The 72,089-nt window shown below is 29.1% G+C and overlaps 7 protein-coding genes across 7 annotated transcripts; 3 read left to right on the plus strand and 4 right to left on the minus strand.

Annotated features, from left to right (window-relative positions):
• Nucleotides 1-16,962: 16,962 nt before the first annotated feature.
• Nucleotides 16,963-17,763, minus strand: LOC129914905 (trypsin delta-like). The gene has a single exon (XM_055994354.1). The coding sequence runs from the start codon at nucleotides 17,761-17,763 to the stop codon at nucleotides 16,963-16,965; it is 801 nt and encodes a 266-aa protein (XP_055850329.1).
• A 4,115-nt stretch (nucleotides 17,764-21,878) lies between these two features.
• On the plus strand, nucleotides 21,879-22,682 carry LOC129914906 (trypsin delta-like). The gene has a single exon (XM_055994355.1). The coding sequence runs from the start codon at nucleotides 21,879-21,881 to the stop codon at nucleotides 22,680-22,682; it is 804 nt and encodes a 267-aa protein (XP_055850330.1).
• A 2,156-nt stretch (nucleotides 22,683-24,838) lies between these two features.
• Nucleotides 24,839-25,633, plus strand: LOC129914907 (trypsin alpha-3-like). The gene has a single exon (XM_055994356.1). The coding sequence runs from the start codon at nucleotides 24,839-24,841 to the stop codon at nucleotides 25,631-25,633; it is 795 nt and encodes a 264-aa protein (XP_055850331.1).
• Nucleotides 25,634-29,544: 3,911 nt separating this feature from the next.
• LOC129914908 (trypsin beta-like) lies at nucleotides 29,545-30,342 on the plus strand. Its single transcript, XM_055994357.1, has one exon. It carries the CDS (start codon nucleotides 29,545-29,547, stop codon nucleotides 30,340-30,342), a length of 798 nt encoding a protein of 265 aa, XP_055850332.1.
• A 3,789-nt stretch (nucleotides 30,343-34,131) lies between these two features.
• On the minus strand, nucleotides 34,132-34,926 carry LOC129914909 (trypsin beta-like). The gene has a single exon (XM_055994358.1). The coding sequence runs from the start codon at nucleotides 34,924-34,926 to the stop codon at nucleotides 34,132-34,134; it is 795 nt and encodes a 264-aa protein (XP_055850333.1).
• A 6,084-nt stretch (nucleotides 34,927-41,010) lies between these two features.
• Nucleotides 41,011-41,891, minus strand: LOC129916250 (trypsin beta-like). Its single transcript, XM_055996094.1, has one exon. It carries the CDS (start codon nucleotides 41,803-41,805, stop codon nucleotides 41,014-41,016), a length of 792 nt encoding a protein of 263 aa, XP_055852069.1. The 5' UTR covers nucleotides 41,806-41,891; the 3' UTR covers nucleotides 41,011-41,013.
• Nucleotides 41,892-46,628: 4,737 nt separating this feature from the next.
• On the minus strand, nucleotides 46,629-47,420 carry LOC129914910 (trypsin alpha-3-like). The gene has a single exon (XM_055994359.1). The coding sequence runs from the start codon at nucleotides 47,418-47,420 to the stop codon at nucleotides 46,629-46,631; it is 792 nt and encodes a 263-aa protein (XP_055850334.1).
• Between the last annotated feature and the right edge of the window lie 24,669 nt (nucleotides 47,421-72,089).

Raw genomic sequence — 72,089 nt, forward strand, 5'->3', positions numbered from 1 at the left:
ATAAATTTACATGTTTTCTTTGATTTTTTAGATGAAAATGATTGTTTTAAATAAATTATATCAATACTTTTTGCTCATTGTGAAAATTTAAAAATGGTTTTATTATTTAGAAGAAATATTTGGCTTTTTAATGATATAATTTTTTTTTGTGAGCTTTTAAAATAAAAAAAAATTAATATAATGAGAAAAGAAAAAAAGTATTTTTTTTTAGCTTTTTCTTGTAAATTATGATTGTTTGAAATAAATAAACCCTTCAAATGGCTCATTTTAAAAGCACACAACCTGTTTTCTAACGACGTTATCACGTAAAATCATCGTCTTTAAACCGGCTTTACAGACAACCTCTTTTTTTTTGTTGATGTGTTTTTTATTATCCTTTCCAAAATCATTGTGACTTTTGGAACACCCTTTTGTTTTAACATTTTGATAATAATTTTATAGAGTTGTTCTTAAAAGTTAAGCTAAATGAATTATTCCAGCGCGGATAAGTCTTTAATTATTAAATTTTTGAAGATACAGCAACAAAATCTCATAAATAAGGGTCATGCATGTTCAGATGAGCACAAATATCATTTGTAATGAGCTTACTAAAACAATAGTTAGTCTGTTCTATGTTTATGTACTTCTCTGGTTTGATGTTGATAAAAAGTTATTTCAAGTGAAATTATTTTGTCTGTAAATGAAAACTTTTTTATACCTTTTTAATAGCACCAACCCGTTGAACTATTTTGTACCCCTAAGTGAATTATAAAATTTACTGAAAAAGAGACAAAAAGAGACTTTTGCATTCTAAAATTCAATCTTTATTTTTTTCGTCAGTCGTCAGCAACATTACAGGATAAAATATGTTGGAGTTTCCGGTTGTAAAAAAATTGAGAAATTTTAAATTAAGTGTTACTTAATTTTTTTGAATATTCAAAATCAAATTCCATCTTTAATAAATTTCAATGAAGGAATGAAGAGTTTGATGTAAAACCAAAAATTTTTCTGAACATCCTTATTCATATTTCAATTCTTTTCAAACAAAACGTAAAAATTTTTCTTAAGCTTCAAACAGTATTTGCATTCCTGCTTTAAAAAAATCTCACAGAAAATTTGAACGTTCCCCAGTGAGATTCTGATGATTATAAACAACATTGCAAAAATAATTTTTCACTATATCGCTCCCAATTCACTGTCACGCAGCGTATAGCCTTTCTAAAGCTTTTCATTTATAAAAATATCTTCATGTTAGCGCTGTGATGTTGTAGATATCCCCAAAAGCTCCTCCATCATCAAAATGGGAATAAAGTTCAAATTGTTTTTCACTATTTTCTCAAATCCCAAGGTCCTTGCAAATCATTTTTTTATATTATTATTTTTTTTTTCTGATTTTTTCACGTTAACCTCACAATTTCATTCCATTTGAACGGTTTACGCTTAGCTATGCATAGTTAACTGATGCGACGTGCGAGGTGACTAAATTTTTTTCTTCACAAAATAAACCAACAAAAATAAAAAAATCTAAAAATGAAGAAACAAAAAGAATGAATGAATAAAAAAAAAAGTTTTGCTGCACGCTCTTTCGCCACCATAAATTGAAAAAAGTCACATTATTTAAATTAAAAACTTCAAACGTTGATTCACGTTTTCATTTTTAATTTCTGGTCGAGTTCCTTCTCATTCATGTCGTCGTTTTCCTTCTGTGCGGTTTACTCTTCATGGAACTACCTTTATAAATTTTTTTTTTTTTTTTGGTATAAGAAAAAAAAAAGCCATCTTGGGAAATCGTGAGGTCGCCGCATGGAATCAATTATGCGAAATAAAGATAAGGGGGAAATTTTTACCTCACCTTAATGCCAAAAGCAAGGTAAAAGTAAAATGAATAAACTAGAATGAAATGACGAAAAAAAGAAACAACACAACCATACTGCGGAAAATCCTAAAATGTTTGAAAGAATTTCTCCCAAGAATGACGGAGGATAAGGCTTTTTAAGGTGAATTTTGCCAGTTTCTTGAGTTTTTTGTTGTACAGGGTAAAAAATACCCTATTACTCAATTAAAATTCGGGGTCTCAATAATAAAATAAATGAATTTCCCGTTTTTAACAGGTTAACAGGTTTCTAAAATAATTAAATTTTGTTTTTCCGATATTCAATATTTTAGAAAGGTTCAAAATTAGTGCAAACTAAACAAAAGTCCTGAAGAAATTCCTAATTTAAGTTATCCTCGTGTTAGAAAGAAAAAAAAAAACGATTCTCAAGATGGACCTTCTTGTGGCTGACATTCTTTTGTCTTGTGCGTGGTTCATAATGTTTCCAAGATGATTACAGACCAAAAAAAAAAGTAAGGACTCAAGACTAAAAGACATCACAGAATAAAACAAAAAAAAATATTTAATAATACTAAGGGAATACAATGAACGCAAAAAATCTTCAAGAAAACTCCAAAAGAATAAAGGAAAAATAAAGAAAATTAATGGACAAGAAGAAGGAACAGTCCACCCCATTAGAGTTGAATATGGAACGTGTAATGGTTTAATGCGAGTGGTTCCTCTATATTGCATAGCTTAACTTTTTGGTCATATGGCTGTGCTGCTGCTGCTGACCTGGAGCTTTAGATTTACATAAGTCGAAGTTTAAACTTAAACGTTACGATATATAAATCAATGCAACTCTAAGAGAGTAAGTCTATGAATATAAATGAAATTATACAGCGGTTTAGAATAATGATGAAGATATTTTTTTATACATACCTTCATTATAGTTTTTTTTTTATGTGTTCTAATAAAGGCTTTCAATTTAATTCAAATTTAAAACTGAATCATACCTATTGTACTTATTAGTATAAAATGGGTTTATGAAAAATGGTTTCATTGCACATAAAGGTTGTTATGTGGGCATAAAGAAAAGTTATTCATGAAAGAATTTGATCTTCGGAAAAAAATATTTCAATCCACATCTAGATTCTCTCATTTTGACACCCAACAAGAAGACCAATGTTGGAAGAAACTCATCCGTTGGAACTTTTTGATGAACAAAGGCATACAAAGAAATCTTTATTTAAGGATTTTTGAAAGACGGTTCCAGTTTAGTTGGCCTGAACTTTGAACATTCTCAAGTTATTGGCCTTAAAAGGTTGTTTTATTTTCTAGGTACTGGAGACTGGGATACGAAACCAGACCTCTGGCGTGATAGTCCATCACTCTAATTATTGCGATATAGGGTACATACACTGAAAATATTATTATTCTTAAAAACTATGAATCTCGTTCATAAACCGAAATTCATAAATTTTTAAGAAATATTCATTAAATTTAAGCACGAATTCTTAAAAAAATTTTGTTTTTTTAAGAAAAATTCATAAAATTTAAGAATCAGTTTTCATTAAAATTTTTCTATGGAAAATATTTGTATGAATTTTTTTTAAGAACAAATACGAAGGCTTATGAATAAATTCAAAAACTTCTAGCTTCAATTTGAAAGAATACTTTGCTGAATCTTAGAATCTGGACATACTTTTATGAACGAAATTCACTATTATTTTTCATTCAGTTGTATTTTGAGTTAAAATATTTTTAAAATTAATTTTTTTTCCCTTCTAAAATTGAAAAAATCTATTTTCAAAATTACATTTGTAAAAAGTTCATAAATTTTTTGTTTTTAAGTATTTTTTCTTTAAATGAATGAATTTTTTCTTAAAATGAATGTATTTTTTCATTAATCGAAAAATAACTAATATTTTACCGTTATTCTTAAAATTTAAGAATATGTTCATACTTTTTAAGTTCGAAATTCATATTTTTTCAAAGTTGATGAATTAATTCATTAAATTGTATGAAAGTATACACATAATTTATGAAAAAATTCTTACGTTTTGAGTGTTTAAGTATTTTTTCTTAAAATCTATGTATTTTTTCATCAATCTAGAAAATAATAACTGTTGTTCTGAATTTATGCCTCAGAAAGATTTCTCTGAGGATTTAGTTTAAAATCTGATATTCAAAGTGGACGCTGGTTGCCAAAACAATTTATAAAAGTTTGTGAATAAAAAACAATATTTTGAAGAGTATAAGGCATTTTAACAGTGTAAAATATTATTGGTTCCCGTTGCCTCTTTGCCATACACTCAGATAAGTATAAAAACATAATAACTGTTAAATATTTCTTTCTTTTATTAAATATATTTAAATTCTTTTTTATAGGTACATATTTAAAAATTGAAAATCGTAATTTAGATATTTTATTGAACCGGCTAAAGGGGAAAAATCAACACAAAATAAAAACCATATTAAAGGCGATTCTCAACAAATCCTGTACACTTGAAATTGTCATTGCAAAATAAAGCAAACACATCATGTTCGCAAAACATATAATTTAGTAAGTGTTGCATTTTGTTTTATTTCTCTAAATATACCTATAAATTTTTTTTTACTTAATATTATCAACATTTCTCAAATTATTCTATATGTATACATATGTAACTAAATTCTTTATATTTTGATCTTTCCCCAACTTACTCAATTTTGTATTGTTTTTTTTTTTTTCAGCTCCAGAGCCTAATGCTGCCGATTACAATAAGGTAAAGTTAATTTTAACTTCTATTTCATTTTTTAAACCAAATAGTACATAGTCATTTTTCTAATACAAACTTTTTTCTATCTTTCCAGATGATGCATCCATTAAAAAACAAAAATTAGTGTAAAAATTAAATTTATAGTGAAATGTATTGTGAAAGTGAGCAATAAAACATTTTTATAACGTTTAAACTTAATAATTTGTTTTTTTTTTTTTTTAAACAATTTTCATTTTTTTGTTTTAGATTTTGGGTTGTTTTCTGTTGCTGTTTGTTTGTTTGCAATTAAATTTTTTAGGAACAAATTAAAGGCTTGGAGAAGTAATGTATTATATGCATTTATATAAATAAATGTAAAATTTTAATGAAAAGTGTATTATATTTTATGAAAACAATCATAAAACTTTAAGAAAAATTCATATTTTTTATGATTTTTTTTCATAAAATTTAAGCAACATTTCATTTAAATTTTTACGAAATTTATGAAAAAAATCATAAAGTTTAAGAAATATTCTTAAAATGTAAGAAACTTTTCTTAAACATGTTCAAAAAATTTCTAATTCGCTTATGAACAGAATTCTTAAAATTTAAGAACTTATTCTTAATTTTTAAGAAAGATTCATTCCCTTATGAATTTGTTCATAAAAAGATTCTTAAATTTATTGAATTTGTACATTGGCTCATTTGCCATGAATTTTTACATTAATTTAATGTACAAATTCAATAATTTTATGTACCTTTTTGGTTCATTCAGTGTACTACAACGAGACCTCAGAAAAAAAATATTGCCTGCTTGTAGTTATACACTTAGGAGCAAAAAAATGGAATCAAACTTTTGCGTTTTTTTAAAACGTTAATTGGCCAGGATGTAATTGACATACATGAATGTTAATTGCACCATTAAAAAGCTTGAAACAAAGGCTTTAAGTCAATACTAGGAACTTTAAAACCCGTTTACTTTATAAGGATCCAATCAACATAAATGAAGCATGTAAGCAAAAAAAGACTGAAACTGAAACAGAGAGTATCTGGAAAATTTAACATTTAAAAAAAATTAAGTGCAATTTATTGACAGATAACGTCAATAGTAACGGTAGGAAAAAAAACTGAAATTGAAGCAGAGAATATCAAGAAAATTTAACATTTAGAAAAAAATGAAATGAAGTTTTCACCAACAATTAAAAGTAAAAAATTCAAGCTTTTAAATGAGACCATAAAACTTGAAGAAACATTATTTTATCCATTGCAATTTTTGTTTTAAATAAAAATTATATTTTTTGATTCCGTTTTTTTGCTCTTAAGTGTAGTTACGACCCACGCGTTTCCATGGGTGAATGCCATTGCCCCAGGGGATCTGCGTTAAAAAATGTTCATGTTCTAAAAATCCAAAACTAATTATTAATTATTTACTGGGTTAGAGAATATTTGAAGTTTAAAAAACCGAAATAAATTTTAAAATTGGTCAGAGGACTCGTCTGAAATATGTAGTCAAAATTTCTATATTTTTGAAATCAAAGAAAAGATTTTAGTAATGAAAATTTTAAGAGTATTGGCGTAAAAATGTATGACTTAGTTACAAAATAAATTTTTTTACTGGAGCTTGTAAAAAGAACTATTTTTATAACAATTATAATTTTTTTTGACGTGATAACGTCTTATAAATCGATGAACCATGGCAGCCACCACAAAAAGTGACGCCATTTTCTACCGTTCCACTCTTTATAAAAATTTCGCGGCAAAAATTTCAATTCAAAATTAAAAATAAACTATTCGAGATACAAAAATTTTCTATAGCTTATTTGAAAGATAATAACCTAAAGCTCAAACCAAATGAAGGATTTTTAAAAATTCCGTCATTTAATAGGGTAAACAGGGGTAAAACGGAAAGATGAAATGTGATCTAAAATCTAAACACGAAGTTGTAGAGAGTTGATTTTTTTGCTATAGATAGATGAGACTAATTTAAGAATAACTGCATTTAAGAGAAAATTCTAAAAAACATTGAAACTTAGCTATAACGTTTTGTTTGAACGTTGTACACGTGTTGAGGCTATGACAAAATGATGGTTTTGGGTAGGGAAATTTTTTTTTGACAATTCTAAAGGTGCCAGGTGAAAGATGAGGAAAAAAAAAATTAAGCGTCTAGTACGGATTTTTTCCAACACTCTGCGTTTCGAAATATGAATTTTTGAAAAACACCTTGTTTTTTAGGGTTATTTTTTGATTTTTAGTTTTTTTTTTTAGAGTTCAAAAAATCTCAAACTTATAGGACATGTGGCCTTATGCATATATGTGCAAAAAATTGGAATCGTTTAGTGTGTTTTGACTAAATAACGAAAGAAACAATTTTTTAAAAAACACGTTTTTTTACCGTTTTTAACCGATTTTTATCGTTTTTTATTTTTATCTTTTTTTCTTTAATAGATACAGGAATACAGTATATGGAGTAATGATAGACCATGACCACGACTAAATGTGTGCGAAGTTTCAATCATTTTCGTAAACACAATTTCGAGATAACGGTAAAATAAAATTTTAGAATTCAACAGGTTATAACTTTTGACCAAGAGCAGATAGAAATTTTATTAAACTTTTATGAGCATCCTGATACAATTACCTTTCATTTGGTATATGACACATAACGGTAGACTAACTACAAGCTACACAATTTTAAATAAAGAAACTTGCGAAAAACCTCAAAACACCAGTGGAGATCTGTAGTTGCCCCCCGAACAGCCACCAGTGTGGGAAGTACCGTAATCTCAGCCTGGAAATTCGATATGGTTGACTTTAAAAAATTCTAACTTTTCTTGCAGGCATCTTTGAAATGAGATTGATACGCCATAAGGTAAAATAATAAGCTTTCACATGGTATAAAACTTTTTATAGGTCATTAGGGAAAAAATTCATTTAATAGCATGAGAACATAAAAATAAATGCTTTTTTTGCTTTTTTTAATGAAATTTGATCGAGTTCAAATAATTCTAGCTCTTTTTGTAGGTTTCTCATAGCCCTAATCGATATGTATATATTTTGAGCTAGACAATAAGCTTTTAGATGGTATAAAATTTTTTTATAGGTTGTTAGGGAAAAAATGGAATTAATGCGTGAGAAGATAAAAATTCAGGTTTTTTTTGCTTTTTTGATAAAAAGATTGTTTTCAATAAATTATGTTTATACTTTTTGCGCATTGTAAAAATGGTTTTATTCTAAAGGTGAAATACTTGGCTTTTAAATTACATAATTTTTTTTTGTAAGCTTTTAAAATAAAAAAATTAATAAAATGAGCAAAAAAAAAAAGATATTTTTTAAGCTTTTTCTGGTAAATTATGATTGTTTGAAATAAGTAAACGCTTCAAATGAAATTAGTCATTTGAAACAAAAGTACACAACTTGTTTTCTGACGACGTTATCACGTAAAACCATCGTCCGTAAACCGGCTTGACAGACAACCTCTTTTTTATTTTTATCTTATATTTTAAAATTTGAAAACTTCGCGAAAACTGTCTACAAAAAATGTATTTTCAAAAATCAAAAATTAATACATTAATAATAAACAAATAATTGAAAAAATTAAATTTTTGCACACAGAATTGTCAATTTTTGGCCCCAATTTTTCAAAACCACTTTTTTTTGAAAACCTGTCAAAAAAAAAAAAATAAAAGTGACCAAAAGTAGTCATTTAAATTATCATCTTTAAGAACAGCTTTTGGTTCAAGTTAACACAGCAGCCAGCCGTGTTAAGTAACATGTTTATACTTTTTACTCCAAGTTCTTGCTTAAAATATTTTATTGCCTCATAACTATAATTTGGTCTTAAAAAGAGTAAATATTAGTAAATGTAAGTTTTAAGTCTTTTCTAGTTGTATACTACAGGTTCTCTGATAAATATAATATAGATTGCTATTAATTATGATGAGTTTATTCCATAAGAATCACGGTTATTCAAATCACTAAAAGTATTTTGTAAATAAAGTCGATTGGCCTGGTAATCGTTTTTCTCCATCTAATATCACAGATTTTCCTAATAAGAAAAATAAAAATGGGTTCCCTCGACTATTTTTAACTTTTTGCCCTGGTAGGTATCAACAAAAGTTAGGGATCGGGTCAAAATTCTGCTTTTCAAAATTCTGCTTTTTCAGCGAAAATTCTGTTTTTCAAAATTCTGCTTTTTTTCTATTCTGTTTTTCAAAATTCTGCTTTTTAAAATTCTGCTTTTCAAAATTCTGCCAGCATTATATTTGAACAAAAAAATTCTGCTAATTCTGTTTTTTTTTTATAGCATAGCGCTGGCTAAAGTTAAATACACCTCATTAATGTAATTCAACATTGGTACTTTCCTAAATTTTTTTATTTAAGTGTCGCAAATATTTTTTGAAATGCATATCGACGGTTAAACTGCAAAACCTCGTAAGTCTAAAAATTCGAAAAAATATTATTAATGCAAACAATTCAGAAAATTCAGAGCTATCTTTTGGTATATTCAGCTTAACAATGTTGTTCTGAACATTTTTCAGAAATGACAAAATTCAAACACTCGTATTGATAGATCCCATACAAAAACAAGAAACACAACATTTTGTTTTTTGATTTCTGAAAAACTTGCAAAAACGACTTACGAGGTTTTGCAGTTTAACCGTCGATATACTGACTTTCTTGTCGATGTTGTATATTCCTTTTCTTATTCAAATTTTTGAATATTCATCTTTATTTAATAAATTAATAAATTTTTAGTTATTTTCGGATATTAAAAACCTTTTCTTAGTATTTTCAAATTAATTCATTTATAAAACAAAAATTAATTTGCATTTAAAAAATGACAAATTATGTAGGTAAGTAATCAAACAAGCAGATAATTTTTCAAAAAGATGATTTTACAGAATTCTGCAAAAAATTAAAAAAGGGTTTGGAAAATGTTAAAAAGCGCGCGCTTTTTAACATTTTCCAAACCCTTTTTTAATTTTTTGCAGAATTTTGAAAAGCAGAATTTTGAAAAGCAGAATTTTGAAAAACAGAATTTTAAAAAGCAGAATTTTGAAAGCAGAATTTTTTAAAGCAGAATTTTGAAAGCAGAATTTTGACAAAAGAATTTTGACCCCGGCAGAATTTTGACCCCAACCCCAAAAGCTATCCTGCACAGTATCACATTCTGATCGCGTTAGTATTGCCATTTTTCCAGTAAAGTATCATAGACTATCCAGGGAAGTGTACAGTGTTGCCAACGTTAGTATGTCAGTTAGGTGTCACTGTTGTCCCTGGTAACTATCATGTCTTGGCCCGGTAAGTATCACGAGTTTTCCTAGTAAGTATCACAGATTCCTTGGTATCACAACTTGCCTTCCTAGGTATCGTCCGGAATGGTATTCCTGCGGAATTTGTCTCGCAGATCACAAAAAATCTCACCAAAAGTATTTCATACGTATAGCTTCCGAAAGGTTTCTTCTCTGACTTAAGTTCAAGGTGTTTCCCCTAAATTTCTCTTTGTTTGCCTTATGAAGAATTTACACAAAAATTTATCAAGAACTTGCACTTTTATATAGAATTTTCCCTCAATTGATATTGTACCTAGTTTTTCAGGTTCCGTAGTGCAAACGAAACGGGCCGAAAGTAATGTGTTTAAGACTACTTCCCACCGACCTAATGATTGCTTTTATTTTCTTCATTTCGATTTGAGTGGTTAAAAACGGATTACTGATTGCATCACCCTCCTCAATACGCAATCCTGTTATTTGTCTGGCTTCCGAAGTTTATAGCAATGTTTAATGCCGTACTTTAGCCCATTTTTCAGTTGTATTTCTCAGTGATATTCTCAATGTTTAAACAACTATCCCGAACCGAATAAACAAAAACTAGAACATCCAACCAAGAATTTTGATTTAACTACGTTTCCAGGCCATTAATTTCATCAAAGACGGTTCTTTTTTTTATTTTTTCTGTTTCAAAGGTAAAAATTTCAATTCCCTAGGGAAGCCTATGCCATGTATACACTATTTTTTCCTGGATTTGAATATTTAATATATCACTTTCAATACCCACAATAAAACAGTAGAACTAACAACAGTGTAAAAGGTAAAATCAAAAATAGGCAGCACGCAACAAAATTGTACATGTTTTTTTTTTCATCTCTCTTCCCGACAATTTACGAGCATCAATATTCTTGAAAGATTTGCGGCTCACTAAGTAAAGAAGTGAATCAATTCAATTGGGATTCAGCCATTTTCTTTTTAAATTTATTGATGCATTTTATAATTTTAATAAAATAAAAAGTCTACCTTACCTTTTTACCTTCTTTTTGCTTTTAGAATATTCTAGAATATGCCTCAACCTATAAATTTGTTTCCCTTTTCCGTGAAGCCATTTGTATCTCAATAACAATATCACTTACCGTATATTTTGTAGACATTTTACCTTCTATTTTCTATTTTATATATTCAACCAGGTAGCACCGCAGCGGTATAGCTAAAAAGCGGAACAGCTTTTGAAATTATCTCTAACTTTTCAGCACCTGTCAGAGGGCTTGAAATTGGCAATTGTATTAGGCAATACTTGAATTGTACAAATGTCTAAATACTCCTAAAGTCCTCATATAAGAGTTTGGAACAATTTTCTTTTTGTACCTTGCCTCTACCAACACTTTCATTGCTCCCATTTGGCTACACGAATAGGGTAATTCTCCAAAATAAGAAAAAAGGTATGACTTTTGCAAATGTCTAGGTCCTCCATGAAAATTCATTTAAATAAGTGCTACCCCTTAGAAGAGAGTCTTTCCGATTTCACAATTTTAAGATGTGTACAGATACACTCTCAGTTGGTACAATACTCCTACACATATCAGTTGGAACAAAACATACCTTCTTCCTTTAAAGAGATAGGTAGATATAGGCTTAGGTATCTATGAATAAGATTTTGGCAATCCAATTAAATCAAACAGGGAAATCAATTTAGGGCCATGTGCGAAATTCTATATACAATCCTGTTCTTTGTATAAAGTGCACATTGGCAGAGGTAGTACAAAATAGGGATACTTTATTGTTTTAATAAGATTTTTTTATTTAATAGTTTTAAAGTTATCATATTTGCAAACTTATAGTTTTTTCTTGGCAACAGGAATATTCATATTTTTTCTCATTTTTAAATGTTTAAAGTTTTACTATAAAGCATTTTGTAATTTTTTTTTTTAAATCTATCCAATTTCAAGAAAAAAATTAATTTGCTATTTACCATTTTTTCCGATGCTCCAGAAGAGTTTTTCTAAAATATCTAATTTTCCGCAAAACAAATCCCACAAATTTGATTAAAAAAATCAAGTGGCACTTTTTCAAAGAAATCTATTTTTTGGTAAAAATCGTTTTTTTTTTTATCTCTTTTTATTTTGAATTTTCTTACAAACGACTAAGCCGATTTCGATCAAATTTTATACATATACACATATACAATTTTATTAAAGTATTTCAACTTTGCTCAAGAAAATTCAAAATAATATTTTGATAAGCATTTTTGTTTTTGTTTTATAAGACCCATAACTATAGGGCAATTCCATGGTAACTCACGTTACATTCACAAAAATTTCCAACACATAAATAATTTTTTTTTTTTTTTCAATTTTAATGTAAATTGATACTAAATTACTATCCATGAATGGAGCATAACTATTACTTTCATAATTAACTAGAAAAAATTTTTTTATTTTTAACATTTGCTTGGGAAAAATAAAAGTTTGATGGTAACTCACGTTACAAAAATCGGACACGAATTTTAAGAGTCCTACAGTATGAAGTTTTTATGTGAAATTAAGAATCATAATTTGTTTTCAATGAAGATTCCATACATACAAAATTACAAGCTTTTAATATGAGTGACAAAACCAAACATTTTTTCAATATTTCGAGGAAAAATTTTAAAATATTTAGGTAACTCACGTTACATTATTTTGGTAACTCATGTTACCTGCGATTTGTGGTTCCAAAAGTAAAGAAAAGATGCATTTTCACTCAAGTTTTTTTTTAATCGAATAGTGTGTAACGAAGCTTGCTTAAATGTTAACTTATTTTAGCACTCACGAGGGGATATTGTCATCGTCACTATTAGACTCATCATATTTTCAGTTTGCTTGTTTTTCCGTCATTTTCATGTGAAATTCTTCTGTTGTTGGCAAGCTTATGCTATAAAAATGCTTTAAGATTATTAAACTCCCTGAATTTTATGTCTATCCATAAGAGAATACAACAAAGAATCTTTTCTTGCAACTTGCATAAAGAGTTGCCGTTTGTAAATAGTAATTTGCTAGTAAAAAAAGTAAAAAAGACTGCATAATTTGTTCAAAATTCGTGTCCACTTTTTCATGGAATTACCCTATACCTTTTTTTTCTCTGAAAGACCCTGTTTTGTTGCTTTTAAATTGTAATATCTTTAGTTCTAACTTCAACTTTGGAAACTTTTATACATTTTTGAAAACTGCAATAACACGGCAAGTTTTCAAAATAATAAACCAGGGTCCCACCATACAAATTTTTTTCAGGGTGTTGCTCTGAAATAAAAGTAAGAAATTGAGTTTTTATAAAATATGAAACTGTTAATGACGAATGAAATAAAAAATATTTTGATTAATTAATTATTTCTTATTATTAGGCAATGTTTTAGTGAAAGAATTGTAAAAAACAAAAATCAATTATGAGCGGAGGAAGCAAAATACTGTTGCAAAGTCGGGATTTATCGAAATTTCACAAAAACTGCATTAAATCGAAAACCGTAAAGATTTGGAATAAACAAGTTACCAAATTCTGAGAGCCGCAAAGTTGGCCTATCAGCATACTTCGTTTGATCCATTACTTTTGGGACACCCTGTATAACGGGCGTTGAGATTTTACATTTTCCTAAATTAATGTGTTTTTGTTCATGTGGGATTTACTAAAAACGGCACGATTTCAATATTTTTGCTGTTTTTGTCAATTAGTATCTTAAAATGTGTGTAAACTTTAATTAATAAATACAAATTTGATGTCATATGATAGATCATATTATGAAAAATAAGTCCTCTAAATTTGAGCTCAATACGAATTTTAGTTTTATTTTTGTACTAGGTCAACCGAATCTAAAAGGGTTATTTTTTACAAACTATCTACTCATATTTTTTCAAAAATCATTAAAAAAAAATGTAAGTGCTAGAATTTTTCGGAAAGAGTGAGTTTTTCTGTGTAAGTTTTTCTCTGCCTTGTTTCTAAGGCAATTTACACGTTTTTTCGTGTACACAGAGGAATTCACTCTTGCGGAATAGGGCCCTTGATTTAGATTCAATAAAGTCAAATCTTTCACAATTTCAAAAAATTATTTGAAGGAGAAAAAAAAAGATAAATTTTGCAGAGCAGTTTTATATTTTTTTTAACTGCCACCGGCGATTTTCTTTTGTTTTTTAATTTAATATTCGATTTTATGGAGAAAATCAAGCAATACAAAAATTTTTTCTTGTGATTTAAAAAAATACAAATTTTATATATTTTATTTATAAATCATAAAGTTTTTTTTTAGTTTAGTTTTTTAATTATATGTGAAATATAATGCACGGCCTGGTGGCAAATACTTATTGCTCATAATGGTAATACACTGACGGAAAATCCACCATAAAACAACGTAAAATCAATGAAAACCACATTGATTTGACTATTATTCGGAATGACTTTTGCGTTGAAGATGAACATTTTAAAATCAACGTGAAAATAAGGTTATATTTTTGTGGTTTTCTATTTCGAAGCCACATATTTCAAAATAGGTCATCTTTGAATTAAAGACGTTTCAACTTCAATTTATTTTTATGAACAAAAATTAAGTAAAAATTACAATGTTATAATTTTAAGAAATTTCATTAGTTACTCGTAAGTATGTATTAAAAAAATATAAATGTTGATTTTATAACTACTTAACCCCTTGTAACCCAACATCGTAAATTTTAAAATAAATAATGTCAATCGAAAGGGCTTTAGCTATAATAAAACACGTATTTTTTAAAAATTCAATAAATTCATTATTTGCTTAGTTATTTCGAAATTTACGCAGTAAAAAAAAAAGTTTAAATAATTTATTTTTGTATATAAATGCAAAAATTCAAACAAAAAGCTATCTAATATTTATTTTTAAGCGCATTCCTAAAATCCAAAAATAAAACCCCGTTAGTTTATGCACGAAAAATATTTTTTCTGAATTTCGTAGTTTTTATATAAATTTGCTTGTTTTCCAAAAAAAAACGAACTTTCAACATAAACTGCCAATTAAAAACTATTGGTGCTATTTATTAGAAATATGGCGCATTATTTCGATAAAGCAATTCTTAAAGATTGTGTAAGAAGTTTTAAAAGAATAAAAATATGTTTTTTACAGCTTTTGGGCGATCTTTTTCGGTTTGTTACAGAAATGTCACATGGGGCTACAAGGGGTTAAACACGTATTCAACTGATTTTGACCACGAAACGAAGTAGGTATGCTATTTGATTTTGTATATAAACAGGATTAAAAAAAAAGAATGTCGTTAGAGCCGTTTTTTTTTTTAGGATTCGGAAAAAAAATTGAACTCGAGATAACAATCAGACATGACATTACGATGATCAAGAATGACAAAAAAGTGGGTCCCGATTTTCTGTCTGTCTGTCTGTAAGTACTTCGAGCTACATTCTAAACATATTTGGTAGTAAACGGTTTTGGGTGATTCTCTAGAGGACATATGGAATTTTTTTTAGGACCAAAACTAACGGTACCTACATTTAACGGAAATAGAAAAGTTATTTATTTTTTTTTTTTTTTCAAAAACGGCTTTAACGATTTTGATTAAAATATTTGTGCGTAGTGTTACACATACACTTAAGAGCCTACAAATTTAAAAAAAAAAAATTCAAAAAACACATTTTGGAATTATAAAAAATATTTCAATTTTTTTTTTTTTTTTATGAATTTGATTGTAATTTCGTTTTTATGTGTTGAATAATATTTTCTTAAAAATGGCATACCCACTTCTTTTTTTTTTAAATATTAGAAAATTTTTATATATAAAAATACTAGCTGACCCGGCGGACTTCGTTCCGCCATTTTTTGTATTTATTTTTAATTTTCGACTCTACAATTAGTTAACATTTTAAATGAAAAAGGGAATCAAAACTTGAAAAGTTCGTAAAAAGAGTTTAAAAAAAACTTTTAACAAAAGTGGCCTATGTAAAATATGGCCTATGTTAAAAACGGCCAAAAAACTTGGGACAAAAAAAAATTGTTTTTCCCGTTATTCGGTCAAAGACTTTTAAATATTCCAAAAAAATAAAAGACTACTCAAAAATGTATCTAAAAATTAGGTTGTTTTTCAAAAATTTTTATTTCAAAATACAGGGCCTATGAAAAAAATCCGTTTAATACCCCTAATTTTTTTTTTAAATATCTTTCTCATGGTGTAACTCAAATTTCTGTGCAAAATTTTGCGTACCTGTAATTAGTCTTTTGTCGAAGGTCTATGACTGCACAAAAACCTTCAGAACTTGGTTTTGAAATTTTTTTGAATTTTTTCAATACCTTTTTTAACTATTTTATTCAATAGTTAAAAAAGGTATTGAAAAAATTCAAAAAAATTTGTCAATCATTTAAAAAAAAGTCAACTCTTTACGACTTACCGTTTAGAAAATAGCCTCTTTTTTCAATGTCGTGTTACCCCTATTTACCCTATAAAATCTTAAAATTTTTTTTGCCTTAAACCTTCTCCTCTTATGCCTCTTTAATTAAAAAAAAATAATTAAGAAAATAAGTCAGTCGGTGTGGCCGGTTAGCGAACGTACACTAAACCAAACTTTAATATATATAATAGATTATTTAAAAAATAAGCGACAAAACGATTTTCAAATTTTTTTCTTAAAATTCTTTTTTATACAAGAAATAAAATGGCATACTTGATTTTGTGTAAAAGATCGTTTAAAACAGTGTTTAATTAATTACCTAAGAAAACAGAAATTTCGATTAACCCATTCATCAATCAAAAATCATCAACCCATTTAAAAAATAATTTTTCAAGCAAGTTTTAGAAATATTTTTTTTTTTTAATCAAAGATTTTTTTTATTTTAATATTGCTGTTTTTTATGATAAAGTTATAAAGCAAGAAAACGGTTTGTTTCATACAAAAATTTTTCTCTTCCTGCTGTGGAAGATCTACTAGTTTTTGATGACGTCAGTCTTACCATCAAACTTAAACACGCCAAAAGTTTAATGTAATGTAAAATTGTATTCAGGAGGATAGTTTCATTAAAAACGTACACTTTCCAATTTTCTAGCAATATATCAACTTGAACATGGAAAAAAGTCGATTAACCCAAAAAAATAAATTTCAAATACCTAAAACATAATAAATTCTCTATTTGCTTCACATTTTTGTATTCGATTATTTCTTAACAATTTGTATAGACTGCATCAGGAGCATTTTTTTGAATAAATGCCTTGACTCCTGCATCAGCAACATTACAATAAACACCTGGAAGTCCTTCCTCAGCACATCCGAGTCCCCATGACACAACTCCAACTTGACATGCTTCATCCGACTTAACCAGAGGCCCACCAGAATCTCCTTGGCATGAATCTTGGTTAGTTCCAACTGCACAGACCATGGATTTTCTTATAGAATCCGAATCATACAGAAAATCTGACGCACATGTTGCAAGTGTCAAAAAATCTAGAGTTACTGCTTTCAATACTTTGGGAAGAATTATCTTATTTGCAGCCAATTGACCCCATCCACTTACATCGACACGTGTTTTATCAGCTAACGTATTTAGAGAAAGTTTGATTGGTTTAATACTTGCACTCCAAACTAAAGCTGTTTTTAAGTCAACAATTGCAACATCATACTCCATTGATTTAGAATTATAATCTGGATGATTTATAATCGATTTTACATCTCGAACAACGCCACCAGTATTCCAGTTTGAAGAACCAGCACGAACTTGACAAGTATGCTCTTGACCTTTTTGTATTATGTCTTCTGTGCAATGACTAGCTGTAAGGACTTTAGTTGGCGTTAGAATACTTCCTCCACAAAAATGTGACCGATCTTGTTGGACTGACACTTGCCAGTAATACTCGTTAATACTCGCTGTTCTGCCATTAACAATTCTGTCGGTATAAGTTTTTGGTACTGCAGACGACGCAAGACAGAAAACACTCAAGGCAACAACAACTACGAGTCGAAACATCTTGACAATATGTGAATGTGAATTTTGAGTGTGGAGGATGTGATCTTTTATAGTTAAAATGCCAGTGGTGAATTATTTGTTTTTGAGGAATAAGCGTGTTTTAAACAATTAATTCCTAATGATATTCAAACAATAACACGAGTGTAAACATAATAAAATTAACAAATGGTATTAATGTATTTGATTTTAAGGTTTGTGATTTTATAAAAAAAAAAAATCAAACCAAAAACAAATTGTTTTTTAAAACGAATAAGAAATTTTCAAAAGAGTGCACGTGTAAACAAAAAACTACTAAGAACAACTGAGGAGACTATAGAGCCCTATTAGACCAGGGTCGATAATGAAAAAAAAAAAAAAAAATCATAGTAGAATAAAACTCATTGGAAATTGAGGTGAATATGATAAAAATGAAAGGAAAAATAAATTACGGCCGATCCGAATTCGGGAAGTGGGTGGGTTGACTTTTTAATGGTAAAAAATTGTACATCTCGATTTCCGGCAAAACTACAAGTCCTATGTAAAAAAGTTGTATGACAATAAAAAGATCTACAACTTTTGTATCGACAATTTTTACTTGCGATATAGGTACTATATATCAAGTTATGCATTCGTACAAAAAAAAAAAGTTGAGATAACATTTTTCCATGACATTACGATGGTAGACAATGCCAAAAAAGTGGGTCCCGGAAGTCCGTCTGTCTGTCTGTCTGTCTGTCTGTCTGTCTGTCTGTCTGTCTGTCTGTCTGTCTGTCTGTATAAGGAGCTACAGCCTAAACGGATGGACCGATTAATGTCAAACTTGGTATGTAGCGTTATTTGGCGACTCTCCACAGGGGTTTTTGGAATTATTTTTTTTGGACCAAAAATAACGGTACTTGTCATATACCGATTTTAGTAAAATTGAAATATCTCGAAAACGGCTCCAACGATTTTGTTTAAAAAATTCAAATGTTGGTTTTAAGCTAAGGTCTATCTTTCAATGAAAAAAATTTTTTTTGAGAATCATTATTAACGGTACCTGCCATAGAACCGTTTTTTTCAAATCCGATTATCTCCCAAACTGCTTATTCGATTTCAACGAAACTTTTTGTGAAGAAGCATTTATATAATTATAAATATAAGTCAAAAATAAGATTTTGAAAAAAATAATTTTTGGATTTTTTAAAAAATTTTGAAATTTTTTTTTTTTTAATCAAATTTTCGAAAACGGGACATTGAATTTTTTTGAAATTTTGTTTTTAGATGTTGATTAGTGATTTCTAAAGAATGGCATACCAATTTTATTTTAAAACTTTTTCTCCAAAAAATTATTTATAAAAAATTAGTTTTTTAAAAAACGGATCTAACGATTTTGAAATTTTTTTTTCTAAAAATGCATCTTAATATATCAATCAAAACTGCATACTTGTTTTGGAGGGTAATTTAATTTCAGATTTTTTTAAATTTTTTTTAAAAACGAATTTTATTTTTTTTTCCAAATTTCTATATAAAAAGTCTTAAAAATTTAACCAACTTTAACTCTAAGAGCAAGTTCGTGCGACCCAGTCGTGCATTTTATTTCACATAACCTCAAAAAAGGACCCCGCACATTGTGTATGGGAAGTGGCCCTCGGTGAAATTGTCTGAAATTTTCGTATGTTGTTCTCAAGAGCCGATATGGGCAGAAAGTCGAAAAATGGACAACTTTTAAGATAACGGGTTTCTACCGATGACTATCTCAAACCTTTTATAAGGGATAGTAACTCTCTATTTTGTGTTTTGGGCTATTTTTTAGTGAAATCCATAGGTTTTTAGGATCGCTGAGACCGAATCCGAAGTCCATTTAACCTAGATAAAAACTCTTTTATAACTAATTTAAATAAAAAAAATATGGAACCCTCAAGGTAATTTATAAACCAAATAGGAAACGGGCTTTATATGAACTTTTTTTTTGTTATGGCTATGAATATGTGGCCTTAGATGTGCATTCTAATAACTAATTGGTAGAAAGTTATTATGGATGCATTTTGTAGAGTCGAAGGCATAAATTCCATATAAATTCCATAAAATCCATAACGTGCACAACTACAGTCCGCAGAAGTTTGTTTTTGTCACCTAGGTATTTTCCAACGTTCATTGCCTTTAAAACTGGTGCATTCCCACTTCCCACATTGAAGCTCGGCAGTGACTCTTGAATCCTTTAAAGCTTCAACATCTGCCGGTTGCATGACGTGGGTTGTATTCGGAGAGAAAGTGCATTTTTTTTTTATGAAACATGAATAATTATTTATTTTGTTAAAATATTCATAAATTTGTATAAATACTTAAAAAAAAAAATATACAGGGTGTAACGGGATGAGATAAGAAGACATTGAGGGATGTTTCTTTGGTATATTCTAAGAAAAAAATTGTTTTACAGTAACTCTCTATCTGCAAAGTTGATACCCTTTAGCGATGATTTAAGAAAACGCTTACTTTGGTATGCCTTTACTCATGTTAATGTTAATAACTCCGTTAATACTTATGATAAAAACTTCATTAATATCTTGATTTTTAGAAGAAATGCTATTCATAATATTTGTACATAATTTTAAAAAACGGTAAAATCTTTTTTAGTTGCTCAGATATTAATTTTTAAATGGAATTATTTTTTCTTACCCATGATAATTTTTGACTTTGAAGCTGATTTTCTTCGATAAATGTGTAATAAACATAATGTTTTATATATATTTATTCTTATGAAGAAAACAATAATGAACAAAAATGTTGTAAACAAATTTGCCAAAAAAACTCATAGATTTTATGATATTTAGAAAAACCTAAAAAAATGTGTTTTTTTTTGCTTTAGTCAAAAATGGGTTCGAATTAAAAATTTATTTTTGTAGTTTAAGTTTATCTCTTAATGAAGTTTTTATCATAAGTACTAACGTAGTTATTAACATTAACATGAATAAAGGCATACCAAAGTAAGCGTTTTCTTAAATCATCGCTAAGGGGTATCAACTTTGCAGATAGAGAGTTACTGTAGAACAATTTTTTTCTTAGAATATAGCTACCCAAGAATCATCCCTCAAAGTCTTCTTATCTCATCCCGGGAAAATGTAAAAAAAAAAAATTTATGAAAAATTTTAAAGACTTGTGGTTTAAAAAAATCCATAGGAACGTAGGTGGTTAAAAATATACGCGAATTTCAGAATGGCAACAGTTTTTGTGGTATATACAGCATTTAGGTTATTATTGGTAATTTTGCTGTATTTTCTAAGTTTTTTTTTTTACATCACTGTCGCACAAATGCATAAATTCCATCTGTTTTTTTCTTAAGTCATATTTCACAATACAGATTTCGTCTAATACAACCATTAATAAAATATTAGAACTGTTGAATAGTGGTTCTAATAAAAATATTTTAAATATTTTTTTAATGCAAAGTAGGAAAAAAATATTTTACGGAGGGCAACTTATACCGTTTATAACTTAATTTTGCTAAAAAGTTGACTTACCCCCTTTTCAAAATAAACTATTTAAATATTTTCAAAATAAAAATGCATTACAAAAAAAAAAAAAAAAAAAAAAAAACAACACAAAAATGGCTTCAAACGTTTTTTATTCTATTCTATCATTATGTACACATAGATCTAGAGCTTGCAGCAAGTAGAGGTAATATACAAACATAATGTGGTCATATAATAAAATTATAGTACATAGAAACCTTACTAAATTTCAAAATTATAATAATGAAAACCTTTCAAAATTATATATTTTTTTTTATTTAATTCTTATGTTTGGGCCAGACTTTAAACAGAAGTGGTGCTTAAAAAAATTCCACACCAAAAGTTGGGTTTTTTCATTATTATTATAATAATGGAATAATATGGTACATACCATGATTATATAACGATTAGAAAACAAAAATGATATCATGATCAAAATTAAAAATTAAACAATACATTTTTTTTTCAACAAAGTTGCTTGTTTGATCACAATTTTTTTATTTGCTCATGTGTCGCTTCAAATAAACAATATTACCTAACAAATTATTTGTTTAAAATACAGTTGTGTTATAAAACAAATACATTTTTGATACTTTTTTGACTATAAAAGATCGATTTTTAACTGAAAAATCACAAGTTACCAAGATGTTTCGTCTAATAGTTGTTGCCTTGAGTGTTTTCTGCCTTGCATCAGCAAGACCCGAAGGAGAATACGATGATAGAATTGTCAATGGCAGAGCAGCTAATATTAACGAGTATTACTGGCAAGTTTCGATCCAACAATATAAACAACATTTCTGTGGCGGAACTATTATAGCTCCAACATGGATCCTTTCTGCTAGTCATTGTACAGAAGACATAATTAAAGAAGGTAAAGAACATACTTGTCAAGTTCGAGCTGGTTCGTCAAACTGGAGTTCCGGTGGTGTTACCAAGGATGTTGCAAAAATGATCAACCATCCAAAATATGATACAAAAACAGTACAATATGATGTTGCATTGATTAAATTAGTAGCAGCACTTATTTGGAGCGCTAGTATTAAACCAGCTACAATTATCAACCATCCGCTGGCTAATGGTGCACCAGTTGAAGTAAGTGGATGGGGTCAATTGGCCGAAGATAACCAACTACTTCCACAATATTTGCAAGCTGTTCTAGTGAATTTCTTACCACGTGAAGCATGCATGAAGCAACCATACCGTTATGGTCAACAAATTATGGATGGTATGGTGTGCGCTGTTGGAGAAGACAAGGATTCATGTCAAGGAGATTCTGGTGGCCCACTTGTTGCAAGTAATGGAGTAGCATGTCTTGTGGGAGTTGTGTCATGGGGAGCCGGATGTGCTCAGAAAAATCTTCCAGGAGTTTACTGTGATATGACTAATTCTTTGGTTAAATCATTTATCCAAACTCACTGTCCTGAAGCCAAATTTGCAAATTGTGCTTAAACAAATACTGCAATAAAAAGCAAAGCAAATAAATTAATGTGTTTTATTTGAATTTTGATTTTTTTTTTTAGGTTTTTTTTAGTTTGAGCCCTTCTGCACTTGTCTATCCTACCTTTAATAAAGTCTTATGGTTAAAATGTTTAAATGCTTTCATAGTTCCAAAAAAAACAAAGAAAGATTCATGATGTCATTTGGTGAATTAGAAATAAATAAGTGTCTGAATACTTCAAAATATACCTAAATAATTGACCCGGAGTTTAGCTAAGATAATCCAAAGTGTACCTTATTCATACATCGGCAGTGGACTATTGACAATCTAAACGCTGAAGTCAGAAAACTCGATTTTGTCGAGGTGACAAGGAAGAAAGGGCCTAAATAATTGGCTGAAGAAGAAGAAAAGACAAGAAAAAATGAAGACATTTTTATAGATCAACACGGTTAAAAATTTTTGAAGTATTTTTTGAATACAGTACATACATACAAAAAATATTAATTTTTTTAAATATAATACAAATTTATTAAAAACGAATATAAAAAGTATGAAATTCTTCTTTTTTTAATACAAGAGTATTAAATTTTAATCCAATCAAATAAAAAAAAAAAAAAAAACAAATTTGTACTAATTTTGGAAAAAGAACAAATTTTATATAGGAACTTTCAATAATATTTGGAATTAAATTCAAAAAGTTTTGTATTACCTATCTTTTAATACAATTTATTTTAGAAATTAATAACCACGTATATGTGAATTTTAATATCAGAAGTATTAATTTGTAATATGCAATATTTTAAATATAATTCATTTGGTATTAAATTTTTTTTACAGGCCCTGTATTTTGAAATTTGAATTTTTGAAAAACAACATTTTTGAGTAGTTTTTTTTATTTTTTTTGGAATTTTTAAAAACCTGCAAAACTAACCTCAAACTAATAATGCATATAGGCCTTAGTCATGCGCATACACGTGCAAATTATTGAATTTTTTAAAATGATTTTTGACCGAATAACAGGAAAACAAGTTTTTTTGGCCGTTTTAACCGTTTTTTTATTTTTATATTTTTTTTTTTTTTTGTTTCACAAATAAACTAATGTAATTTACAGTGTAGATAGATAAAAGCAAGATTGTATTTGTACAAAATTTCAACCAATTTTGTAATGGTAAAATAAAATTCTATTTTTCAACACGTTACATCTTTTGATCTAGAGCACATACAAAATTCATTTTCACTTTATTGAGCATCCTGATAATATTACCTTTCATTTGATATATCACACATAATGGTACATTTACTACAAGCTACACAATGTTAAATTAAAAAACTTCAGAAATACCTAAAAACACCTTTTTATAATTTAACTTTGAAACGGGGGAAGCTGTCAAGAAAAAGTAAGTTTATATGGAAAACTTGTAAGAATTATGATGAGCAATATCGTTTAGAAGATAACACGATTATAATACTAATACTCACAGTAAGTCCTATTGAAAAGTTTTATTTGAAAAGCTATCTATTTAAAAACATTTTTTTTTTTGTTAAGGCTGTCATTAAAAAAATACTACTATATTATCGTTGAAAATAGACGATTTTGTATTGAACCGATTTTAATGTACCTATACGCAAGTATATGTTCCCTCATAACATCTAAATTGCTTAACATAATTTGATATATGAGGTATTGCTAGAAAGGTCTAGCTCGTCCGCTGGTTAAAGGCTATTTAAAATATACTAATATGCTGAATAAAACCAGCTTAGTTCATGATTTTAACCACTAGTGGGCGCCGTATCAGATAACGTTAAATATGCTTACATAGCTTCAAACCAGCAGCAAAGAGAATAAATCTTCTAAATATAGGTACCTCATTTTTCAACCGACAATAAGTAGCTAGTTTATGCCAGACATCACAAGACAACAATTATATAATTTAATGCAAAATAAAAAGTAAAAAATTTTCAAATTTGTATGTTTTCAAAAAAACTGTTATTTGTTCGATCTATTTTTTAATATTTGTTCTTGTGTCGCTGCTAACAAACGAATTATTTATTTTCAAACACACTTGTTTCAACAAAACACATAATTTAACACCTCAATTTCGACTATAAAAAGGCCCAACATAACACTCAAAAAATCACAAGTACCTACCTATCCAGAGAAACCAAGATGTTCCGTCTAATAGCTGTTGTCTTGAGTGTTTTGTGTTTTGCTTCGGCAGCACCAGAAAATAATTCCGACCGAATTGTAAATGGCAGATCAGCTAACATTATGGAATACGCCTATCAAGTTTCTATCCAAATTCGTGGCAGTCATTTCTGTGGAGGAAGTATTTTAGGCACAAGATGGATTCTAACAGCAGCTCATTGTTTGGCTCAGCCCATAGCTAACAATGAAATCGCACAAATTACAGTTGTTGCTGGTACTACAAACTGGAATGCTGGTGGTGTTGTCAAAAAAGCGAAATGGTTGAAAAATCATCCACTATACGATTCAAAATCAATGAAATACGATGTGGCAGTTATTGGATTAGACTCCGACTTTATGTACAGTACTAAAATTAAGCCAGTAACTATTTGCAGCAATATAATTCCAGACAATAGACTTGTCGATGTAAGCGGATGGGGTATGATGGGTGAAAATCATAAAAATCTTCCAACACATCTACAAGCGGTAACTTTGAGATTTTTGCAAAAACCTGCTTGTGGTTCGTTAGAATTCCGATATGGACCATCAATTATGGAATCGATGGTTTGTGCATATGGACCTGGTCAGGATTCATGTCAAGGAGATTCTGGTGGCCCTTTGTGTTTATCAGGTGAAATGAATCAAATAGGAGTTGTATCATGGGGAGCCGGATGTGCCCAGCCTGGTCTTCCAGGGGTTTACTGCGATCTTACAGATGCTGTAGTTCGCCAATTTATTAAATCAAGTTGTCCAGCAGTAACATTCGGATTTTGTTAAACAAAAAAAAAAAATTAAATTAAATAAAATAAAATAATTGAGCATTAATTTTTTATTTTTTTTTTTTGTCTATATTTTTCTCAATTATATCTACTTTTGAATTTCAAAGACTTTGTTGGTTATTTTGTATTTCCCAGTTCGAGAGGTTGGAAAAAAATTGTATGCCCTCTCACCACTTGTACAATTTCTATACTTTCAATTGTAAGAAAAAATGTGTATAGGGACCAAGATCAAAAAAGTCTATAAGAAAATTTAAGTGAAAGGGTGTTTTTTTTTTTCGAAGAGACAGTCAAATCTGTAATTGGTCCCAAAAAGCCTATTCATTAAATTTTTGGTTTCGATGGAAAAATTGAAAGTTTATACTTAATTTCTTAGACATTTTACACGAAATATTGGCTTTTAAAGACCAATTACAGATTTTACTGTCTCTTTGAAAAAAAAAACACCTTTTTACCTAATTTTTTTTTTTTTAACCATGATATTCTTATAAACACTTTAGACATAATTGATGAATTTCAATAGGGTATACCACTAGTATTACACACTTTTTCAAATATACCCATATTTTCTATACATCTAAAAAAAAAACACCCTTTCACTTGAAAAAAATGTAGGTATAAACTTATCTTATTCGTAATTTCCATCATGGGAAAGACAACATTTTTAATAAAATTCGTAATGGTAACTTTTATACCATTGGTTTTATCGGGACTATCGTGGATTTTCCTTATTTCATAAAAAAAAAAAACACACTTTCACTTAAAATATTTGTATAGACTGCTTACATTCATGGTTTCTTTTAAATATGAAACATATGTACCGATTTTCGTTTAACATTTTTGTTTTTTTAGTTTTCGTGTTATTAATTGCGAACTTCATAATTTCTTTAAAAAAAAAACACCCTTTCACTCAAGATAATTTTGTATACTTTTTCGATTCTTAAATCTTATAAGAAACGAAACTTTTTCATCAAGCTTAAAAAATTAATAAAATGTATGTCACATGTTACGTTAACTTTCTCAAAAAAAAAAAAAAAAACAAACTCCCTTTTTTTAATCGGCAAAAACTGTTTTTAGAGCAATCGTATTGACTTTATTTTTTATGTGATTAGATTCAGCATGAAAAAAAACTTTAAAAACATGTGTCATATATGCACTGCAATGCAACTATGTAGACAAATTTTTAATTTATTTTTCTATAAAGAGTGATTTTAAAAACAACGAAAATTTGTAGGTATACAAAAGCGTTTAAGTAACCGTAGTATTAGGGCCATTTTTTTCACTCGGAGTTGAACATAACTTGAGAATTTTTATATTAAAAACTCTCAAGTTATGTTTAACTCCGAGTGAAAAAAATGGCCCTTAGAATCTTAGAAAATTTCCAAAAAAAAAACAATTTTTGCATTTTGAAAAAAATATCTCAATTTAAATTTTTTTTCTTTGAAAAATCAATTTTTTTTTAAAACGGGCTAGTGCGAATTTATTATTATTTCTTCCAGTGGAATACCATTTTTTTAAATGCTAGAAAATTTGTATGGGTAGGTAGGTAGAGATGGCGGTCAAAGCAACCTAACTTGATGACCCAATTAGCGCAGAATGCGCCGTTTTGATACCAAAACTCATGGAACCTATGAGTGATAAATGGATTTATTTAAAAATATAATTTAGATTGATTTTAAGAGGAAAGACAAGTGTTTAGGAAGTCCTAAATCCACTTTGTTGCGTTGAGGAACGATATCAAGTCTTTGATCTTTGATTCTGAGATGTTATCTATGTCATTAAAGAATTCATTCCCCAGAGAAAGTGATCTATTCCTAGCGAGGGCCGGACATTGGCAAAGAAAATGGAAGACCGTTTCTTTTTCTTACTGGTGAAAACAGCTGCGACAGTATTGTATCCCTATCGGCCAATGTCCTGTACACACCGCAACGATTCTGCTAATAACTTTTCTGGGTCTGGAGATCAAATCATTGGTTTTGGATTTATTATAAGTGGGCCATATTTTCTTGGATATGGCGCAGCTTGCTAAACTACATATGTGCCACCTATTATTAGCTTTTTTTAAATAGTTTGAGAAGATATTGCCCTTCATGACTCCTATTGGAATGTTAACTGCTTCCGCTAGCTACTCATGAAGTGCCGATCCTTGCCTGGCCAGTTCATCTGCTTTTTCGTTGCCCTCAAAACCACTATGTCCTTGGATCCAGACAAGAGTGATTGTGAGGCTTTCGCTCAGTATTGAGAGTTGCTCTCTGCACTGCTGAACCAGTTTGGATGATGTCATGACTGAAGAAATTGCTTTTATAGCTGCCTGACTATCTGTTAGTATAGCTACATTTTGGGTTTGATTTAAATTTATTCTTAGTACTTTGCAAGCTTCCTTAAATGCGAGTAGTTCTGCTTGAAACACGCTTGCAAAATTTGGAAGTCGAAATGATTTTGAAGTATTAAGGGATTCATGATAGATACCCGCACCGACCCCACCAAAGTGTCGAAGTCTCTCGTCACAATGCCATCTTCCCAGTCTGTCCTCGACGGGAAGCTGACCTTGTAATTCTTGACAGTGTTCAAGGTAGGAGTGCGATAGTCGGTAGGGGTCAGAAACATATCTGATGGTACAAAATTTGTTGTGTCACTATGACCAAAAGGTTTTGCCTTCCAACAGCCGGTTTCTTTAAGCCTTAATACGCTACAAGATACCTGGTATTTGATATGAAGGTCTATGGGTAAAAGGTGCAAGAGAACGTTTAGAGCCTCAGTGGGGCACGACCGGAGGGCTCCAGTCGTCCCTACGCTTGCTGTTCTCTGGATTTTCTTAAGTTTGTTGATGTTATATGCTTAACTCAAAGCAGGCCACCAAACAATGGCGCCGTAAGTAAGAATGGGTCGTACAACCGCTGTGTAAGTCCATAGAATCATTTTTGATTTAAGACCCCATTTTTTCCCAAAGGTTTTACTGCAGGCATAGAAAGCAATGCTCGCTTTCTTAACCCGCTCTTCTATATTTAGCTTCCAGCTCAGTTTAGTGTCCAAAATTACACCTAAATATTTTGCGCTAGAAGAAAGTGATAAGATTTGGGCGTTAAGCTAAGGTAGAGGGAAGGCAGGGATTTTGGTTTTAGTTGTAAAAAGCATCAGTTCCGTTTTACTTTGATTAACTCCTAGGCCCAGTTGCTAACTTTTCTCAAAGCCGTGTTAGTGATTTCGCGTGTGATTTCGTCACTTAGTAGGTATTTGGTTTTATGTTTTCCAATCTAGTAGGTACTTGTAGTTTCAACTTGTAGTATGAAATTAAAATTTTTTTTTTAAGGAATAATAATATCTAGTACTAAGATTTCATCTGCGTTACTTTATAGTGATGAGAATAATTCGCGACAATTATTATCGATTTATCATCAAGTTGAAGCTTTATGGAAAACTAACCTTATTAAAATAGTTTAAAATTGCCATATTAGAAAGCTTGAAAATTGTATATATAAAACTGAAATACGTAGTAAAGTAACGCAGTTATTAAGTTTTTTGATCGTTTTGTGCATAAACAGTCATCAATATAGAAAAATCATTCAAAACTTTGCTGCAAAAGTTATTTATAACCATGTTCTATATAAACTAGAAGATATGAGTTATTCGATCGACCACAGTTTTTCTAAAATTCTAGACGTCACAAAGTATCAATTATTATGTAATGCAAAATTAGAAGTAAACCATTTTGAAAATTAAATTTTTTTAGAAAATGTTGTTTACCAGATCTGTTTTATTATTTTAATATTTGCTCTTGTGTCGCTGCTAATAAAAGAATTATTTATTTTGAAACACACTTGTTTAAAAAAAAAAAAAACAAATAAATTCTATTGTCTATTTCGACTATAAAAGAAGCCAACTTAACATTAAAAAATATCACAAGTATCCAAGATGTTCCGTCTAATAGTTGTTGTTTTGAGTGTTTTGTGTTTTGCTTCGGCAGCACCAGAAAATAATTCCGACCGAATTGTAAATGGCAGATCAGCTAGCATTCTCGAATACAACTATCAGGTTTCTATTCAACAAGACGGATTTCATTTCTGTGGCGGAAGCATTATCGGTAGAAAATGGATCCTAACCGCAGCTCATTGTTTACGTGATATCATAGCAAAAAATCAACAGAGTTCTCTTCGAGTTTATCTTGGTTCTTCAAGTTGGGCTTCTGGTGGTGTTGCCAAGGCAGTAAAATGGGTGAAAAATCATCCAGATTACAATGCTAAAACAATGGATTTCGATGTCGGAATAATGGAATTAGACTCCGACATTATGTATAGTAGTAGAATGAAGCCCGTAAATATTTGCAGTAATACGATTGCAATTAATAGACCTGTCGATGCAAGCGGATGGGGTAAATTGAATGAAACATCTGAAAGTCTTCCAACACTTTTAAATGCGGTAACTATGAAATTTGTGCCAACTGCCGATTGTGCTTCTGGAGCATACAATTATAAAGCTGGAGAAATTACTGACTCAATGATTTGTGCAATTGGACCTGGCCAAGATTCATGCCAAGGAGATTCTGGTGGCCCGCTCGTAACAGAAGGTACAAATAATCAAATAGGAGTTGTATCATGGGGAAATGGATGTGCCAAGCCTGGTCTTCCAGGTGTTTACTGTAAACTTGCACATCCTAAGGTTATTACGTTTATCAAATCAAGTTGTCCAGAAGTGAATTTCACAACATGTTAAAAAAAAAAATATACTAAAATAAACAAACCGAGCTTTAATTTGTGTTTCATTTTTTTTTTTTTTTTCAGTTTATAAGTTTAATTTAACCGCTTTTACCGCTTTAACACTTTGCTTACAAAGCTTTAGAACAAAACCATTTTTTTTGCTTAAATTTCATAAAAGAAATGATAGCAAAAGATTCTCTAGGTAATTTAAGGAAAATATATAAAAGGCAGTAAGGGACAATCTTCCATCGTTTAAGCGATAAATGCAATTTTCTAACATTCTGACCTAAAACACAAAAAAAATATTTTGAAAAAAAAAACGGCAACACCTACGATATTTTAAAATACATTTTTAAAAAGCCAGAAGCTCATTCTTATCTCTTAAATTTAAATCCACTAAATTTAATCAACACTTTTTGAAAAAATGGTCCTCAAACTCAGAATTCAAAAAAAAAAATGTTATTAGAAAAATTTAAAATGACTTTTTTCCAAACTTTTTTTAATAAAATATGAATTTGTTTAGAAAAAATTTTGGCCATAAATATTAACAGTTGAATTTCAAAGCAAAAAAGGTAAAATATATCACACTTTTGAAAAAAAAATTGAACTTTAAAAAAAAAAAAAATAAGTTACATTTTTTTTTCAAAACTTTTATTAAAAAAAGTTCTTCGAAAATAAAATACTTTTTAATTTTTTTCATAAACCGTAATACATATTGACATTTCCTTTTATAATTTGAAATCATAATAAATGCGGCCAAAAAAATTTGAAAATAAATGCATTTTATATTACGACCAAGTTTAAAAAACGACATGTTAAAATTTGTTCAATATTTTTTTTTTTTCAAAAATCTGAGTTCAATTACCATTCTTTCAAAAGCCGTTCATTCAATGAACTTAATTTTAATTTTACATATATGACTAAGCTTCTAGCTTTTAAAAAATGTATATTTGAATATTGTAGGGTTTGCCGTTGTGTTCAAATATTTTTTTTTTGTGTTTGAAGTCAATTAATAAGAAAATTGCATCTATCGCTTGAACTATGGAAGAGTGTCCCTCACTCACATATATTTTTTTCCTTGAATAGACAATCTTTTGGCATCAATTAATTTATGAAATTTAAGAAAAAAATTTGAAAAAAATTTGTTTTTGTTCACAAAAATCTTCAATTAAATTTAAAAAATCAAAACGGCAACACCGGCAATTTTTAATCTATAGACTTTAAAGTATTTTTAATTACCGACGTTTGAAAAAAAAGATCATCAAAATCTAAGCTGTTCGGCTGGGTTCCCTAATATTGCCAATTTTTCAGCTTTAGTTACTCCACTAAGGATCAACCTGGAGAGTTTCACAAATAAAAACTTACTATGTAGGTACTACTGAACAGTATAAATGCTAAAAAATATTTTCAAAAATTGAGTTTTTGAAATTTACTGTGGACTAGCAGCTACCAATACTCACCATTAAAATTATCTTAACATTCACTAGGAGCCAAGCCAAGTGATTTTCTACATTATTGATAAATATGTAGTTCAAATAATAGCGGACTCAGAAGGCAGCCTTGGGGAACACCTGTTTCAGATTGAATCGATTTTCAAAAGTGATTTTCTATTAATGTTATTAAAAGCTACTTTAATGCACCAAGAGCTCATAAGATAGCTCTTTAGCAATACTCGTAGGAGCAAAAATTTGTTCAACTGGGGAAAGCCCTGCTCGGGAACCAGCCTATAAATAACTTCTGTTATTGTTTTTCATCCCAAGCCACCAACAATAAAAAATTTGGGCGAATAGTTTTCTTAAAGAACAAAGAACAGAAACTCTTCTGTATAGTTTTCAGGTAAACTCAGATCACCTTTCTTAAGAATAGTGTATACCTATGTAAAATGTACATGTACAATTGTTGACATTCCATGAAAAAATAAAATGCACCTACTTGCTTTTATGGTACAATTTACTGTATTGTTTAGGCTTTTTATTGAACATGCCAGTTGATTTTTTTGTATAAAAATGAATTTTTAGAAAAAAAAAAAATTCGAAAACCGTTAGAGCCGTTTTTTTTTTTTAAATAGTTTTTTATATATAAAAATTTTCTCCTATTCAAAAAAAAAAATTTTGTAGGTATGCCATTTTGAAGAAATAATTAACATTCACATAAAAACGAAATTTCAAAATTTTTCACCAACATATTTTCAAAAAATTGTTTTTTGAAAATTTTCTAAAATCCAAAAATAATTTTTTTCTTAAATTTAAGAAATACTTTTACTTAAACGCTTTAGTACAAAAATTTTTATTGAAATTTTCAGAAATACAAAAAAAAAAACACGTTCTATAGCAGATATCAATAACGGTACAAGAAATATTTCTATTTCAAAAGTTGGCTCACAAAAATTTTAATCAAAATAGTTGGAACCGTTTTCGAAAAAAAAATTAACTTCCGTTTATGGGAATCCTCGAGGGAATCACTCAAAAGTGTTTACTGCCAACTTTGAAGAAAATCGTTCCCAGTAGTTAAGGCTGTAGCTCGAGGTACATACATACAGACAGACAGACAGAATTGCAGGACCCAATTTTTTTGGCATTCTTCATCATCGAAATTTCATATAGAAATCTCTAGTTCGATTTTTTTTTCCGAATCCTAAACTTGCCCTATAGTAGGTATCGCAAGTAAAATTATAAAAAAAAATTGAAAACCGCCCGTTTAAAATAAAAAAATAGTAAAACACACTTTTAAACCTTTTATTATAATATTTCTTCAACTTGTTTTTGAATAAACACAATTTCCACAATTTTATTTTCATAAATAAAAAACGTTATTTTTGCGTTATATTTCTTGCCAAGTATATTGCAAACATACATACATATTATAATAAAAAATTTAAATGTAGAAAAAAATAAAACTGAAAATTTGTTTTTAGGTACGTTTAACGAAAATATTCTATTCTAAAAAAATTTAAAAATAGCAAAATTCTGCTATTTTAAAAATCAAGAAATACGAGTAGCTCAATAAAAGTTCAAAAAGTGTATTTTAGTAATTTAGCACTTTTTGGATTTTGTTTTCCAAATTGCAATATGAAAAGTCCAAAATCCTATAACTTTTTTAAATCAACTTAGCTAAATTTTTAGCATATAATATTTTGAAACACAATTTTTATTTTAATGCTAATCTGTCCGCCATTTTGGATCCGTTTTTGAAGGAAAAAAAGTGTGCAGTTTTTTTTCGTATTGTCCATACTTACGCTTCAGTTTGCCAAATTTCATGGATTTTTGTCAAGAATTGACCGTGAAAATGATTTTTGACGCCAAAAAGTACCAAAGCCATCACTACTGTCTGATATAGGACCAAATGGTTATATATCTTAGTTCTTACGGTCCTTCTTAATAGAAAACATACCAGCGTGGTTATGTAAGATCAGATGGAAACCAATCTTCAAGTAGGTACCTAGGGCTTAATCAAGTCTGCAAGACAAGTGTAGAGGGACTTGAATTTTTTTTAGAGTTAGTTAAAAAATAAGCTAATCATTATGTTTTATGTACATCCTTTTAACTTCAAACAACACTAATATCGTCATTTCTTGTACATTTTATTTTTATTTTCAAAAATTTTCAAAGGCGGAACTGCCAAAAAAAAAAAAAAAACATAACAAAAATAAAAAATAGATAATTTGGAAAAAAAAAGAAAACAAAAATTTTAATTTTTTCTTTTTTTTTTTATTAATTTTTAGTAACAAGTTACATAAGTTGCAGATAGGCTGTAATTGAAAATTAATAATGCCTCTGCATATCCACGTCTTTATTTTTGTTTTGTTTTAACATTCTACATATTTTACTGATGGACAATTATCGTAAATAAATGATCGAACTTCTGGATCAGAAACGTCACAATAAACACCAGGATGGCCTTGCTCTGCGCATCCACGTCCCCATGAAACAATTCCAACTAGTTTTAGTATATCATCAAAAATCGAAAGAGGACCACCCGAATCTCCTTGGCATGAATCTTGTCCAGGTTCGTATGCACAAACCATTGAAGACATAATTGAATCACCATATTTGTACAGCGGTGATGAACAAGTTACTGCATTCATAAATTTCACTGTTGCCTCTTGCAATTGTTCCGGAAGATTTTTATTATCTTCAGCCAATCTACCCCATCCGGTAACTTCGGTAAGCGTATCGTCTTCAAGCAAAGTGGAACACAATTTAATTGGTTTAATACTAGCACTCCATATAAAACCGGAATAAAGTTCTAAGATGGCAACATCGTACACCATTGATTTGGGTTCATATTTTGGATGGTTAATAATCGATTTGATTGACTTGGTAATACCACCCTGATTCCAAAATGATGAACCAGCTCGAACTCGACAAATACTCTGTTCATTGTTGGCAATAATTTTAACTGTACAATGAGATGCTGTAATTACATATTTTTCAGCAATTATACTGCCTCCACAAAAATGGCGTTCGTTTCTTTGAAGTGAAATTTGATGGGGATGACTGATAATATCTGCATTTTTACCATCAACAATTCTATCTTCAATAGGAACCAATAACGCTGATGCAAAACACAAAACACTCACGACAACTAATAGACGATACATTTTGATAACTTGTAACTTTTTGAATGTTAAGGGGTGAGCTTTTATAGTCAAAATTTTCGTTAAAATGTATTTACATTTGAACAACTGTGTGTTACCAACAAACAACAAAGTTAACAAACAATAACATGAGCGCAAATAAAAACAAGAAAAAAAAAATTTATATAAGATATCAAACAGAAATTCGTTACAGAAATTTCGAAAAATTGTGCCTTTTTGCCATTCTAAGAATTCAAGGTCTTAAGTCAGAAATTGTAGTTTATCAAAGAAAAAAAGATTGTTATTTGAAGAATTGTTTTAAATAGTGATGGGAACTATCGAATGATTTGTACTATCGATAGTTGTTAGTAACTGAATGATTTGAACTATCGAATAGTTCATTCGTTCATTCATTTGAATAAACACTATCGAATAAAAACTATAGAATAAAAACTATAGAATAAACTATCCAATAAGAAAAAACTATTCGAATGAAAAAACTATCGTATAAAAAAACTATTTCAATGAAAAAACTATCGAATAAAAAACTATTCCAATTAAAAAACTATCGAATAAAAAAAACTGTTCGAATGCAAAAACTATCGAATGAAAAATCTATTCGAATGAAAATAGTACCTAACTAAATCAATGAATGAATGAATGATTTAAAACTATCGAATGAATGAATATTTTACAACAATCGAAAATTTTTATTCAATAGTTCCCATCACTAGTTTTAAACTATAGCTGGAGCAAATCGTATATATTTGTTACTTCTAAGATGACGGTATTTACTTCACTAAAGAGTAGGAAAATGTTAATTTTCTTCAACAAAATCATTACTATTCAGTAATGAAACTTACGAAAGTAACGAATAACTGCATCATTGATAGGGGCATTAAAACCAAAAAACGAATTGGCATTTCGATAAATTTGCCATCGACCTCTTTAACAGTGATTTGAACTATTTCTTAAATTTCCTGGTTGACAGTTTTAAGTGATTTCCTTGAGATAAAATTAAGATTTGAACACTTTTTGGTTTCGCAAACTGTTTGAACGAATAATGGAAGTGGGGGCAAGACTGCCCCTCTAGTGTTTGATTGTCTTAAAAACCAATAAAAAACAACTTTTAAGTAATATTAAATCTTTTTTCATTAAGTTAATTGTTTAATGTAAGAACTTTCATTATTATAAAAAAAAAAAAAAAAAAATTTAACAAAAGATAATAAGTTTAAAAAAAAAAAATTTAAAAAAAAACGGTCTTGCCCCCACATGGGGGTAAGTCCGTACTATTAAATTTTGTTGGTAGAAAGACCGTTTCTTTGCTTTAAATGCAGTCTATTCTATTTGCAATAATAACACAATTATGCTATATTTTCATTAGTTCTCACTCCAGCACAAGCTTTTTGGTACTATTTGGTACACATTTTGCACTTAATCCAACAATATTTTGGATGGGATTTAGAAAACAGTTGCAAATAGAGGGTACAAATACAGACTGCAAAGTTCTCTTCCTCAGAATCACCACTTACAGTATTATTTTTAAGATACCAGAATTTCCAATTTCGCCCATGGGCGGTCTTGCCCCAGTCATATATCATATCTGATGTTCTGGATTATTATTATTTTTTTTTTTTATTTATCTTTATGACTCCTTCTTTCGCAGAAAATACTATTGAATATTCTCTTTCTATTATACAAAAAGGAAAAGTTAAAAATATTATTTGTTTTTCAGTGTTAAAAATACAACTGACTTTTCACATGAACGATAACAATTTGATGAAAAATCACAAAATTTACCGTAGGTAACTCTTTTGGCGTCTCAACCGATCTCTAATCGATCATACCAAAAGGCACCTATTTTATAGGTATTGTAAGTGTTGCCAATTTTGATTTTTTTCATACTTCGTAATTAAAGCCATCGGGGCCTCAAAATTGAACTTTTTCTCATTAGAAAAACCACTATGCGCCACTCATTTTCCCAGCTCATATGGAGGCTAGAAAATTCAAAACGACAACCTTTTCGTTGCTTGCTTAGAGGTGGTTTTTGTTTTACTTTTAATGGGTTTCAATGATCCGAGCTGTTTATTACTCTACCGACTAGGTACTGTTGAAACACTTGCAATAACACCAGCTTTTTGTTTAATTTTTGTCGCAGAGTAACATGAATTTGAGGCAGATCTCAAAATTTCTCGTCGATTAACTACTATTTTTGCCGTTTTTTTTTTTGCCTCAATTCATATTTTTTTTCCTGTATGAACTTTTTGTTTTCTCAACATCACAATCTAACGGTAAGCATCATCAAATGATACATTTAAGCTTAATCTTAGGAAAAAATGGAAAAAATATGTACCTACCTTTGAAAATTTGTGTGCTTATTCAGTTGAAGCGGAGTGTATTACAAAAACGGTCCTGCCCCCACTTCCCCTATATACGTTTTATGGTCAGCAAAGTTAACTAACATTGAACAGTGGTATTGAACTTCGATATTAAGTAACATTTGGTTAGTTTGACGAAATATTTATATCAAATTTTGGTGTTTAACAAATACCTACAGGTACTCCAGTCAAAGCGTCATTTGACCTTGCGCTGAGAGGCACTGTCTGTTTTTATTTCATGGATCGATGGGGGTATATTTAAAAGGCTTAAACCCAATTTCTCACCACCTGATCATTCTTTTTAGCGGAGTTATTCACAGAAATGCATTTTTTGGGATATTTTACTTCTAAGCTAATATCCTTGCTCCAGATTGTTGTAGACCAAAAAATAAACATAAATTCTCTTTCTTATAATATTTTCTATCGTTATATGTAATTTCATTGTATTTGAGTGAGTAAATATAAAATGGCAGCCATTTAAAGTCAAATTCTTGTTGTTAAAAAACACATTTTTGTCATTATTTCGAAAAAAGCTTATATCATGATTGACATTTTTCTAACCAGTAGCCCTGTTCATGTCCTCCATTTTAAAGAAAAAATGAGCTCTTTATCACCAAAGATGGCCGAGCAATTGATAAATGAACGCATGCAAAACCGGTGCGAAAACACCCAAAAATATCGTTTTTTAGGAATAACTCGACTTCAGAATGTCCTACGGCAAAAAATAAAGCAATGAATTGTTCGTTACAACATTTTCTATCAATTTAGTGCACATTATTTTTGTTGAAACAATTAAAAAATAATTAATATTAAGTCAAAGTAGTTTTTTTGTTTAGCAAACTCTTGCCTTATTATTTTGCAAACGGTGCAAGTATTGGCTATTAAAATAAAATATTATTGTAGTCCTTTTAATTATCTACAATTAAAAAAATAATTAGCTCTCTACGACCCACACGAGCCGAGAAATTAATTTTTTAAAAAAGGTCCAAATGACCAACGAAAAAACATAAGACAAATTCTCTTATAAGTTATAACAATGAAAACAACCCCTCTCACTGAGAACTAGTATTCGAATCATAAACAAGGGAAATTTTTTTGAATTTTCGTACGGATTAATGCTTTCTTAAAATTATAATAACTCGGCTCCCGTGGGTCGTAGAAAGCTAATTTTTTTTTTTGAATTGTAGATAATTTAAAGGACTACAATAATATTTTATTTTAATAGCCAATACTTGCACCGTTTGCAAAATAATAAGGCAAGAGTTTGCTAAACAAAAAAACTACTTTGACTTAATATTAATTATTTTTTAATTGTTTCAACAAAAATAATGTGCACTAAATTGATAGAAAATGTTGTAACGAACATTGCTTTATTTTTTGCCGTAGGACATTCTGAAGTCGAGTTATTCCTTAAAAAAACGATATTTTTGGGTGTTTTCGCACCGGTTTTGCATGCGTTCATTTATCAATAGCTCGGCCATCTTTGGTGATAAAGAGCTCATTTTTTCTTTAAAATGCAGGACATGAACAGGGCTACAAAATAGGTTAGAAAAATGTCAATCATGATACAAGCTTTTTTCGAAATAATGACAAAAATGTGTTTTTTAACAACAAGAATTTGATTTTAAATGGCTGCCATTTTATATTTACTCACTCAAATACAATGAAATTACATACAACGATAGAAAATATTATAAGGAAGAGAATTTATGTTTATTTTTTGGTCTACAACAATCTGGAGCAAGGATATTAGCTTAGAAGTAAAATATCCCAAAAAATGCATTTTTGTGAATAACTCCGCTAAAAAGAATGATCAGGTGGTGAGAAATTGGGTTTAAGCCTTTTAAATATACCCCTATCGATCCATGAAATAAAAACTGACAGTGCCTCTCTGCGCAAGGTGAGGCCCTTTTTTCCGACGCTTTGACTGGAGTAAGGTTCTTATGTTCAAAAATTCCCCATTTATGGGGCAGCTTTGAACATGGAAGGGGCTTTTTTGAATAGCAGTATTGATTTCGTTATACCACCTAATGAATTTATAACACTTAAGTTTCTATAAATCCTTATGTGACAGTTTACGCAGAGGTAAAAGTAGGGAATAAGACTATATGTTCAACATGGATTATTTAAGTTTCGATTCAGCAAATAGCCCATAATAAGAGTACTAATAATAAAAACCTGAGAAATAAAAAAAAAAAACAAAATAAAAACTTAAAATTGATTTCATTGATTCTCAAAAAATTGATAGATTGACATTCATGGATTTAATATAAAATAACAAAAATTCATACAAATTTAAACTCAAAAGAAATCAAAAACAACAAAAATTAATTTAAAACATATCTAAGAAAACATAGAATTCATACAAATTTCTGCATCTCAGAGTAAAATAAATTTATTTTGACGGTTACGGAGGGGACGCGTAGATACTCGTCTATAATAAGCGTCAAAATGTCCTAAAAGTTAAAATGGAATGTCCGAATTTTAATTCTTTTATTAAGATGCATTTTTAGAAAAAGAGCTATTTTTTTTTTTAAACTAATATACTCAGGTATTTTATAAACAATAAAAACAAAATGCATGACTGTGTCGCACGAATACGTAAGCTTTTTAAAAATTCATAAAAGATTTTTTAAGAAATTAAATACATAAAAAAAACTTAAGAAATAATACAAAATTTGGTTTAAAATTACAAAAACATCTCCTTAAATGGTTATGATGCCCTTTCAATTTGTTGTATGGTAAATAATTGTTAGAATTTTTTTTTGCTTGAAAATGGTTTTTCCAGAAATTTTTCAAAAAAAAAAAATTTGTATGCAATTTAAAACAAAATAATTTATTGTCAAACAGAGTTTCAATAAAATACATTTGCTAGTTTTCAAAAAATAGTTTGTTTTTTCAAAAAAAAGTTTAATTTGGAAAAAGTTAAACTTTTGCCGGGGCCCCGGGGCAAAGCTAAATTTTGGGACTCCTTTGGTATTTTGGCACCCAATTAATATAGAAAATAAGAACAAATAAAAAAGTACGTATTCGCCCTACTTTATTTTAGGGGCCCCTGATGTATCATTTGTTGGTCGCTAAGGCTATTCAAGTACATTTTTTGGGGCCCTAAGACAATTTATAATTTATTTTTTTTTTTTTTGGGCCCCTGAGGTAATATATTTTTATTTTCTTTGAGATGCTATATTATGCGCCTGACAACCAATTTATTATGCATTACACTGAAAAATATAATTTTTCTCTCATGTGTCCGAAAGAATTCATGTCAAATATCTTATCTTTTTGCTTTATTACTTTTATAAGTATGGAACTTTCTGCACTGTCTCCAGTCGGGGTTCTGGCATTTCGGGGGGCCCGGGCAACCACCCTGCTTGCCCCAATGGTGTGTACGCCCCTGGTGAAAATCACATTCGAAAATCAGGTCATCTATTTTTTCTTCATTTTCAACCACTCATACATGTATATAGGGTTGCCAGAATTTATACTATACATAGGTATAGTGCGATTGTCAATTTTACTTGAATTTTGTGACTTTACATTTCTTTTCTTCGTCTTGTTGAGTTTGTATGATCTATTGAAAACATTTTGCACTAGCAGAAAATGGTAAAGATTTCCTTCATCCAAAAGGGTTACTTCCACGCCTTCGTTCCAGTCCAAAATAATTACTATAGTTGCGCATAATAACTACTTTTATTCATTTTGTATTCATTTATTTATTTAATTAGCCATTTCTTTAACAATTTATATATTTTACAGCCGGACAATATTGAACAATAAATCTTTGAACATTTGGTACAGAAAGATCACAATAAACACCAGGCTTTCCTGTCTGAGCACAACCGGATCCCCATGACACAATTCCAACTTGCTTTGCCTGACCAGCACAGACAAGAGGACCTCCCGAATCTCCTTGGCATGCATCTTGATTAGGTGCATACGCACAAACCATTGATTTCTGAACAGATGTTGATTTATAAGTGTATGGTGGAGCCGCACATGTGGTAGGATTCAAGAATTTCAGAGTTACCGCTAACAATTGTTTTGGAAGATCTTTATTATTTTGGTCCAATCTTCCCCATCCGCTTACATCAACTAGTGTATTATCATACAATAAATTCGAACAAAGTGATACTGGTTTAATATTAGCGCTCCATACAAAATCTGTTACTACTTCAACTAATGAGGCATCATAAACCATTGTTCTAGAATCATAAGCTGGATGAAGTTTCATCCATTTAACTTTTTTTACAATACCACCAAAACTCCAATTTGATGAACCAGCTCGAATTTGACAAGTATCCTCTTGTTTCCTGTTTATTATGCCAAACGTACAATGAGCCGCGGTTAAGACAAATTTCGATGATATAATACTTCCTCCACAAAGATGTTCTTCATATTGCTGGAGTGAAACTTGCCAGAAAAACTGATCAATACTTGCTGTTCTGCCATTAACAATTCTATCAGATGCTGCTAAAACTGATGATGCAAGACACAAAACACTTAAGGCAATTACTAGACGAAACATCTTTGCTATAACTTGTGATTGTTTTAAAGTTAAGATGCGATGTTTTATAGTGAAAAAATGAATAAAAATTTATTTGCTTATCAACAACTGTGTTTCAAACGAAGAATAAACACGAAATAACACGAGAGCAAACAGGAAAAACAATCAAAATTTCTCAAAAATTAGAAAAATTGGCACAGGTAATCATTTCTCAGCTTTTATGATTTTTTAATCGCGCCAATTTTGGCCGAGATTTGACGTAGAATATAGATACTTTCGGCCATTATTGTTACTAAGCATGCGAGTTTGGAAGAAAAACTGAAATAATACGTCATTTCGTATATATGTTGAATTCTTGAAATAATGGCAACAATCTTTGTAAATAAAATTCCTCTGTTTGATATCTGCAAGGTATTCATCAAACTCTTCTTAAACATGAATACTTTTGATTTAGAAAATTCTTTGTTCAACGAACCACTCACAATACAGGTACACATATGTTTTTTTTTTTAAATCACGCAGGCGTTCCCCAAGGTTTCATCTTTATACCAACTCTATTTATTGATTTCATATAAGGTTAGAAAAGACATCTTTTCGTGTTAAGTTATAAGATGCACCGACAATGAAAGCTTGAGTTGTGGGAAAAAACGTTTTTAAGTTTTGGAATAAAAGGGATATAGCTGCAGTATAAAAATAGGACCATAACTTCGTCAATTTGGTTCTAATTGACTTAAAAAAATTTAAGAAATGAATTTAAAAAAATTGGCCAACACTGTACATAAGTTCTGCGGTGTCGTACGCCAAAATTATTTATTAACAAATAAAAAAAATAATCAAAAGTTATTACATATTAAAAAAAAAAAAATGAAATAATCATTTTTATCAAAAAAAAAAAAAAAAACACCCAAAAAACGACTTCAATTAGGGCTGCCAGATAAAATTTTATTATTGTAAGGACAACTACAGGTCTTAAAAGTCGGAACAAATCGGGACAGCAACAATATAGGTATGTACATGAAATCGAAAATTAATAAAAACAAATATTTCCTACATTTTTGTGAATTTGACGCAAAAGTACCTATGAATTGTTAAAAAAATCCATAAACTAACAAAGCCTGCATCCATAAAAAAGCAAAAAAAAATTCAATTAATGGATCTTTTAATAAATGTAGTTAACAAGCCCTAATTTCTATTAAATTTAACGTCGCCTTAAAAGAGGAGGTTTTAAAAATCTTATGCGATTTGACAGTATATATTGAATACCTCCTCCTATTTGGAAGTCAATAAAACCCTTATAAACGGTTTTAATCTCCAAATGAATAATGCTATTTGATTTCTTGTAAAACAAAGAATTTTTTTTTTTTTTTGGAAAATTTTTGAGCGGTTTTTTTTATATTTTTTTGTATATACAAGTTTTCGAAAAAAAAGTGATGTTAAGCAGAAATTATTTTTAAATTAACAAAAATTAATTAACAAAATTTGAAGAAAATTTATCAATCCGTTTTAAACAAATTGATTTTTCAAACAAAAAAAAATATACAGGGTGTCCCAAAAGTAATGGATCAAACGAAGTATGCTGATAGGCCAACTTTAGGGCTATCAGAATTTGGTAACTTGTTCATCCCAAATCTTTACGGTTTTCGATTTATTGCAGTTTTTGTGAAATTTCGATAAATTCCGACTTTGCAACAGTATTTTGCTTCCTCCGCGCATAATGGATTTTTGTTTTTTACAATTCTTTCACTAAAACATTGCCTAATAATAAAAAATAATTAATTTATCAAAATATTTTTTATTTCATTCGCCATTTTGCTTCAAATGAATTAACAGTTCCATGTTTTATGAAAACTCAATTTTTCACTTTTATTTCAGAGCAACACCCTGAAAAAAATTTGTATGGTGTGACCCTGGTTTATTATTTTGAAAACTTGCCGTGTTATTGCAGTTTTCAAAAATGTATAAAAGTTTCCAAAGATGAAATTAGAACGAAAAATATTACAATTTTAATGCAAAAAAACAGAGGTTTTCAGAGCAAAATAACAAACAAAAATCGAGGCTTTTATTCAAAAAGAAATAAAAAAACAACAGTCGAGAAAATTTGTTTATTTTTCTTTGTTATTTTTCTCTGAAAGACCCTGTTTTGTTGCTTTTAAATTATAATATCTTTAGTTCTAACTTCAACTTTGGAAACTTTTATACATTTTTGAAAACTGCAATAACACGGCAAGTTTTCAAAATAATAAACCAGGGTCACACCATACAAATTTTTTTCAGGGTGTTGCTCTGAAATAAAAGTGAAAAATTGAGTTTTCATAAAACATGGAACTGTTAATTCATTTGAAGCAAAATGGCGAATAAAATAAAAAATATTTTGATAAATTAATTATTTCTTATTATTAGGCAATGTTTTAGTGAAAGAATTGTAAAAAACAAAAATCCATTATGCGCGGAGGAAGCAAAATACTGTTGCAAAGTCGGAATTTATCGAAATTTCACAAAAACTGCAATAAATCGAAAACCGTAAAGATTTGGGATGAACAAGTTACCAAATTCTGAAAGTCCTAAAGTTGGCCTATCAGCATACTTCGTTTGATCCATTACTTTTGGGACACCCTGTATATATAAATTTTACGAGAAAATTAGTTATTTTGTTGCTTTTTGAATACCAACAAATGAAATATTTTTACTCATATGAGACATGATATCGAGGTATTTTTTAACAATTAATCTAACAAAATCAAAATTATTAGCAAATCATGTAGGTAATAGGTAGTTTTATTTACCTTTTATGAACAGTCTAATCAGTATAGCTCCCACCATCTTATACCTTTTTGAAAACGGTGTTTAATGTAGACAAGAACCTCATCAAACTTTTTTCCTTTAAAGCTATATCTTAAAAAAAATGACCTCATAAATCTAGATAGGTATACCTATTTCGAGATTTAATACTCCTGGGGTGCCATCTAGCGTCAAAACAAAAATCTGCAAAAATGAAGGGAATTTGTTTTTATTATTTTGAAATAGTTTTTTCACTTAAGAACTTGATTCTTAAATAACGAACGCCCTAATGTATACTCTTTTTTTCACAAAATTCCAAAAAAATATTTCGCATTCAGAGAATTACATGAACGTCTAGCTTTTGACTCACAATGTTTCGTTTTTTTTTTTTTTTTTTTTTTTTCAACAAACAAATATAAATTATTTTTTTACAAACCGATTACTAATAAAAAAAAAAATTTTTATAAAAGACATCTCTTTTGAAAAAATGAAAAAAAAAAAACGTTTATGAATAGGAGCAAAAAAATTGAATCAAACTTTGCGTTCTGTAAAAACGATTAATTGATCAGGATGTAATTGACATTCATGAATATCAATGGTACCGTTGAAAAGCTTGACCAGAGTTATGAACACCAAAGTTTTTAAACGTAGTTTTTGGGTTGGCAACCATTGAGATGAAGGATATACGGGATATACTCAACCTATACGCTCTAGTTTTTTGGTACGTTCCTCCCGTATATCCTTCATCTAAATGGTTGCCAACCCAAAAACCACGTTTCATAGCTTAGGTGTTCATAACTCTGGTGTTTTGTAAATTCGGTTTTTCGTATCTACGGTATTTCATAAATTCTGTTTTTCATAACTTCGGTTTTGCGTAACTTTGACACGCGTAACTCTGTCGCGCATAACTCTGGTATTCATAACTTCGTCGGTTTCCCATTGTCAAAAACCTTATTCCTTCGTTCATTACCTGAAAAAAGTATCTAAGAAAATTGCGTACACATTTCAAGCCGATCACTCCAGCCGTTTCGGAGAAATTTTGCTCACCGACTTTGAAAACACAGTTTCGAGAAAAATGCGTTTAAATATTTTGGGAATGATGTAAACTTATTTAAAAAGTCTTCACAAATTCGTATTTTCTCGGAAAATAATTGCTATATCAATGTGAAATTTTTGGACAACATTCTTATATGTATGTACATTCAAAATGTGCAAAAAAGATTATTTGATTTTTTACAATAAATAGTATAACCTTAAGGTGGACAGCAGTTGTTAGGACTTTCACTTCTGGTAAGTTGTACAATAGAAGCATAATCGACCAGCGAGCGTTTTGTTTGACGATTGCACAAATAACACTATAATAAGGGTACAAAAAAATACGAGACTGGCATTTTATATTTTGAATTAAGAAAAAATAAATAAATTGAAAATCGTTAGAGACGGCTCGAGCTGTAAAAAAAATCCAAAAATGTGTTTATAGAATATTTTTAACAATTTTAACATTATGATAAGGTATTTAAATTTAAACGCTTTTGTTTAAAAACAATATCGTAAAAGTAATAAAAAAGTAATTTTTTAAATAAAAAAAAATCTTAATATTGAAAGTACTGTTAATAACTGTTAAAAATTTTTTTTATTAAAAATAGGGCTGCATTACACACAAAAATTTCAATCAAAATTTTAAGATCCTTTTTTTGAAAAAAAAAAATAATAAAAATAATTTTTTTCTAATAATCAAAGTATTTTTAATGAAAGAAAATTGGTTGAGAATTTAACTGAGAAAAAATTTTAAACAAATATTTTTAACAATTAATCGAAACACTTTTAGAATAATACCTGATTGTGATTAATCTTAGTGGAATTTCGTTAAGTTTTTCGTTAAATTTTCCGATTTTATTTTTTGTTTCGTTGATGACAGAAAGAAAATGTATCAAAGTAATTTTGATTGATTCCAGAGACCACTTTACATAAGTTATGAGACCTGAACGTATTGAATTGAAAAAAGAGTTAGTTCACAAAACACAATTTATGAATGCTTCTTTAATTTATTTATGTTATTATTATTATTAACAATAAATATAATTTGCACTTGGGCAATATTGAGTAATAAATGAACGAATTCCTGGATAAGAAACGTCAGCATAAACACCAGGCATACCAGCTTGTGCACATCCGGCTCCCCAAGACACAATTCCTACCATGTTCGAGGTTTCTGCTTCAACAAGAGGACCTCCAGAATCTCCTTGACATGAATCTTGATTAGGTGCATATGCACAAATCATTGACTCCTTAATTGCTGCTCCATAACCGAATTGTCGACTGGCACATGTAGCACCATTCATCATTCTGATAGTAACAGCTTGCAGATTTGTTGGAAGTTCCTTACCACCTTCTTGTAATCTTCCCCATCCACTAACATCGACAGGTGTATTGTTATCCAATAAATTGGCACAAAGTTTTGCTGGTTTTATACTAGCACTATACACAAGAGGCGAAACTAGAGCTAAGATTGAGACATCATTCACATTTGTTTTAGCGTCATATCCTGGATGATTAACGATATATTTGATCTTCCTCGTAACACCACCGGATTTCCAATTTGATGAACCAACCCGAACTTGACAAGTATCCTCCTGACCTTTTGTAACAATGCTAATTGTACAATGAGCAGCTGATAAGACTGTTGTTGGCGATATAATAGTTCCTCCACAGAAATGTTGTGAATATTGCTGAATAGAAACTTGATAGGGAAGCTCGTTGATACTAGCTGTTCTGCCATTGACAATTCTATCCTCGTTTGGATCAGAATTTGCTGATGCAAGACACAAAACACTCAAGGCAACCACTAGACGAAACATCTTTGCTACTTGTGATTTTTGAATGTTAAAATGCGACCTTTTATAGTCAAAATGGTAGCCACAATTTGTTTGCATTTTTAAAACAACTGTGTTTTAAACAAATAATGTCGTTAAAATAGATATCTACATAACATAAGAGCAAATAAGAGCAAAGGCGTCAAACAAAAAACAACAACTTTTTTAAATAATATAAATAAATTAGAAAAATTATTCATCTGCTGTTGAATTGCGCAGACTTAAAATTGAATGTATAATGTTTTGCAAAAGTTAACTTATATAATCCTTATTGTTGTGTTGTTCTAGTTTTTTTGGGTATGTTTTGGAAGAATTTAAAAAAAAGCTGGGAGATACATACTTCCAGAGGCATAGTTTTAAAGCGGATGATTTTTTAAGAAATATCTCAATGAGACTGGTTTAATTTCTTTCTTTTTTTGCATAAGAAATTAGTAATATTTCTTTGAGTTGTAATAAATTTTTAGAAAAACAAAATTTCACAGAATTATACTCAAGCGATTTTTATAAAAAAAATGTGAATTTTCTAAGAATTTTGTTTTTTACTTTAAAGTGATTTCAGGCAAAAAATTTTATATGGATATTGACAATCAAGGTATTAATTGTATTCTAAAATAAATTGCACTACTGGGGTCGCACGTACTTGCTCTTAGAGTTCAAGTTGCTTAAATTTTAAAGACTTTTTATATAGAAATTTGGAAAATCTAAATAAATGGGAAAGAAAAAAAAAGGAAATTCATTTTTTAAAAAAATAATATAAGATCTGAAATCAAATTGCCCCCCAAAACAAGTATGCAGTTTTGACTGATATACTAACATGCATTTTTAGAAACAAAAATTTCAAAATCGTTATAGCCGTTTTTTAAAAAACTAATTTTGTATAAATAATTTCTTGAAAAAAAAGTTTTAAAATAAAATTGGTATGCCATTTTGTAGAAATCACTGATCAACATCTAAACACAAAATTTAAAAAAAATTTAATGTCCCGTTTTCGAAAATTGGATTTTTCAAAAAAAAAATTTTCAAAATTTTTTTAAAAATCCAAAAAGTATTTTTTTCAAAATTTTGCTTTTGGCTTATATTTAAATTATATAAATTCTTCATCACAAAAAGTTTCGTTGAAATAGAATAAGCACTTTCGGAGATAATCGGATTTAAAAAAAACGGTTCTATGGCAGGTACCTTTAATAATGATTTTCAAAAAAAAAAATTTTTCATTGAAAGATAGACCTTTGCTTAAAACTAACATTTGAATTTTTTAAACAAAATCGTTAGAGCCGTTTTTGAGCAATTTCAACTTTACAAAAATCGGTATATGACAAGTACCGTTATTTTTGGTCCAAAAAAATTAATTCCAAAAACCCCTCTGGAGAGTCGCCAAATAACGCTACACACCAAGTTTGACATTAATCGGTCCATCCGTTTAGGCTGTAGCTCCTTATACAGACAGACAGACAGACAGACAGACAGACGGACTACCGGGACCCACTTTTTTGGCATTCTCTACCATCGTAATGTTATGGAAAAATGTTATCTCAACTTTTTTTTTTTGTACGAATACATAACTTGATATATAGTACCTAGCTATATCGCAAGTAAAAAATGGAATTGTATATGCAACTCTATTTTTTCATACGAAGGGGTTTAAGTATACACACTTAAAAAACTTGCACTTTTTTCATTGTTTTTTTTGTAAACATTAGTGGTTTTATAATGGCGCAACATGGTCTAACCTATATATTATTAAACCGCTAGATATGTTGAACAATATTGCATTTCAAGAGTTTGCCCGAGTTTGACAACCACCCCCCCCCCCCCGGAAATAAGGGCCCTTTGACAAAAACTCCTGAGAAACGACCCTTACTAATAGATGTACAGAAATAGTATTTTTCTTTCAAAAGAATCAGTGCAGTAGTTTTAAAGTTATGAGGCTTTGAAAACGTTAGTTGTGGGGACAACGATTTAAAGTTTTGAACTCTGGAATCAAACATTCGTAAGCGAAGTATTAAAATACTTATAATTTGGTCAATTTGGCTCCAATCGTCCTAAAATTTTGACACAATATTCTTGAGATATAATGGATTCAGTTAAAAATTTAAAAAAAAATGCAAATAAAAAATTTTAATGCAAATGAAAAAAAAAAACAGGGTTTCCCATGAAAAAATTATGTTTCAGTTTTTTTTTTTAATTTTTTTAGGAACTTTGTTATTTTATTTGAATGAATTCTTTAGTATTTGACTTAAAACTACCAGGTCATTAAATAATGATAAAAAAAGGTCCATGATATTACTAAATTTTATACAGAATCAATTAATTAACGAAAACAAATTTTTTTTCTATATTTCATCTTTAAAACTTAATTTCTCAAAAACTACTTAATGAAATAACTTGAGTCAAAAAACAAAATTAAGAATAAACTACAAGCTTTAAGAAAAGTTATAGCACAGGACTATACCTACATGCATTTTTTTATTTTTAATAATTTTTTTCACGGCTAATCCGGAGGAAAGCAAGAGTTTTTGGAAGAATGTCCCTCAACTCAGAATTTTGGAGAAAAAAAAAACGTTATTAAAAAATTTTAAATGACTTTTTTTTCACCTATTCGTAGCAAAATATGAATTTATTTAAAAAAACATGTTTTGGCCATAAACCTAGAACTTGACCTAGACTAAAACGACTTCTAAGGATATAAAAACTTTTTTTTTATAAAAACTGTTTTGGAAATATTGAATCAGGCATGATTTGAAATAGCTTTGAAGATTCTCAAACTATGAAACGATTATGGTCTATTTCTATTCGATGATCATTTTCAAAACTACGGAATGACCTCATTGAATTTTTGCATTGAAATAATTGATTTTCTCAAAGACTTTGAAAAAGAAGAACTTCAAAATTTTACTATTTAACTTTCAACAATAAGAGCAATTGAATAAAGAAAAAATAACTTTATATTTAAATGTTGGACTTAAAAAAAAAATATGTTAATTTTTGTTTATCAAAACTTTTATTAAAAAAAGTTCTTCGAAAATGAAATAATTTTTCATTTTTTTCATAAACTGTAATACATACATATATAATTTCAAGCCATAATAAATGTTGCCAAAAAAATTTGAAAAATAAATGCATTTTATGTTACGAAAAAGTTTTAAAAAGGACATGTACAAATTTTTTCAATAATTTTTTTTTTTTCAAAAATCTGAGTTTAATTACTTTAATCTTAATTTTTTTAATTTTTTTCAAAAAAACTATTCTCAATTTACTTAATTTTAACTATACAAATATGAAAATGTATATTTAAATATTGTAGGTGGTTGTGTTCAAACATTTTTTTTTTTTTGTGTTTGAAGTCAATTTGTGAGAAAATTGCATTTATCGCCTTCACTCCAAAGTAGTTGTTTTCCTTTAATTGCTAGTGGAGTCAAATTAGCTTTATACCTCGAAATCCAGGGAAAGTCGATGCATCTGAAAAACGAGTATAGGACTGCATTATAAAAGGGTCAAATAAGAAAGTTAAAAAAAAAAATTTCACCGCTCTCGATTACAACAGTTTTTATGGACCGTTAACTGTCATTCCGTATGCAAGCGTTAATCGGAATTGCTGTCTCATTTTAGATTTTGATCAAACTTTGTAGGGATGTTCTCTAGGACTGTAAGGAAGCAAATCCATGATGATTTAATTTTAAGTTTCGTGGTTTCCCCGCTACCCGCATTCGAACTTTTTCAGAAGGTCATTTTTATGTTATTATAACTTTGCGTCTACTAAAGATATCTTTTTGTTTGAAACGCCATTTTAAAGCTTAAGAATAGTAATTTTTGAATATATATTAAAAAATTACGTAATAATTATCCCTGAATTAAAAATAATTTTTGAAAACCTGGTAATTTTGCTGATTTCTCATGGTTTTTGACTGGCTCCAGAACCTTGGCTATTATATGTAGGAAGCTTATACTTACCAAATATTAAATATAGATATTTTTCAACAAATTACATCTAAAATGAACTCGATGGCTGTACTCCTTATGCAAAAATTTTAAGTTCAAAGTTTTGAGTTTTTTGAAAAAATATTTTTTTTATACTATGATTATTTACGATTTGACTAAAGATAGAAACATGAAACTAACAGTGTGTTAAGTTGAAACTTTTAACTTTAAGTCCTCTAAATAAAATTGTGTTATTTTCATATCTTCTAAGTGTACCGCTTGTTTGAAAATTCGCAAAAATGCTAGAAAGCCAAAATAACCCTTACTTAAGGCTATGATTGCACTATGTTTGACATAAGATAGAAGCATGAAATTAATAGTATATTTAGTTCGTACTCTTAACTTAACACACTGTAAGTTTCACATTTCTTCATTTAGTCAAATCGTAGAAAATGACAGTATAAAAATTAGCTTTTTTAAAATACTCAATACTTTGAACTTAAAATTTTTGCATAAGGAGTACAGCCATCGAGTTCATTTTAGATGTAATTTGTTGAAAAATATCTATATTTAATATTTGGTAAGTATAAGCTTCCTACATATAATAGCCAAGGTTCTGGAGCCAGTCAAAAACCATGAGAAATCAGCAAAATTACCAGGTTTTCAAAAATTATTTTTAATTCAGGGATAATTATTACGTAATTTTTTAATATATATTCAAAAATTACTATTCTTAAGCTTTAAAATGGCGTTTCAAACAAAAAGATATCTTTAGTAGACGCAAAGTTATAATAACATAAAAATGACCTTCTGAAAAAGTTCGAATGCGGGTAGCGGGGAAACCACGAAACTTAAAATTAAATCATCATGGATTTGCTTCCTTACAGTCCTAGAGAACATCCCTACAAAGTTTGATCAAAATCTAAAATGAGACAGCAATTCCGATTAACGCTTGCATACGGAATGACAGTTAACGGTCCATAAAAACTGTTGTAATCGAGAGCGGTGAAATTTTTTTTTTTAACTTTCTTATTTGACCCTTTTATAAAGCAGTCCTATACTCGTTTTTCAGATGCATCGACTTTCCCTGGATTCCGAGATTTTACAAATTTTATGCCTAATTTGACTCGACTATGCCTATTTATGAAAAGCAACATTTTTGAAAAAAAAAATTTGTTGTTCACAAAAATCTTCAATTAAATTTAAAAAATCAAAACGGCAAAAGCTTCAATTTTTAATTTATAGATTTTAAAGTGTTTTTCATTATCGACGTTTGAAAAAAAAAAAGATCATCCAAATCAGTGCTGTTTGGTTTGGTTCCCTAATATTGCCATTTTTTGAGCTTTAGTTACTCCACTAAAAGTCTTGTAAAATAAGTATTCAAAGTCAATTATAACTGCAATACTAATATAAAACTGCAGTCCTTACAACCCTATTTTCAGTACTAAATTGGGTAAATTAAAAAAAAATATCCTTAATTAGTTTCTTTTTCTAATAAACCCATGGGAAATTATATTAAAAAATTTCCTCCATATCAGTTGCCCTTATACACTACACAGTCTGAAATAAGCAACCCCATGAGCTCCTGGAACTTGCCTTGAACTATACCATATAATTGAAATGGTTGATGCTTGATGGGGAGGTTAATCTGTTACCATAAGTTTATTAATAAAAAAAAATTTAATTCTCTATAGGACTGATGAGTATATCTAAGAGGGTAAAAATGAGGTTAAATCTTACTACCCTTACCCAGAAATAAATTGAAAAAAAAAAAAAAAATAATTTTTCATATTCAAACTTGATATTAAAGAATAAAAATCATTAAAATTTAATTTTAAATTAACAAAAAAATAAAAATGAGGAGGAAAAAAAATGAACAAATTTAAAACGGTCTTACTTCTCAGTCATGCACATAACTAAGCAGAGGCACACACACACACACACATCATCTCTGCAGCTCCAGCCATATATTCTATTTTTCATATTCAACTGTTTTAGCTTGTTCGTCATCACTCTAATCTTCACCCTTGATGACAAAAAGACCAAGAAGAATGACATAAGGCGGAAATCCCTAAGCAAAAACATGTCACAGAAATTCATATGACACGAATGAATGCATGATGCCGTCCTAAAGAGCGGTGTAAGAATCCAAAACCCTTCATCCCCCTAAATCCCCCTTTACCCCTCAACCAAAACAATGGTGCTGAAAAATAGAAACTGGAGCAATTGCACTGCCTCAGTTAGTGTCCCCCGATGGGGGCGTAATCCCGCCTTTCATTTAGTAAATGCTGACAGGAGTCACAGCACTGGCACAAATCCCCTATGTTCTGTCTTCTGTTCGGTTGGTTTGTGTGTGTTTTCTGATGACGGAATATGGATGTAAAAACGGGGGGTGTATTGGGGGGTTGTAGTAGGTATATGGGTATGAAAAGTTGGTTTCGTTCTTACAATCAGAGAGAACCTATCTGTAACGGCAGCTAAACAAAGTGTTTGCGGGTCGCTAAGATGGGTTTTGGCATGAGAAGGAATGTGTTGCATACCAGGCAGGGCTGAGGCCCAATGGCGAAATGTAGTTTTTTTTTTTTGTTTTTCGCTGCATAGGATCTGCCACTCCTGGCCATGCAACTTGGCAAGCAACCATCCCATCAAACACACAAACTTGCAGTGCTCTTTTTTTTGCTGCTTAGTAGAAGAATAAATGAATGTTTACGACAGATTTGCTAACATGCGGGTGAGTTTTGTATTATGAATATATTTTTGTTTCGACGAACACATAAGGAGGATAATGAACGAACAATTTTTTTCCAACCTACATATCAGGCTTTGAGCTGTAGTAGAGAGCTACATAAGATTTGATATTAAAGTTCATTATTTGTGGTTGTAGTTATTATTGAAGTGTATGTTCAATTTTTGCGCCTGGTTGGTAGGCTATAATTTTTGCACCAATGATTCGTCTTAAAACTTAAGTATAAACGTTTAATTTGTCATCAAAACCAAAAATAAAATGAATCATTGGCTTTTTTGGACCAATTACAGATTTTACTGTCTCTTCGAAAAAAAAACACCCTTTCACATAAATATTTTTTATGAAAACTCTTTATTCTTGCTTTCTATCCCAAATTTCATTAGGGTGACCCATTATTTTTGTTTTCACTCAAAAAAACACCCTTTTAACCATGATATTTTTATAGACGCTTTAGATTCTTGTTAGATAATTGCTGAATTTCAAAAAGGTACCACTAGTATTTCTCTTGTATTACTCATTTTTTCAAATATACCCATATTTTCTCTAAACCAAAAAAAAACCCTGTCACATGAAAAAAAATTATAAATTTCTTTTATTCGTAATTCCCATGGGAAAGAGAACATATCTAATGAATTTCATAGGGGTACATTTTATACCATTGATTTTATCGGACTTATCGCGGATTTTCCTAAAAATTTTGTATAGACTTTTTGGGTTCTTGGTTTCTGTTATAAATGAAACATTTTTACCAATTTTCATTGGTGTAAAAATTTCTTCCCAGTTTTTGTGGTACTAATTCCGAATTTCATAATTTCTTAAAAAAAAAAACACCCTTCCACTCAAGATATTTTTGTACACTTTATAGATTCTTAGTTCTTATACCAACCAGAACTTTATCACCAAGTTTTAAAAATTAATACAATTTAAGTCAGCTGTTATGATACCTTTCTCACACACAACTTAACCCATCAAAAAAACACCCTTTCACCAAAAATAATTTTAAGAACTTTAGGAATCCCTTGTCCCTGCTTTATCTAAAACCTTCATCTCAAATTTTATCAGTGTAGCATGTTTTTCACATGGGTTTCGGTTATATTTTACCTGTTGAAGTCAAAAAACAAGCACCCTTGTTTTTAATTGGCAATAACTTTTCTTAGAGCAATTGTATTGACTTCATTTTTATGTCATTAGATTCAGCATCAAAAAATATATTGAAAACATGTGTCATATGTTGATATTCGACAAACAATTTTTTTCAGTAGGTATATATTTGACCTTCACCCCCTCCGACTTGTCCGTGAAAAAACACCCTTCCACTCAACTTTTTTTTTATAGACTTTTTTTGTACTTGGTTCTTATCCCAAAAAGCAAACTTTTTGCAAGTTTCATGAGTGTAACAATTTATTTTTTTAAATGCCTATTTTATCTGTACTATTATTTTGATATCAAAATGTAATTTTGTTTTGAAAAATTTGAACTTTAGTTTGCTTCCTATTGTTTAGTTTAATTTGAGTTTTTATGACAAAATTTGCTTTAGAAATACATTAAATTTCTTTTATTTGTTAATTCGCTCATTCGTTGGTCGCTCTCGTGTAAACAGTGCTTTAAAGTTTTAACATTAAACAAAGTTAATTCAGCAGCCAACGTGGTAATATTGATATTATTATACAAAAATTCTAGGTGTTAAGCTTCTTTCACATGAACAAATAGGACATTGAAGTAATGTACATTAAATACCTACATATTTATAGACTTTATCTACATGGAATACATTATTGTTTGACAGAGAAATCAATTAAAATAATTAATTACTTTGATTAGTTATTTATAAATCGTAACAGAGAGTAAACATTGTTCTGTTCTGTTGACAGTCGGTGTTGTTGTTGGTACTTTGATAATAGTGAGTGAATTGATTTTATTAAATCAATATAATTAAATATAATTATTAAAGTAGATGGGATAAAATTATAGGAACTTATGAAGAATTTACTGATAAGTCACAGCTTATTTAATTAATTGAACTGTTTAACAGAAATTATTGAATAAGGAGGATTTATGTGTCATGACTCATGATTAAATAGGAAATTTTAATGTTCCTTGATTTGGTAGTCATTTTTTTATTATCATGTTATGAAAACAAAACACGATAACTAAATAAAAATCAGCCATTTTTTTTTTCTTTACATAAAAAAACATAAAAAATGGATACAGAAATTATTGAAAAATTTCTTATTTGTCTCGAACATCTCGAGAGCAAAAAATTTAAATTAAATCTTCACTTGTTTAAATATTGATAACTTGAAAAAGTTTTCGAAGATCTGAAATTTGTTTATGAAGGTACTCTAATAAATAATTATATATTTCAGTTTAATTGTATATTTTGTCTGGAAAGTTCTTCTTGGGTTTCTTTTAAAGTTGAACATACACATTATTTGTTCAAAACAAACCGAATTTTTTTGACACTATAAACATACCATCACACAAGTAGCACTGACATACTTAAAGGTGAGGTAAATATTTTCAAGTTCTTCAGTATTAAGACATGCATATTAAATAAAATAAGCCTTATCTTAAAAAGTAGGTATTCCTAAAAACTCTTTTTTATTTCTAAAATAGATATAGCTACAGTTCCTTCCAAAAGTATTGCATCAAACGTAATATGCTGATAGACCACCTTAAGGGCTCTCACAGTTTGGTAACTTGTTCATCCCAAATCCTTATGGTTTTCTATTATGTAAATACAGTTTTTGTGAAATTTTGAAAAATCTCAACTTTGCAACAGTATTTTGGTTCCTCCGCCCACAATTGATTTTTGTTTTTTTTTTTACTAATCTTTCACTAAAACATTGCCTAAATGTAAGAAATAATTACCTAACTGATCAAAATATTTTTTATTTCATTCGCCATTTTAAGCTGCAAATTAATCAACAGTTCCAAGTTATATGAAAACTCAATTTCTTACTTTTATTTCAGAGCAACACACCGAAAAAAATTTGTATGGTGTAAAACTGGTTTATTATTTTGAAAACTTTTCCCGGTATTGCAGTTTTTTAAAAGGTATACAAGTTTTCGATTAATCATATTTTTTTTAACACTTCCCTGTTAATATGTACAGTAGTTTGTAATGAAAAAATGTTTCACAAACACCAACGGTGCCAGAGCAAATCCTACCGAAATACCAAAAACACGGCTTCGATCAAAGAGAGGAAGCCTACTAGTTTTTCAAACTCCCTAGGAAGGCCTAAAAAAGCTATATAGAATCTAAATCATTCAAGAACACAAAATGTAGGTACATACACATTACACATAGTCCAAAAAGTCTCCGTACAGCTACAATTTTTTAAATTTTTTCCTTAAAATATTGAATTTAAGATATCGAATTTTTTTGTAAAGTACCAGAAAATTCGTTCTGCAACTAGTTTATACTTACTGACGAAAGTAAATACAACATCCTCGGTTCAGATGGACGCCGCCGCGCCGTATGGTGTGTTGAAAGTCCAAAACTGCTCTGAATCCTTCAAATTTGATACCTACTCTAAAGCACGGCGGCGGCGGCTACATTATAATAGTGTGAGGGTGTATGGCCTTTTCCGGCGTTGGAAATCTTGTTTTCATATAGAAAATACCAAGGATAAATTTGGAAACTTGAAAATTCTTTAGGAAAGTGTCCAAAAACTGGGTTTCGAAAGCAATTTTAGGTTCGAAAAGGACAATATTCCCATAAATACGGGCAAAGTAGTAAAGAAATGGTTGCTGTGCAATGTTAGTACGAACGTTAAACATTCCGCTTCGTCTCCAGACATGAATCTTATTGAGCACTTATGGGTTAACGTAGAAAAAAAAGGTTCGTCAGCATACAATAGCCAACAAAAAGACCGCAAAACGATCCTACTTGACGAATGGAACAAAATTTCTCCAGATAAGACCGCCAAGCTTGTCCATTCGATTAGAAATAGATTGCAGGAAGTGGTCAAGATCACAGGAAGTCCTAATAGTCATAAATTTATTTTTTCCTTAAGTAAAGTGACTTTTATTTAGTTTTTTCAACACAAACTAGTCAAAAAAATAAACTGTACGGAGACTTTTTTGTTCCTTTTTTTCCCTTTTTGTACTATGAATTTTTGTTATTTTAATTTTTTTAAACAAAAATGGTATAATTTTGTTAAGCATTTACAAAAAATTTCGATATCTTAAATTCAGTATTTTAAGGAAAAAATTAAAAAAATTGTAGCTGTACGGAGACTTTTTTGGACTATGTGTATATTTTATGAATTTTTCTTAAAACTTTATTAATATAAAAATGTCAGGTAGTGTGTTCCAAAACAAATTTTTTTTATTTCAATTTTCGGTCGGGCCACCCACTTAATCTGTTCCTTTTATCTATAACATTAACGTTGTGAAATTTCAAGTCGCTATCTAAAGTGCAAGAGGGTGCTGATAACAGTTCAATATTTATGTTTTGTACGTAATCTTGATTTTTTTCAGTTTTTTTTTTGAAAAGTTAATAATAAGTGTCTTTTTAAAACATATATTAAATATTTTTTTTTCGAAAAAAATTTGAGCAATAAGTAATAATAAACAATAACCAAAAAGATATAACCTTTGTACTGACTTAACAAACAATTTTTCAATATTGATTAGTATTATTATACTAAAAGGATGTGAAACCAAACTAGGGGGTGGCCAGACCACTTTTTTTAAAATTTAATTTTTCCAATACAAGCATAGACCACCTTAAGTCGAGTGCCAACAAATAGTACTCAGCAAATCATTGATTGTGAAAATTTGGATTAAGTTTTAATTGTAAGACACAAAAAATTTTTAAAGTTTCTAAAAATTTAGAATACATTAAGTTTCAAATCAAAGCTAATTCAATTTCAATTTATTATTTAAATAAATATAAATTCTTGAAGATCAAAAGGCATTTCTATTTTCTATAACAATTTTCATTAAAATACTTTAGGTATGTTTCCACAAAATTTTAATAAAAAGTTTGCTTATAAAAGTATCTACCTATCTATAATTTGTATTACCATAATTCAATTTAAATTCCAAGAATGAAATCTTTACTATAAAATCCACAAAATGCATCAAACCATATAAATTACAAAATGTTTAGGTGTAGCTAAATAATGTTATTCTTGGTATAATTTCTCAAGCCTCATAAATGTAAAACAAAGAATAAAAAAAAAAAAAACATAATGAATCTATTCTCATAGCACAGAGAGAGGATGAAAAAGTATGAAAAAAAATGATAAGAATCTGTTAACAAACATGCATAACATATCGTTTACATGAACGGCTACCTACAACCTACATTCTATAAAGGTTTTAAGGCTGTGTGCAAAACTTTTATTATCTTCATAGGTAGGTGCATTTTAAGTAAAACACAAAATCTTACTTCCTGAAATTTGTTTAATTTGTTGTGTGTTTTTTGGTTAACTGTAACTATGTCGATAAACTTATCTATATGTAACACATCATCCTCCTCGTGTTGTGGTACCTTGTAAAATATATTCTAAAAAAAAAAAAAGAAAAGAGAAGAGTTTCCTTGCATGTCCTGTGAAACATGGAAAATGAGCAACTGCTTTGATGATATGGCATTCTGTCCATGGTGCATTGCTTTTTCTCTTTTTACTACTTCTAGATACAGGTGTTTCGGATAGATACTCTAATTTTGGTTTTCCGCATGACGTTGTTAACATCCTAAAAGTTTTATAAGCAGCATTATAAACACGTAATAACAAGCCTCTGCCTACACACACACAACACAACACAAGAAGCAAGTGAAATTTGTTCATTATGATTTTTACTTATGATAAACATGAATACCTTTGCTTTCAAGGCATAAAAGGGTAGTGTATGGGTTTCTAAAATAAAAGAGATAAGTGTGGGTTATATTCATTTGGGGCCATCAAGATATCAATAACAAAATTGATAAAAGAAAATTAAAAAAAAATGTAGATAAAATCATTTTGAACCAATAATAAAGTGTTTAAAAAAAAATTGTTACACATACGCCACAGTGACCACCTGAAGATAATAACGCAAGAAAATTTTTTTGCAATTTCTAATGAAAACCATGGATTCTTGAGGTCATTTTAAGTCGAAAAAGAGGTAGTTTTCTCGTTTACGTCCCGTTTTTCAAGTTTTGTTTTCACATGTAAATGAGCATTAATTTTTTTCCAAAAAGACTGAATCAGTTTTCGGATGGAATTTTTGGGATTTGTTAGTGAAAGTGAGTAAAACTATTTTTTTTTTTTAACATATCAACTCTTTCGTTCACGATACTATTATAACCCAAAAGTTAAAGCTATTTAGTGCTTCACTGAAAGAAATTAACGCCAAGATATTTTTACTTCTGGTATATTTAACTTTATTTAACTAATTTCTGGTACCTATATTTAACTATAGTATTTGATTACATATAGCAGAAAACTTTTTCCTGGCTTTGTATCGTCGGTTTAAATATTCAATGCTTTTATTAATATTTATTAAAAGGTTTCAGATGACTCGTATCGAAGAAATTGTCATAAAACTTCTTATATAGATAAGTGAAATATTAAGTTCGACAAATAATATGCCACAAATAAGCACATTCGGTGAATTTGTGAAAATACTATTATTTTTAATATTAAAAGTGATAAAAAAAACTGTGTTGAGGTTTTTTTTTTTGTAAAAAGTCTAATCAGTCGGATTAACCGTTTAAGAGTTTTATTCAAAAAAAACTTTTTTTTGTATTTGGTAGCTATGAGGATGGCGGAGGAAACTTAAGGTAGTTTACCAAACCTGGACAGGGGCGTATACAGGTTTGCTTCTTGGGGGGGGGATCATGCCAATTTTTTTTTTTCAAAAGTTTTGATAGCAGGCATAAACCTGAAAATGGGCTTTTTGAATTATTAAACATTAAAATTTGTGCGTCTTGCATTTCGAATCGAAAAGTTCCGAATGTATAGTTCTAAAAATAAATAAACAAAAACGGTATGAGATTCGTTTAAGCTTAGCGTTAAACCTTAAAGCCTAGAACGCTGGTGATGTAAAACGAAATTTTTCGTCGGTCTCCACGAGGACAACGAAATGCTTGCGAAATCTGGACCGAAAAATACTCAAAAATTGCAAAACATAAATGAAAAAAAGCAAACACGCCTCGCAGAAAGACATGCAATGACAAAATGAACAACAAAAACAAACAAAATAAAATGCACGACTGGGGTCGCACGTACTTGCTCTTGCAGTTTAAAACACTTTTATGTTGGTTTACTTGTAGATTTTAAAAGCTGCCCCTATATAGAATTAAAGAAATTTTGTTGATGTTGGGGAAGAGCCGACATTTAGGGTAAAATTTTGTTAAACGTAAAAAAAAAATGTTTTTTTTATTTGACTTTTTTGAAAAAAAAAAAACAAAATAGAGATGCAGTTCTATTGCAATTGCTTTGAATATTACGTTTGCAAAGTTTAATCAAAATCGTTAGAGCCGTTTTCGAGTTATTTGGTACAATTTGAAAAATTTGTATGGGAGGTACACTTTTTGACTTTTTTGAGAAAAACTAAAAAAGCAGTTTTATTTGCAATTGCTTTGACGATTGTTATTTTTTCTGCCCAAACTTTTTTCAGGAAAGTTCGAATGTCTTGGTTTTTAATTTTGTAATTTGTTTTTAACTTATATTTTATTTTATTTTATTTTTTATTTTTTGTGGATGTTAGGAGAAAAAAAATTGGAAAAAACAAACCTCGAACAATTTTTTTATTTATTTCTATAAGTACTAATTTAATTTTTATTTGATTTTAAACAAAACCGGATTTTCGAGAAATTAACAAAAACCCGAAACTACTTTTTTCTAAGAAACCTCTTTATTTTTTGTTTTAAAGTTAATTTATGAAATATTTAGCTTTTGTCTATTACTTTTAAATTGCCCCTCCTGACTAAACGGGGGGAGAATAGACCCCCTCTCCCATACGGTTTTTTTTTTTTGTCTCGACCCAACCTACACGCTCTAGCTTCTTCGCACATTCCTCCTGAATCACTCTGTCACCTGGCAGACTGTCGTATTTCCGACTAGTTAATTCTGATAACTACAAAATAAACGCTTAAATTCACACCGGGTTCTGTTCTATCTCTCACCAACTCTACTATTTAAGACCACCGTGAAATAAGACCACCCAGTTATTAGATATAATTCTATATTATACGAATAATAATGAAATACAGATGAATCCATAAAGGTTTTTCTATATTTACTCAACATCCAAATTGATCTTGTGGTGCCTCGTTTTTGTTTCGAGAGTTAGAAAAAAATTTTATACGCATATTTTTAACCAAATGTTGTAAAAAAAAAAAAAATTGTGAAAATAATAGGTAAATGAAGAACACATTACTCAAAAATTAGTACTATTTTTGTACGAAAAAATACTTCCGTAATATGTATCATAATCATAACATTTACATAAATTTAGCAGTTTAATAGAATAAACACAAATTTGATGATTGACGTCTGTTAAACATGTAAACATTTTGATGAGGTCTGTTGTTAAAAATAAACAGATATCTATTAAATAAATACATCTGTACAAATACGTGGGAGTTAAGAAAAATATTATTTTGGTAATAGTTAATACATACTATTATTTTGTTGACAAATTTTTATTTGTTTCGTCTTCAGTTTTTAAAAACTTTCCATCGATGGCAGTAATATTTTATCTTTTCTAAAGCTTCTTCTTGCGACCAAGTAAAAGTCCTTATTCTATCACTTTTTTATTTTGCTATATTTTCAACCAACTTCGAATAATTCTATTACATAGTGAAAAGTTATGGATTTTAACCCACAAGTATGCATGTAAGTTGAGGCACAAAATGCTGCTGTTGGGGGCTGCATAAATCAAGGAAACAACTTTTACAAACGTAGGTACCTCTAGTATATACAAGGGAAGCCTTTTTCAATGAACAAGGAATAACAGCCGCGGTGGGTGCGTTATTGTAAACAACCCATAAAAAAAACGCCATTTTTATGTTCTCCAGATACACTTCTATGTCTACCTTATCGTATGGTTTTTTTTTTAGTATTATTTTTTTTATATTTTTATTTTTTTTTTTTTTTCTGTAAAGAATGTTTCAGTTGATTAGATATTTGTTTTTTGTTTTTTTTTTTTTTAAGCATGTGGCAGTGTTGCGATGATATGTTTAAAGTTTCTGACTAAAAATACATATTAATTGTAAGACTCGTTCTTTTTTTTTCTTAATAGATCTCCGAGAGTACTTTCACATAAATGTAACTGGCGATGAGGAAGATATCTATGATCTTAATAATCTAAAATAATAAAACTGTCAAAATTTTGATTTTTGACAAAATGGTGGGTTCCCGAAAATAAAAATTATTTTTCAAGAAAATTTACACTTTAAAGTGGCTTTAAAAATAGAAAATATCTTAGAAAATCCTGTACAAATTTCAAGCCGATCGGTCCTGTCGTTTTGGAGAAATTTATAACTGTCATAGAATGGCTTTTTTTATTTATGAATTTCTAGTAAACGATTCTACTAAATTAAAAAAAAAACACATTTTTTGATTTTTTAAAAAAATATTCCAAATTTTAATTGAAAAAGTCAATTAGAAAACCGGTTATGAATCTTTTCGAAATTTCGTTTTTATTTGTTAAGTGATATTTTCTTAAAAATGGTATACGAAGTTATTTTGTTAAAAAGTGTTAGAAATTGTTTATTGGTAGGTATAACAAAATTATTTTCACTTGGTCTATAGGGCAAGTATTGGTTTCGTGTCGAAAAAAAAATTGAGGTTTTAATCAAAACCAACAATACAATAATGGAGAATTCCAACAAAGGGTGTCTCGCAAATCCTTCCATGCGTCCGTGCGTCCATCTATACACATTTCCACAGCCTAAACCAGTAGATGGATTTTCTTCAAATTATGTACAGATGATTTTTTTGGAATTCTGAAAGTTTTTTTTTTTTTGTTTTTTTTTTATACATATCTCTCTTAGAAAGTGTACCTCCCATACAAATATTTCAATTTAAACCAAATAACTCGAAAACGGCTCTAACGATTTTTATTTAACTTTGCAGACGTAATTTTCAAAGCAATTGCAATAAAACTGCATTTTTATTTTTTCAAAAAAGTCAAATAAAACAAATTTTTTTTTATATAAAAAAATTTGTCGTAAATGTCGGTTCTTCAGCAACATCAACAAAATTTTTTTAAAATATATAAAGAGACAGCTCTTAAAATCTACAAGTAAACTAACATAAAAATGCTTTGAACTGCAAGAGCAAGTACGTGCCACCCAGTCGTGCATATTATTTTTTTTAAGAAAAGACTCAAAAATTTAAATTTTTACAAACTTGTAAAATGTATTTTTAAATTTTGAGTGAGTTTTAAAATTGTTTCACCTCTTTTAAAAAAAATGAAATTCTATACCTACTCAAAAAAAAAGAGGTTGTCTGTAAAGCCGGTTTACGGACGATGATTTTACGTGATAACGTCGTAAGAAAACAGGTTGTGTGCTTTTAAAATGAGCCATTTGAAGGGTTTATTTATTTCAAACAATCATAATTTACAAGAAAAAGCTAAAAAAAATACCTTTTTTCTTTTCTCATTATATTAATTTTTTTTATTTTAAAAGCTCACAAAAAAATTATACCATTAAAAAGCCAAATATTTTTCTTCTAAATAATAAAACCATTTTTAAATTTTTACAATGAGCAAAAAGTATTAAAATAATTTATTTAAAACAATCATTTTCATAAAAAAAATCAAAGAAAACATGTAAATTTATCTTCTCACGCTATTAAATCCATTTTTTTTTTAACAATCTATAAAAATTTTTACAAGATCTAAAGCTTATTGTCTTAGCTAAAAATATATATATAGATCAAGTCTATGAGACATCTACAAAAAGAGCTACAATTTTTTAAACTCGATGAAATTTCATCAAAAAAAGCAAAAAAAAAACATTTTTTTTTATGTTCTCATGCTATTAAATGAATTTTTTCCCTAACAACCTATAAAAAATTTTACACCATGTGAAAGCTTATTGTTTCACCTTTCAAATGACGTATCAATCTCATTTCAAAGATGCCTATAAGAGAAGTTAGAACCATGTGGAATTTCCAGACTGAGATTACGGTACTTCCCACACTGGTAGCTGTTCATGGCGCAACAGATCTCCACTGGTGGTATGATGTTTTTCGCAAGTTTCTTGATTTAACATTGTGTGGCTTGTAGTTAGTCTAGCGTTATGTGTGATATACCAAATGAAAGGTAATTGTATCAGAATGCTCATTAATATTTAATTAAATTTCTATCTGCTCTTGGTAAAAAGTTATAACCTGTTGAATTCTAAAATTTTATTTTACCGTTATCTCAAAATTGTGTTTACGAAAATGATTGAAATTTCGCACACATATAGTCGTAGTCATGGTCTATCATTACTCCATATATAATATTCCTCTATCTATTAAAGAAAAAAAGGTAAAAATAAAAAACGATGAAATTCGGTTAAAAACGGCCAAAAAACCTGTTTTTTTAAAACTTATTTTTCTCCGTATTCAGTCAAAACTATTTTAACGATTCCAATTGTTTGCACATGTATGCGCATTTATCAGCCCTACATGTCCCATATAACTTGAGATTTTTTGAACGCTCCAAAAAAAAGCTAATAATCAAAAACTACCCAAAAATACCCCTAAAAAAGTAGGTATTTTTCAAAAATTCCTATTTCGAAACGCAGAGTGTTGGAAAAAATTCCCCTACCCATAATCAACATTTTGTCATACCCACAACACCTGATCAACGTTCAAACAAAACGTTATAGCGGAGTTCCAGAATTTTTTTAGAATTTTTTCTTAAATGCAGTTATCCTTAAATCAGTCTCCTCTATCTATAACAAAAAGAATCAACTCTCTACGACTACGCGTTTAAGTTTTAGCCTAAATTTCATCTTTCCGTTTTACCCCTGTTTACCCTATTAAATGACGGAATTTTTAAAAATCCTTCATTTGGATTAGGCTTTAGATTATTATCTTTCAAATAAGCTTTAGGAGAATTTTGTATCTCTAATAGTTTATTTTTAATTTTGAAATTAAATTTTTTGCCGCACTGCGAAAGTGCGAGAGTGTAACGCTAGAAAATGGCGTCACTATTTTGTGGTGGCTGCCATGGTTCATCGATTTATAAGACTTTATCACGTCAAAAAAAAAAAAATCTGGTAACAAATAACCATTCTATTAATAACGTTTGCATATAAAAATATCTTTATTATTTATAAAAATATCAAAAAGTTAAATCAGGCCGTTTATTATTTTTTCATTGTAACAAAGTACATCGTTCAAAAATATCGCAAAATTACTCATTCAATTTTTCAAAGTTCCTCCATTCTGACGAACCAAAAAAAAAAAAAAAAAGTTGGTAAACAAGCACATAATCCCCCCAAAAGCTCCTTCGCCAACTTAAAACTTATGATTGACTGACAGACGGTCATCCAGAAAAAATATTCTCCACTCGAATTCATTAGTTCAACCAATTTAAGCCATCAATTTTTATATAAAACTGAAAATAAATAAATTTATAGATTCCATAATAAATACCATCAAATGACTAGATAAAAGCTGCTATCTTCGACTTTGAACAAAAACCATTGACGGGATTTTGCATCGTCTTCTAAGATTTTGGTCTTGAAAATTTTTCTAACGCAAAAAAAAACGAAAACATTTTTTGATGGTGTGATAATACTTTTTAGGATGTTCTTTTTTTTCTTCATTCTTCTTTCATTTCTCTTCCATTGTGTCCTAGTCTTCCCCTTGGGATATAATACACAGCAAAAAAAAAAAAAACATCCTTGTCCTTGTAAATTCAGAATAGCGCCTGCCAAATTCATTGAGAAAAAACCTTAGAGACGAATTTTCTCCTTTGTAATTGAATATTAATGAGGTTTTATGAGAGCAGGACGATAAACAACAACAACAAAAAAATCTTCGTTGCGTGAATTTAAATTCTTTTTAACTTAAAAGAAAGAAACACAAAAAAAAAGAACACAAGAAACAAAAAATATGAAATCCACTTTTGAACGCCATGAAAGAGAAAATTACCACTTGCCTGGCAATACACCAAATTACGAAAAACTGAATCCGTATTTAATGTTTTTAAAACAAGCTGAAGCAGGTACCTAGCTACATTCATTCATATATAAAAGAACTTCACACTTGAGACTTTGTATGAGGATTGTGAAGCTTGAGGCTTGGTCGAGGAATAAGCTACTCTCCCTCTGTCTACCATTTACCATAGGTATCGTGTTCTTGAAACGGACGAGGTACACTGTTAATGTGCCTTTGTGCACAGAAAACTCTTACAATTGAGATGAAAATGTTGAATGAGTTATACTATTTTGTATGAGAATATAAAGACACTGATAGTCTGGGAGGTAGGGTTGTATTTTAGGTGGATCAAGGAATGTTACATCTACTTTGAAAATTTTCATTTGCTGACAATGGATTACTAAGTCCTCTCTTTTGTGTGGGTGGAACCCCAAGTAAAAATGGAATTTTACCGCACCACCGCACTATGGGACCAAACGATGTAAATCATCTCAAAATTCCATAACTTTTTTGTTTCTCAATATTTTTTTTTTTGAAATTTGGCACAAATATACTACAATGTATATTAGACTGGGCCAAAAAAATAAAATATTTTTTTTTTTGAAAGTAACTTCGAAAATCATGTTCAGGATGATGAAAAAAAAATTTGGTGAAAATTTGAGCCGTTAAAAAAAATTTTAAGAGATCTATCATCGGTGTTTTTTATTTTTATACATGACATGATGTTTTACAACAGAACTGCTAGACGATCAAAGTAAAAAAAATGTCTGTTCATTTTTTCTTATATAAAATTAAATTTCCTACAAAAAAGATCTAATTGAAAATTTTCGTCAGACGAGCCGTATTCGAGTAATTAAGCTTTTTAAATCGAAGTGTTTTTTCAATTTGCCTGTTTCACTTTGGAATTTTGTGATGAGCAAATAAGTGAATAGAAAAATAAAACCTTGACAGATTCTTATAGGAAATTTAATTCTCTACAAAAAAGGTCTTGTAGTAATTTGCCCTAAATTGAGTTTTGAAGAAGTTATTCACGATTTAAATCGAGAAAAAAATTAAAAAATCAATTTTCAATTTCAAAATTTTCTAATTCACTGAAAATTCAATATTTTCAAATTAGCAAGATGTTTTCTTGTAGGGAATTAAACGTTCTATAAAAAGTTCCTTGGCAGCAAATTAATTGCTTTAACCGTTAAGAAGATATTCGTATCAAAACCAATGCCCACTGATTTCAATAGTTTTCTTATGACAAGTATGCATTTGCGATTTGAATACGATCATCTTCTAAACGGTTAAAGCAATTAATTTGCTGCCAAGGAATTTTTTATAGAACGTTTAATTCCCTACAAGAAAACATCTTGCTAATTTGAAAATATTGAATTTTCAGTGAATTAGAAAATTTTGAAATTGAAAATTGATTTTTTAATTTTTTTCTCGATTTAAATCGTGAATAACTTCTTCAAAACTCAATTTAGGGCAAATTACTACAAGACCTTTTTTGTAGAGAATTAAATTTCCTATAAGAATCTGTCAAGGTTTTATTTTTCTATTCACTTATTTGCTCATCACAAAATTCCAAAGTGAAACAGGCAAATTGAAAAAACACTTCGATTTAAAAAGCTTAATTACTCGAATACGGCTCGTCTGACGAAAATTTTCAATTAGATCTTTTTTGTAGGAAATTTAATTTTATATAAGAAAAAATGAACAGAAATTTTTTTTACTTTGATCGTCTAGCAGTTCTGTTGTAAAACATCATATCATGTATAAAAATAAAAAACACCGATGATAGACCTCTTAAAATTTTTTTTAACGGCTCAAATTTTCACCAAATTTTTTTTTCATCATCCTGAACATGATTTTCGAAGTTACTTTCAAAAAAAAAAATATTTTATTTTTTTGGCCCAGTCTAATGTATATGCTTCAACATGTAATAAAAATCAGAACTAAAAAAATTATGTATGTATTTATTATAATATTTTCAAAAACAGAAATTATGAAAAATAGCTCAAATTCGTCAATTAATGGCTTAATTCATATACAAAATTATATTTTAAGTCGTTGTTATTTGTGTTAAATATAAGTGAAGTTATCATATATATTAGGGTGGGTCAAAAAAATCGAAATTCTTTTTTTTGAATTGGTACTCCGAAAAATCGATTGCTAGACCCCTCTAGAATATACACACCAAATATGAGCTCTTTATATTAATGGGAAGTTCCTCCGCTTTGCAATTTTCCATTTTTACATCAAGCTTCTACTAAAAAAAAATAATTTTTTTATTAATTGACTTTTTAGCAAATTTCTTTTCATATTCTTGTAGGAAATTGAACGCTCTACAAAAAAGGCCTTATACACTTTTTTCGTTTATCTAACCGTTGAATAGATATTTGAGGTTCAAAAATCGAGAAAATCTTTAAAAATTCGTTTTTTGTTCTTAATTTTGTAACAAATTGAAAAATTATAATGATCAAACGCGCAAGACATATTCTTGTTGAAAATTGATTGCTCCACAAAAAAGGTCTTATTAACTTTTTTCATTAATCTAACCATTCTAAAGATATTCGAGGTCAAAGTTAAAAAAAAATATAAAAACATTTTATATTTTTAAAAAAATTCTAATTCACTGAAACTTCATTATTTTCAAATTAGCAAGATATATTCTTGTAGGGGCTTAAACGTTCTACAAAAAATTCCTTGGAATGAAATTGATTGCTTTAACCGTTTAGAAGATATTCGTATCCAAACCAATGCTCACTGATTTCAATAGTTTTCTTATGACCCGTATGCATTGCGATTTGGATACGAATATCTTCTAAACGGTTAAAGCAATCAATTTCATTCCAAGGAATTTTTTGTAGAACGTTTAAGCCCCTACAAGAATATATCTTGCTAATTTGAAAATAATGAAGTTTCAGTGAATTAGAAATTTTTTAAAAATATAAAATGTTTTTATATTTCTTTTTAACTTTGACCTCGAATATCTTTAGAATGGTTAGATTAATGAAAAAAGTTAATAAGACCTTTTTTGTGGAGCAATCAATTTTCAACAAGAATATGTCTTGCGCGTTTGATCATTATAATTTTTCAATTTGTTACAAAATTAAGAACAAAAAACGAATTTTTAAAGATTTTCTCGATTTTTGGACCTCAAATATCTATTCAACGGTTAGATAAACGAAAAAAGTGTATAAGGCCTTTTTTGTAGAGCGTTCAATTTCCTACAAGAATATGAAAAGAAATTTGCTAAAAAGTCAATTAATAAAAAAATTATTTTTTTTTAGTAGAAGCTTGATGTAAAAATGGAAAATTGCAAAGCGGAGGACCTTCCCATTAATATAAAGAGCTCATATTTGGTGTGTATATTCTAGAGGGGTCTAGCAATCGATTTTTCGGAGTACCAATTCAAAAAAAAGAATTTCGATTTTTTTGACCCACCCTAATATATATAATATATTGATAAGAAAGCAAAAATTAAAAGATTATAAATTTAAAAAAAGCATACGAATGAAATATAATATAAAATTCATTGTAGGTAGAATTTATTTTATAAGTAAGAAAAGGAAGAAAATATGTGAAAGGGATTAGTATCCAAAAACGTAGAGACTAAATTAACCACTTTCGTAATAAAATCAAAATTATTGTGTATTTTATAAAACTCAAACAACAAAAAAGGGTTAAAGAGGAAAATGTATTAAAACGAAATGGAATATGAAAATAATTTATATTTTATAGAGAAGACTTTTTAAATAAAACAAAAGCTTGAGATAAGAATTAAAACAGCGTAAAAAAATAAAAGTTTGAAAAAATTTGATGAAATAAAATAAAATCAAATCTGCAGATTTTGATTTGCGGCATAAAATGGGACTTGAAATCCGTTCAGAATGTCAAGCTTGTAGGGAATTCCCTTTATAGGGGATCCCAAAAGTAATAATTTAAAATACATACATATCTCAAATTCTTACCATTTTCGATTAAATGCACTTCTTGTGAAATTTCGAAAAATTCCTACTTTGAAACAGTATTTTACTTCCCCTGTTCATAAGTGATTTTTGTTTTTACAAACGTTCACTAAGACATTGGTAAAAAAGAATCAATTATTTAATCAAAACATTATTTATTTTGTTCGCCATATCGCTACAAATTAGTTAGCAGTTTTAATGAAACTCAATTTCTTACTTTTATTTTAGAGCAACACCCTAAAAAATAAATTGTACATTTTGTAACTGGTTTATCATTTTTATAACTTGCCTAGTTATCACAGTTTTCAAAAAAAGTATAAAAAATTCGGAAATTGAAGTTAAGATGAAAGATACTATAATTTGAATTCAACAAAACAAGGTTTTTCAGAGTAAAAAAAAAGCAATAAAAAACATAGGCTTTGTTTAAACTAATTTGTAGCGAAATTATTTTTTTTTTATTTTTCAATTGTTCCTAATTGTCAATTATTGTTTTAGGGACAGATTTGTAAAAAAACAAAAATAAATTATGAACAGGGGAGTCAAAATACTGTTTTAAAGTAGGAATTTTTCGAAATTTCACAAGAAGTGCATTTAATCGAAAACCGTAAATATTTGGGATAGACAAGTTACCAAATTTTAAGAGCCCTTTAAATAGCCTATCAGAATATTTCATTTGAATCATTAATTTTGAGACACCCTGTAGATGACAGAAAAAAAAAGATTTTCAAACATTTTTGGAAAAATTTTATTTCATACATTTTTGACCGTAAATCAAAATGGCGCAAATATGCGCAAAATTTTATTTTTATTCCTTAATTTTGAGTAAAATGAGATTCTAAATTCATTCATAACTCGACATCGGCAGTCGTCGGCAAAGGAGAAATCTACAATTGAAAATTAAAATTGGCCAAATTACTTCCCATTAATT

This window comes from Episyrphus balteatus, chromosome 3, assembly GCF_945859705.1.
Source record: "Episyrphus balteatus chromosome 3, idEpiBalt1.1, whole genome shotgun sequence".
Classification (NCBI taxonomy): Eukaryota; Metazoa; Arthropoda; class Insecta; order Diptera; family Syrphidae; genus Episyrphus; species Episyrphus balteatus.

What these genes read in the sequence shown, in the direction of transcription:
- LOC129914905 (XM_055994354.1), bottom strand. Translation starts at nt 17,763, where the DNA reads ATGTTTCGACTCGTAGTTGTTGTTGCCTTGAGTGTTTTCTGTCTTGCG.
- LOC129914906 (XM_055994355.1), top strand. Translation starts at nt 21,879, where the DNA reads ATGTTTCGTCTAATAGTTGTTGCCTTGAGTGTTTTCTGCCTTGCATCA.
- LOC129914907 (XM_055994356.1), top strand. Translation starts at nt 24,839, where the DNA reads ATGTTCCGTCTAATAGCTGTTGTCTTGAGTGTTTTGTGTTTTGCTTCG.
- LOC129914908 (XM_055994357.1), top strand. Translation starts at nt 29,545, where the DNA reads ATGTTCCGTCTAATAGTTGTTGTTTTGAGTGTTTTGTGTTTTGCTTCG.
- LOC129914909 (XM_055994358.1), bottom strand. Translation starts at nt 34,926, where the DNA reads ATGTATCGTCTATTAGTTGTCGTGAGTGTTTTGTGTTTTGCATCAGCG.
- LOC129916250 (XM_055996094.1), bottom strand. Translation starts at nt 41,805, where the DNA reads ATGTTTCGTCTAGTAATTGCCTTAAGTGTTTTGTGTCTTGCATCATCA.
- LOC129914910 (XM_055994359.1), bottom strand. Translation starts at nt 47,420, where the DNA reads ATGTTTCGTCTAGTGGTTGCCTTGAGTGTTTTGTGTCTTGCATCAGCA.